Raw genomic sequence first — 72,089 nt, 5'->3', positions numbered from 1 at the left:
GTAGTCCGGCGCATCCATCTTCTCGGTAGGTCTCGCTGCTCCGCCGCTGTCATTCGGCGGAGCCGCGATGACGTCACTCCCGCGCATGCGCACGGGAGCCGCCACTCACAGCATATCACCGTTGACCGCGGTGCGCTGAGTGCGCCTGCGCGCCGCTGTCTATGGCGCATGCGCCGTAGACAGTGGTGCCTGTCTTTCGGCAAATATCTTTATTTTTCTATAATTCTATATTTCTTGGACCTACAGGTAAGCCTTAATCTAGGCTTACCTGTAGGTCAAAGTTGGTTGTAAGGGTTTACAACCACTTTAATCGCTGTATAAATGTGAATGGTCCCAAAATAGCACCAAAATTGTTCAATCTGTCCGCCATAATGTCAGTCATGATAAAGCTCACTGCCATTACTAGTAAAATAAAAAAAATTGTAATAAAAAATGCCATAAAACTATCCCCTATTTCATAGACGCTATAACTTTTGAACAAAACAATCAAACACTTCTTGTGATTTTTTTTTTTTACCAAAATTAATGTAGAAGAATACGTATTGACCTAAACTGAGGGGGAAAAAATGTAATATTTTTGAGGGATATTTATTATAGGAAAAAGTTAAAAAAAATTGTGTTTTTTTTCAAAAGCGTCGCTTTTTTTGTTTATAGCGCAAAAAATAAAATCCGCAGAGGTGATCAAATACCACCACGATAAAGCTCTATTTGTGGGGGGAGGATGTCAATTTTGCTTGGGAGCCCCGCCGCACGATTGTTTGGGAGCCTGCGCAATTGTCAGTTAAAGCGACGCAGTGCCAAATCACAAAAAACGCTCTGGTCTGTGGCCAGCCAAATAGTCCGGGGCTGAAGTGGTTAAAAACACAAAAACAAACTATAAACTTATCGTTTTAACATGCGATTTTTTTTGGCTTTTTAGAAGAGTAAGAGAGAAGATCTATGCAAAAAGATTGAGATCGAAATCAGAGTTAAAGTGATTTTAAACGATCACCTTGGGGCGTGTCCAAGATGGCGACCTGAGAGGTTGTGGTTGCTAGAGCTCTGCTGACCCTTTTTATCCGGCTACTACTTTCTGCATTTTAAACCCACCCGATACCTGCATCACTGGGCTCCGGATGTCAGGCAGGACGAAACGCAAGGGGAAACGGCACTCCTACTTAGACCAAGCCCCGGCTCTGGCCCTGCAGGCGGCGGCTCCCCTCGTGCAGGCGCGCAATATGGCGTCCCAAACTGAGATGGAGGACCGGGAAGTGGACGCCGAGATAGGATTCCGGGAGGTCATGGCGGCTATTGCCTCTTGTCAGGCGGCGCTGACTAACAAAATTGAGGCTGTGCAGCTGGATGTTGGCCTGGTCAGACAGGACCTGGACAAGCTGAGGTCGCGGGTGACGGAGACAGAGCAACGCGTGAGCAGAGTGGAGGACCTTGCCTCGGAACACGTGGAGTCCATACGCACCCTCCACACGCGAGTGCGGGCCCTGGAGTATAAGGCGGAGGACGCCGAGAACAGGAACCGACGGAACAATCTCCGTATTGTTGGCCTGCCTGAGGGAGTTGAGGGAAGGAACCCTACCGTATTTGTGGAAGAGTTGCTGCGAGGCCTTCTTCCTGAGGCGCAATTCTCGACCTATTTTACAGTGGAGAGGGCGCATCGGGTTCCCCCCACCCCGGGTCCTCCGGGTGCGCGGCCGCGCACACTCATCTTTCGGCTCCTGCATTTTCGGGATCGGGATGAAGCACTCCGGGCGGCCCGTCGGACGGGAGATCTTAAATATCAGAATGCTACCTTAATGCTGTTCCCGGATTACTCCCTGGAGACACAGAAGCTGCGAAGATCGTTCGATCATGTGAAGGCCAGTCTGCGCGCTCGTAATGTCAAGTACAGCGTTCTCTTCCCGGCCCGGCTGCGGGTGCAAGATGGAGAGACTACCAAATTCTTTACTGACCCGCGTGAGGCTGCAGCCTGGCTGGACTCCCTCCCTCCGCGTCGGTGAGCTTCAGTGGTGGAGGTACGCGTCCGATGTCATCTCTGTCCTTGTTTACCTGTACTTTTCTCCTCCCCGGCCTCTCTCACTTACCTCATGTGTGAGACTCTCCTGTTAGTCGTGAGTTCCGAGGGGATCTATTACAACTTGTATTCGTGACTTGCCCACTGTACATTTGCTTTAAACGAACGTTTTTGGAACCGCACGCCTGGATAGTTATTGTCTGTCGCTGACTCGAACGGATGATGTTCATACCCAATGCAGCAGCCGTGGGCCCTCTTTTTCGGATCGTAGCCTGCGATGGTTTACCTCCGCTGGATTTATTGGAGCCTGTTTGCACGGTCTGGACTCGGTGGCGGTGCTTAGAAGACGTGGACCCATGGACGATACGCGCTGCTTTGGCAGAGAGTAACACACGAGACGTACTTTCTTTATTGCCCTGGACTTGAGGCAGCTTGGAGCCCGGGGATATAATGTCTCTATTGTATGCTTTGCTATTAACTGATTACTCTCCCCTCGTAGGTATCCCGTTCGGGGAGGTTGTTCCGGGACTATCTGTTACAACGAAAGTTTGGAACCCCATCAGGTGGTGGGAGCTTTGTTACACTTGGTCAGCATCTCTATGGCCCACTGGTGCCTTTGCACAGAACCTCACGCTATGTTTCTGTGCCCTCCATAGCAGATGCTTCGGTTATTAGTTTGGGGGATTAAGGTGCCCCCGAATTTGGGGGGGGGTGCGGGGAGGGGGGGATTGTTTATATCTGCCGTTGCAGATGGGGCTGTGTTTTTGTTTTTTCTTTTCTTTCTTTTGGTTGTTTTTTTTACGGTTGGAGTGTCTTTGTGGCTCAAGGGGACATGCTCATTTTTCTATATAGCTTGGTATGGATATGTTCAACGTGCACTGTTCTTTGGAGGTCTGTTGGGGGGGGTTTGGGGTGGGGGGGGGATCCTGTGGATTGTGACACTTGCTATGCTTCCCTGGCCTGATGGGTGAGATCTCGCTTATCTCTTGGAATGTCCGAGGCCTCAACTCGGCGACTAAACGTTCCTTGGTGTTCAAATTTTTGCAGAGATTCAACCCCCACATTTGTATACTTCAAGAAACGCACCTGCTTGGCTCACGAGTACTTGGGGTCCGTAGGGCCTGGGTGGGCACTCACTACCATGCCACCTATTCCAACTACGCTAGAGGTGTCAGTGTCCTGATCCACAGGTCCCTCCCGGTCCAGGTTAAGGAGGTGCGGACGGACCCTGGGGGCCGGTTTGTGCTTCTACACATGTCTGTATATGATAAAGATATGGTGTTGGTGGGCCTTTACCTCCCCCCCCCGGCAAATGGGCAGCTGTTATATGATATCATGCATTTGGCCTTGGGGTTTCACACCTCGGAGATTCTCTTGGTCGGGGATTTTAATCTGGTGCCTCAGCAGGACCTGGACAGACTGCGCTCTGCCTCCCGGGCTAGTGGGGAACTTCAGAGTTGGGCTGACACCTTCACTCTCACCGATCTTTGGCGCCACTTTCATCCCAGTGACCGTGAATTCACTTGCCACTCTGCTACCCACCGGGCGATGTCTCGCATAGACCTGGCCTATGCCTCTCCTGGGGCTCTGAGATGGACCAGGTCTGTGCGACACCTGCCTAGGGGAATCTCTGACCATGCCCCACTCATGCTTACTTTATCATTGTCCCGCCCGCCTAACTCGAGGGTGTGGCGTCTGTCCGGGTTCTGGGCCACTGATGAGCGGCTGCGGGAGAGTACAGAAGAGGCTGTCAGTAATTTTTGGCAGCATAATGCTGACTTTGAGAAGGGTTCTATTGTGTGGGACTCATTCAAAGCGGTGCTCCGGGGACACTACATCTCCAGTATTGCCTCACAGCGTAGGGAAGAGTCTAGATCCCTTACGGAACTGGAGGGGCGGTGTGGCAGGTGGGAGGCAGAGTATGTTCGCACGGGAGGGGAGGAGGCCTATCGGAAGTGGCAGGAGGCGGTCCGAGATGTGTCCCTACTGGCTGTTTCTCAGACTCAGGATTCGCTGCTACATTCTAAGCAGCGGATCTTTGAACATGGCAACAAGAACGGTAGGCTGTTGGCATGGCTGGCGAAGGTTCGCTCGGCTTCCACACACATTGCCAGTATTCGAGATGCTCAGGGACGGGAGCTCACCTCCCCTGAAGACATCAATAATAGATTTTACGAATTCTTTAAAGGGGTGTATGAGTCTAGGCGGGGTTACTCAGATGCAGCACTGACGGACTATCTGGCGGGTATTCCCTTTCCGGTATTGTCTGCAGAGCAGAGGGCGATGCTGGACGGGGCGATCACGCTGGAGGAGATCCAATTGGCGATTGGAGGCCTTCAAGCGGGCAAGGCTCCGGGTGCTGACGGTTTACCGGCGGAGTTTTACTCCCAACATAGTGATGTGCTGGCTCCCAAATTTAAGCGCCTCCTTGACGGGCTTGGAGATGAGGACTTCCTCCCGGACTCTATGGGGGATGCTATTATTGTCCTCATTCCGAAACCGGGCAAGGACCCTCGGGATTGTGGGGCATACCGTCCAATATCTCTTTTAAATGTGGATGCCAAGTTATTAGCGAAGATTCTGGCCACTAGATTGAACTCGGTGATTTCGACCCTGATCCACGCCGATCAAACGGGTTTTATGCCTGGAAAAGGCACCGATATCAACATTAGGCGTTTGTTCCTTAACCTCTCTATAGTTCATGAGACACCGGGGTTCCGTGCAATTGCCTCTCTCGATGCCGAGAAGGCATTTGACTCGGTGGAGTGGGGCTTCCTTTGGGAGGTGCTCGGTTGCTTCGGGTTCGGCCCTGTATTTACGAGATGGATCAGATTGCTTTACAGGGCTCCCAGGGCCAGGGTGCGCACTAACGCTTGGCTATCGGAGCCCCTCTCCCTGCAGAGGGGTACCCGGCAGGGGTGCCCTCTTTCGCCGGGGTTGTTTGCCCTGGCCCTGGAACCCCTGGCAATCCTCATTAGAGAGTCGTCGGTTATTAGGGGTTTTCGGACGGGGGGCCTGGAAGAACGGATTTCCCTGTACGCCGATGACGCCCTTCTTTATTTAAACGATACGGGTCCGTCGCTATCAGAGGCTCTCGAGATTTTTAACAAATTTGGTTCCTTTTCGGGAATTTGTATAAATTGGTCCAAATCAATCTTGTTCCCTGTGGATGACCGGGTGTCCGCGCCGGCCGGTGGTATTCCTTTACAGAGGGCTACCGAATTCAAATATCTCGGGGTGACGGTGACTAGGGATCCTGCCCGATATTATGCTCTAAATGTCCTCCCTCTTCTCCGCACTCTGCGGGAGAGGTGCCAATCCTGGTCCGGACTCCCGTTGAATCTCATAGGGCGCATAAATCTTTTGAAAATGGTACTCCTCCCTAAATTTAATTATATTTTTCGTAATTGTCCCAGCTGGATTCCGGGGTCTTTTTTCAGGGAGGCGGATAAGCTCATTGGGTCTTTTATATGGAATGGATCATCCCCCAGGCTGGCTAGATCTGTTCTACAGTCTCCAACTAGTGTGGGCGGCCTCTCTCTCCCCAATTTAAGGGCTTACTACTGGGCGGCCATACTGGTTACGGTCTCGTGGTGGTTTGTGGCGTCGAGATCGAACGGGGCTGTGAGGCTGGAGGCGGCTGTTGTGGGCTCGCTTACGGACCTGCAGGGGCTAGTTTACAGGGGGGTGGCGGTAAACACGGCGCTCCCCGCCCCGACGAGGACGACGCTCAGGGTCTGGCGGGTAGCGGGGAGGAGGTTTGTGAGACCGGACTGCTGGTCTCCGGATCAGCCACTGTGGGATAACCCAACCCTGCCGCACTTTAGGTCAATCCCAGATCCGCAGGTCTGGGTGCGATTTGCAATTTCTACGCTGGGCGATATCCTGTCGTCGGGAGGGCTGCCTTCTTTTGCTCGGCTGGCTGAATTGCACGCTCTGCCTGGTTGGATGTATTTCAGATACCTCCAGCTGCGGCATGCGGTTAGAGCTCAGTTCCCTGTGTCCCCAACCCTGCAGTCTACTCCCCTGGAGGATTTATTCACAGGGGAGGGCCCAAAAAAACCTCTCTCGGATCTGTACCGGGTGGTCTTCCCGGCTGAACCGGCGAGGCTGACTTTGCTTTGGTCCAAATGGCAAGCTGATATCCCTGCTCTGGAGAGGGAGGACTGGGAGGAATGCTTGGAGAGGGGCACTAAACTGGCCATATCAGCGAGTGATAAACTCATCCAGACAAAATTTCTCCATCGGGTGTACCTCACTCCTGTACGTTTGTCCAGAATATATCCCACAAGGGACCCCTATTGCCCCAGGTGTCGAACTGAGGTTGGAACGTTCCTGCATATGTTCTGGGAGTGTCGGCGGCTGGAGGACTTCTGGTTAGGCGTGCTTGACCACTTGAATATACGGCTGGGGTTGGGGGTCCCTCGGACCCCTGAACTTGCCCTATTGGGAATTCATCCGGATGAACTCACGCCATACTACTCTAAACTATTGACCTCCTATCTCTTCTTCTATGCGAAGAAGGCGATTTTGTGCAAATGGCTCTCGGAGCGCCCCCCTAGTGTAGCCCGATGGGAATGCGCAGTTGATGCTGCCCTCCCATTATACAAACTAACGTACCTTAATCGGGGTTGTCCGTGGAAGTTTGACAAGATCTGGCTCCCGTGGACCTCCGGGGCAGCCACATGAGGATGGAGTTGGATGTTGCTTCCTCCCTCCCTCGCCCCCCCCCCCCTTTTTCCTTCCAATGATGACTACTGGGTTGTTCTAAACTTATAGGTTTGGGTATATCTTCTGTGTTACGTATGCTATGCTCTGGGCCCCATTGTAAGGGTATCCGAATATCCTTCTTCTATTGTATGACACTCTGAACTACCATACTAATCTGTAATTGTTTGTCGGTACGATTGAGTTGTTCCTATGCCTTATGTTGTTTTGTATTCTGATATGATATTTTTGCAATAAAGCACTCCTGTTTTTCAAAAAAAAAAAAAAAAAACGATCACCTTGTAAAACAACCCATTCAGTTTAAAATAGAAATTAAATGCAAAACATTTTGTATAGGTGGGTATATAAACCAGTGTAAAGACCACAGAGATAATCCCCCCCAAAAAAATGAATTAAATTAAAGCCCTTATGTGCACTGTGTTCGGACGCCGGACACATTGCACCTATGGGAAGCACCACATCTATGCAATCACGAGATTGCAGACGTAGCGCATCATTTGCAGGTGTTTAGCCTACCTTGTTGCACTTTGTGAAGCGCCGAGTAGCTTCTGCCCATTCGTAGTATATATTACTACGGCCGGGCGGTTTGATTGACATCTGAGACTATGTCACTTCCTGTTTTCTCTCTCCAATGGAGAGGACAACACACTGCAAGGTAAGGGGGGGTTTGATGTGAGGCTGCTGCAACTTCGTGGGAAACCTGCTGCTGCAACTTGGCGATACATGATGCTGCAATTTGGTGGGACGCATGATGCTGCAATTGGTGGTGACACATGCTGCTGCAACTTGGGGACACATTCTGCTGCAACTTGGTGGGACGCATGCTGCTGCAATTTGGCGGGACGGATTCTGCTGCAATTTAGTGGGACGCATGCTGCTGCTGCAATTGATGGCAACACATGCTGCTGCAATTTGGTGGAGACACATGCTGCTGCAATTTGGTGATGGCACATACTGCTGCAATTGATGGTGACACAGGCTGCATGTAAAGAGGGACGCCGCTGGGGACACCTGATGGCAGGCGAGGTGGCTAGTGACACGCTCAGGGCTCCCACTGATTCTGCATTATGGGGAGTTGAATGATTTCATTTTATATTACAATGTTATAATAGAAATAATGCGCTTCAGTCATCCTGACACCATAACAACCATGGTCCCGGGATGATTGAAGTGCTAACACCAGGTGTTTGAAATATCTTTATCTGCTGATTGTTAAACTTTCTAGAATACACATATTTCTATCATTGTGTAGGATCTGTCCCTGCTGTCCCTCGTTCCTCTCAGACACTAACCACACCACCTTAGAGCCACTCCCACTATTTCGCTGAAACCACGTCCATTTTCACCAAGAGGGAGGGGTCAAAAAGGAAGGGCGGGGGCTGGCACCCCCCCCATCCTAAAACTTCACCAGCCGCCACTAGCCGGGAGTAAGTAGTGTTGGTGGCATGGTATGACGTAGCCAGCCAGGGACGTTTAGGGGACAATAATTTTGCATTGGTAAGATGCATTTTTCCTAAAGACAAATATGTGGCTTATATTTCTTAAGAAAAAGACCAATGACCGCTTCTGGGGTAAGTGTATAGCTCTAGTATTCCAAGAGATTAACTTTTAATGACAGACATAGGAAACCAGTCAGGGTATAATAGACATAAAAGGGTTTTGGATAGAAGAATGACTTTGCAAATCATACCACTTATAAGATATCAACTTTGCAAGTACTCATTTGTATAAAATAACAAGGAAATATAAAAAAAAAAACACACACAGAAGGCCAGATAAAACCCCATCCATCCCACCCTGCTCAACCATCCCAAACACAGCGAGCCTTGGATCCCAAACAAAAAACAACCATCAGTTAAGGTTACAAATGGCTTGTGGCCTCATCACTAACTGGTCTGGGGGAGGTAGTAAGTCCAGAGAGGCTCACAGTAAAACATTAGGTGTCCATGTAGAAGTATAAGAGGTTCAGCTGTATTGTAAGGAACAAACAGCAACATTTACATAAGTCAGAGCAGCTAGAGTGCAGGAAAAATAGAATACAAAAAGCAGGTCAAAGCCCTCTTTCAGGCTCGGTGCAGTCACAGTATATAGCTAAAGATATGGAGGGAGATGAAAAGGGTCTTCCATAGGATATACAAAAGTAGTTAGGGCTTATCCGCAGTTATGCCTGCCATCTCACTCAGATATAGATACCATAGAAGGGTGTGCGTAAGGACAGGGAAGGAAGATTGTGCAGCGCCAGTCATGTTTAGTTGCTTCAGCATCTAGGTTGCTCTTCAAAAAAAATACCCCTGGTCATCCGGCCAGGCCATAGCCTCTCTTGGGCTACAATAAAAGTGAGCTTTGCCATCATAGACAGACAATTCTCAGTTTAGAAGGGAAGAGCATGGAATATTGCAAGCCTTCAGTGCGCAGGCAGTCTTTCACTGCTGCAAAGGAGATACGCTGGCGATGGACCTCAGCTGAGAAATCATGATATATTGATATATTATTACCATTAAACTTGAGCGCCCCCCCCCCCCCCCCCCCCCAAGCAAGCAAGACATAGGATAGCAACCATCTCGGAATCTGCAATCAGGGAACGTGGATGGAGGATGTGGAGGGTTGGAATATGCACGCTCAATAACGAAGGCAGACGAGAGCACATTAGTCCCAAAGGCATCACACTGCCGGGAATGGAGAAACCATTCAGGGCAGGATCCCTCGGAATGCTCCAGGAACCCTACAAAGCAGAGATTGTTCCTGCAGGAAGGGTTCTCCAGGTCATACAATTTTGCTTTGATGGTCACTAGTTCATCTGTGGCTGTGCACACAGTGCCAGATAATGGGTGCAGAGTATCCTCTAGAGCAGGGATATGCAATTAGCGGACCTCCAGCTGTTGCAAGTCCCATCTTGCCTCTGGGTGTCATGCTTGTGGTTGTCAGATTCTTATAATGCCTCATGGGACTTGTAGTTCTGCAACAGCTGGAGGTCCACTAATAGCATATCCCTGCTCTAGAGTACTAATACCTTCCTCAGCCGCCCATCTTGTTTAAGTAAAGAAAAGTCAGTATGGATAGTTTCCATTTGTGTTGTAAGGGAAGCTTTACAGTCCTGAATAGCCAGTATTATGAGTTAATATGGGCTCTGCCAGAGGGGAATCAGAAGCATGGCTGTCCTCTGGGCTTAGAGGGGAGTCCTGGGGCAAAAAAAAAAAAAAAAAGGAAGAAGGATCCAGCTGGGTGAATACAGCAGTGATAGAGTCACCTCACCCCTGGAGATGGCCACACTGAGGGGGCTGCAGCATAGCCTCTGGCACAGCTGAGGGATCGGCGCCATCTAGCCTGCAGAATTGGGCTAGCTGTTCTTCAGCAGGTGGCCCCTATTTCACCATCATTCCACCACCACAGTATTCCCACAAACTTTAGGGAGGAACCTGTGCCTGTAGAGGGTTTGGATACAGGATGCCTGTAGGATTTCTTCAGAGCCGCAGCTCTAAGCAGCCAAATGCTCTGCCAGCAAGCCACGCCCCCCTCCTTTTTTAGAACATGCTTATTCTAATATTCATGTGTCCTGTGTTGCGTTTGACTAATTTCTTCCTTTGGCTTCATGCCATTAGCATGACATTTAGTGATGTAGCTTTAATAAGAGAACTGATTAAATTGTTTAAAAAAAAAAAAAAAAAAAAAAAAAAAAAAAAAAAAAAAAAGGGGTGTCGCATGTCATTTTTTTTTGAGGGGTGTTTGACATGTACCCAGCTGCCCTGTCATTTCCTGGTGCCGACCGGAAGTTCCTCTTCTCCCCTCCCTGCAATCTTCTGGAACATGTCACAGGTCCCAGACGATTCCCCAGCAATTCAAGACAGCGCAGCTCGCACCCGGCTGTTAAGCCGCAAGCTGTCACAGCCGGGTTCACACACTTCCAATGCCGGTGTCTTGTCAAATAGGGTCCTCCCTCAGATGCTGTCCTCTGCGTACTGCGCATGCGCAGTACACAGGAGCACAGATTCCGAAAATTGCCGAGGACGAACGGCGCCTGCGCCGTGAGTCCAGGTTCTATCCCCACTATCCAAGTGGACATAGAGTTAGAATAAAAAAGAGCCGAGCGCAGCGAGGCCGAGCCCGAAGCGTGGCGAGCGAAGCTCGCCCGCGAGGGGCCCTCTAAAATTCTAAACCCTATGTCCGCTTGGATAGTGGGGCTACCTCCTCCACTCACGGCGCAGGCGCCGTTCAGCTTCGGAGATTTTCCGAGGCTTCGTCTGCTCCGTACTGCGCATGCGCAGTACTGAACGGACACATATCGATGGTCGGACTCAATTGGGCAGAACACCGGCGTGTGGAGAGGAGCAGGGCCTGGCTTCGGGTGGCTGGATCGTGGCACAGGAGAGTGTCTGTTTAATAAAGGTCAGCAGCTAAACATTTTCTAAGTGCTGACTTTTAAATGGGTGGAACTCTGCTTTAGTGTGAACGGTTGGAAAGTTATTCAGATGTGTTCCTACAAGAAGGGCGTTCGTAATATAGACCAAAAAACTGTTGTAATGGAATACTTGTGACTAAGTGCAGCAATCCATTTTTGCTAGAATTTTTATATTATACACACACACACTTTTTCCCATATTTAGAATGTAAACTCAGACACAGGAGTACAAAAAGTCAAAACAATTTTTTATTATTGAAAAAACAAAACATCAAGTAAAATGCTAATGTGTGCAAGGATGGCAAAACACGGTAAAATAAGTTAACGGCCCCAAATTAAAAACAAAAAATGTACCTGCACTACAGTACTTTTCAACATACCTGAGCACAGAACAGTACACAGAACTTGTTAAAATGCATTAAAATAATTCTGGGAGTAGGGGGGAAAAAAAAAAAAAAAAAGCCAACCTATATACCAGTATTGAAAAAGAAGCCAAGCCATCTAGTGTACATAGCAAAAGTTCACAAGCAATTCAGAAGAGATCTACTTCTAGCACTACAGGGAGTCCAAGAGCAGAGATTTAAGAATGACATGTTCTGAATTTGAACTAGCTCATGGTAATAGATGGTAAAGACCAAACTATGAGGCGGTACGTTGATGACATATCATGGGCTCAGAGAAAAGACCTGTATAGCAATTGCATATACTGTACCTGTATACATAGAAGTGTACGATGGACACCATAACATTACAGATCCCCCCCCCCCCAAAAAAACAAAACAAGAAAAAACCCCACACCTCACTCAGGCTTCTTATAGATCTTCCTGCCATAACTAGTTAGTCTTGGGAGTTTTAGGTATTCCTACCCCCCTTTGTGTTCCAACTCCTGTTACATGGTAAATAAAATCCTTCATAATAGCCACAGCACGTGTGCAGACTGGGAACTCAGCACCCAGATCTCACCAAGTGAGGCCAGGTATAGAAAACATCCAAGGGTTTAACCAAAATTTCAAATGCCCACTTTGTTTTTCTAAGATTTTCTGCACAAGCATTTTGTAGTTTCTAAGAGCAGAGTAATTAGACCTCTGAAGAGAGCCCATTTATCTTAGAATACAATTTTGTCTGTGCCCACCTTGCTTTAATATTGACCATGAGCAGCCATGTTTTATTTGTTACTCTACTTTAAATTCCCTTGCCCGGCTACACTATTTAGCCATATTAACACCCGTCCATCACACCTCCAGCCCACACTATATGGACAAACTAATGTGAACGCCACGTCAAAATTGCGTTTTGGCGTTTGCAGTGAAGGGCACATTTATGCTACAGCATACAAGAACATGTTAAATAAAAATTGTGGACTTTGAACCTCGTGGCAACAGTTTGAAGAATACCCTTTTCTCTAGCATGACTTTAGCCTGTGCATAAAGTCAAGCACAAAAAGACATGGTTCAGCAGTTTGTTGTGGAGGAACTTGAGTAGCCTGCAAAGAACCCTGACCTCAACCATACAATATCACATTGGAATGAATTAAAATATAGGTGTGATGGTAAGATAGGAAACATTTGGCCATATACAGTAGTGTAGGTCAGAGTTTCTCAACCAGTGTGCCATTTGGGTTCCTCTGGGGTGCCAGGAGTGTGTGACCTAGTTCGCCCTTGATCAGAGATTAGAGGACTCTGTGGTAATGCTAAAGGAATCATACTGTAAGTATCCATGTTTTTTATTACATGGATAAAATGGCAATTGCCTATGCAAAAAGGGACATTTTAAGACTGCTTGTATAAATTAAAAACAGAAAAAGAGAAGTATGAAGAAAGCGGAAAATCTGACCATTATGGGTGCCAGGTGGCTACTTTTGAGACCAAGCCACTCAGGTCCAGTGTCATCACAACTACATATGTATGGCCAGTAATTATAGGATAAACTGATCAAACACTCCAGACCAGCGATGGACAGAATTTCCCCGTTTTAAACATTATGCGGATACAAAGGAAAAGAAAAAACCCCCAAAAAAAACTAAAGAACGTTCCTTGCTAAAAAGAAGTCTCAGTTAAACCACAAAATTCAAGTACAACTGGAGAGAACTAGCAGATGGAAGTAGACAATGAATAAATGAGATTGTCCAGAAGCAAAAATATATTTTTTGCCAAAACTGTACAAGCATTGGATAATTTTTTTTTTTTTTTTTTTTTTTTTTTTTTTTTTTTTTTTAGCAAGACACGGCATATCTTACAAGAATTACATCTACTTTGTTTCAAAGAAATGCTGAAGGTTGCTTCCAAGAACTAGTAGCTACTTTGCAGATGTTACTAAACAGAGCAAAGAAAAAAAAAAAGTCAGACATTTTTTTTTTTTACACAAACAAATACAGAGAATTCAATATGCATATACAATGTTCAAAAAATAAAATAAAGCGATGAGGTATGTGATTTGTCAAGGCTTTTGCCCCCCGCCCCCCCTTTAGTTTTTCACAGTATTATTTGTGCAAGATTTGGGCAATAAAAATAAAAGTTATGTACATACTAAGAAGAAGACTAAAATATTAGTGACTACTACTTTCACTGGAAATCTGCCTTCTTGAAGCTGGGTCAGATTTGTGTATTTGACTATGTTTCTCCCCCGCCGGAATATGAATGCCTGCAGTAAAAGTTCACGGTTCTTATTGTTATACATATAACTCAGTTCTTCCTGTAAGCAGAAAACTGTAAATCCTCCCCTTTCCTGCCTGCTGTACATCACTCCAATGCTCTGAAATTGTTCCCCAAAGTCTACTGGACACCAAGACTTCTGGGAATGTCATTCTCCTGGAACTCCCTATAGCCCTCACTTTTCTCCTGCTGACCCCCATGTCACTCCCGTATCCTGAAATTTGAGAGTTATATAAAAAAAAAAAAAAAAAAAAAAAAAAAAAAAAAAAAAAAGGGGGAGGAACCAGTGGGAGCCGCAGTGAGACACAGGAAATCCACACCCCTGAAAGTTTGATGTCAAATCATCCCTGAAGTCTGGTTTAAATCAAAGTTTTGGGGTAAGTAAATGGGGAAAAAGGGTATTTACCTTTTTTCCAGGAGAGAGCTTTGCTGGCTATACTTTGAATAGCAAGAGTCACTTTAAAGCCCAACCCCAGACTAGTTTTATTCTCTTTGATATAGACTGGGAACAATTTGCCTTCGTTTACATTCCAGGTGATTGAGCATCAATGGACAATGTAGTGCTGGAAAAAAGACAGTCGGGGGGGAAGCCAACCCCCCCATACAAATTTAAGCTCACTAACCTTATCAGAGTTAAAGCAGTTTAGCATGCATCTTTCCTCTACATCAGTTGAATTTGCTCGTATGTACGCCGGGAATATTAGAGCTCTCACTATACATCTGAATGTTCATATGCAAGTGCTGTAGTTGTAGCTCCTTTCCCTCTCCTTCAGGCCATTCACAAAACAGTCCCAGACTTCATTTTATGAATGGTTTACAGCACCTGCAGCGCTTAACATGCAAATAGCTCAGCATACAACAGCAGCTGTACTAATCCCCGTGCATCAGAGCAGATTTGCAGGATGTAGCAGAAAGCTGGCATGACAAGGAGGTTGCTTTTGAGGAAAAGGAAAGTTTGACTCCTTTAAAACATGGTAAGATTTGAAGAAATCTTAAAGAAAGTGAAGATATATATAGTAGAGCATTCGTGGACTTTGTGTCCATGAAAAAGTCCCCCCCCCCAAAAAAAAAAAAAAAAAAAAAAAAAAAAAAAAAAAACACACACACACACCCCCCACACAACACACTCTTTCCCAATGAGGTAAAAACACCGGACAGAAGTTCGAACCCTTCCATATTAAATACAAATAAACATTTCTGGAGTTGGGCTTTCAGTTGCATGGAGATCATTGAAACGTTCCTGATAAACAAAAATTCCTGCATTCTAGTCCAAAAATTCCAGGTTTTGTTTTCCCAACAAGAGGGAGAAAAGCCTTGAGTGAGACATTTCCAATCTGTCAAGAACTCCCATTCCAGTCAAAAATAGTTAAAATTTAGAAAACGAATCTAACAAAAGTTCCCAGTATGCTTCACACAAATCTTACAGGCCTCGGTCACTTGGGGATTGAGTTATATAAAAGCAATGATTTCAGCAAGCTTCAAGTGGCTTCATTGTCAGCACAGGATTGTGTTTTTTCTTAATAGCTCACATTTAACTAGATAGACTTCTTTCTGGCATCATGTGTAGTGAAAAGCAGGTGTGTGAAATACTTGCTCAGCTGCTGCGATTCCTCCTGCCGGCTCGTACGCAAGAGAAACAGAATGGCCAAAGGAAGCTAGTAGTCGTCAACTTATCCAACCAGGTCAAATACTTGTAGTGTGGCTAAGGGAGCAGAGAAGCGAGTGCTTTTCAAAAAACTCGGGCTGCTAAAAAGTATATCCACTCTTTTACAGGGGGCCTACTTGGTTAAAGGGACACCTGCTGACAGGGTCAGTTTTAAAGTACCATTTAGCTCAACACGCTCCAAGTAGTTCTGAACCCTACTGGATCCAACTAGAAGCATGCATTAGGATTAGTGATTACCTTCTCATTCCGGAGATTTATGCTTTAAAGCATCCTCTCTCAATCAGGGTTCTGAAACCATTTAACAGTTTACTGCCTAGGAGGTTGGTTTAGCTCTGAGGAAAGGGGCATGACCTGCGAAACTTGTCAACCTACCAATGATTTGGTCCCAGGACGGGTTTCACTGCACACAGCTGAAGTGCAGCTGTTACATGCTTGCTGTTTTATTGGCTTGTGAGAATTTGTTTGTTTGTCTTTGTGGATTTAATAAAATTTGCATACGTGTTTTTTGTAGGGTTATGTGGAACTCTGGGCTTCTTCCAGAAGCTGCCAAGTGTTCCTTGAGAAGAGAGCAGTGGTGGATTGCTCTACCTACACTGACCACAAATTAAAGGGCCATTTCTACACTGACCACCAATGGCAATTGTTTTTTGATTTAAAACGCTCAACAATCTAGTGAGCATGGTTATGTACCATGAGCTATTGGTCTAATACTCTTAGTGGGATTTCCTCAGAGACCTGAAAACTATTTCAGGGGGTCCTCTTCATGATAAAAAGGTTTAAAAGGCTTCAACAAAGCTGCTCAAAAACTTTACAAAAGCTTGCTGTACACATTGCTCTTATACAATTTAAAGTCCATATGAGCAAGGCATTACAGAGACCATGGACTAGAATAACAAAGCCTCTTTTTTATGGCTACATGCTATGAACACACGATATTTACAGAAAAACAACAAAAACTTTACATTAGAGCTGTACGATTCTGCTTAAAATGAGAATCACAATTTTTTTGCTTAGAATAAAGATCACGATTCTCACGGCGCAACATCTTTCACATTATACAAATAAAAAATTTGTTAGGGGTCTTTAAGTGGTTAAACTGACCTCATTCACTGACAGAATTTAATTTCTTTGATCTAAAAGAATTAAATGCCACAATGTTTCTCTTTATTGCCATCTCTTATGTTGAGAGAAACTTGGCAGGCTGTCTTTTTTTATGACCGTTATCGGCTTGAGCAGAGAACTCTGCACTGAATCAAGGAAATGCTTTAAAAATCAGGGGGGGGGGGGGGTGTAGAATCGCGATCTTGATTCTTTAACGATTAAATCGTGCAGCTCTACTTTACATTTTTCTGTAAGATATGGGCAATAACTACTGAAGACACTAAATTGAGTGCAACAATTAAAGCACTACCATCCAAGTTAGTGTTATATATTTTCCAGCAAATATATGGATATAATCTAAGAATCTGAAACATAAATAAAATAAAAATATATATTTAACATCTTAAAAATGGTATGCAGAACCAAGACACTAGAATTGTGCCATGTACAAAGATTGTAATAAACCTATTTAAAGTGATTTTTAAGGCCATGTGTGAAAGATTAAAATTAAAGGATTATTTTTGTTTTAGGATTCAGTAGGTACAATACAAATAATAATGAAATACAAAAAGCATCAATTTGTGTTGAGTAGTTCCAAAAGTTTTGATCCTTTAATACAGAACCAGAATGGCCTAAATTATTTGAGCTACATGGCCTACTCGCCTACTGGTGGCAAAGACTGGATGGCAATGTCAAACATACATACCATAGCATCCAATAGGACAGGATAGGCTTGTATGTATGACAACACTGGAAAGTATTTCTACAAAAAAAAAATAAAAGCCAACTGCTATGAAGCTTTATCGGTATAGTTACCTTTCACATTTACCCCAAGAAATGGACAGCATGTTAATCAAAAACAAACCTGACCTACCTAATCAGTGGATAAACTTCCATTGCAGATGGTCCAATTGGCAGAACACCATTGCAAATTTCATGTGGGTTCTCCGTATCCTATTCAGAATAGGAGATTTTAACCAACTATGGAGCCGGTTCACAAATCTATGCTGCAAATTTGCATAGGAGCCCTGTGAGTCTTTTGGTCCGTTTCACGTCCGAATTCAGCCATAAATTTGTGATGAAATTAGACCTGAAACGGTGAACCCAGCCTTTAACTCAACTCCCTATGCAACGCAGCTGCATATGTGTAGTAAAGGATAGATGAGAACTATGTATGTTTGTTTAGAAGTTACAATACCTAAATCTTGGGGCGTCAGCAGTTTAGTATGTTTCCAAGTGTGCACATGCAGCTTCAAATCTATTCCGCCAACAGAATCTTAAATCTATTTTACAAAAGAAAACACATTTTGGGGTTAAATATCCTAGATTTGGTCTTCTAGTTTTTGTTACAAAGATAGCACCATTGAAATACAAAAATTAAAGCATGTGAACAAATAAAAACCCGCTCTAAAAAAAAAAAAACGTGCTTTTTAACAAAACTAAAAAATGAAATATATAGTAATCTATACAAGATAAAAATCAAATACTGAAAGAAGCGTTAACAACCAAAAGAAAAAAAAAAAAAAAGGGGGGGGGGAGGGGTATATAATAATATGTATTGCAGCCTCTACGACGATGGAAGATTACAGTACGTTGTGAGCTGTAAGGGAGTAAGAACAGTGGGAAAGAAAACAAATCTCTAGTGTTTCACATCAAATGTATTCATTCTCTAAATTTAAAAAAAAAAAAAAAAAAAAAAAAAGGGGAGGGAAAGACACAAAGCCTAGTGATATTGCCTCAGATATTACCCGTAATTAGTCTTCAAACTTTAAAAAGATGCAGTACCACTTTAACGCATTGTGCCATGGTGTAGCAATGAAGGCACTCCGAGATAGACCATCTCCGACATCATACAAAAGGATTTTTAAAATATGATGTAGGAGACAGTATTTACTGCTTTCATTTAACAGCAAACCTGCCAGGACTGCTATGGGGCAGCAAAGAATTTCACCACCTTTTGTGGTCAAGTCAAAAAGTTGACAAAAAGAAGAGATAGTACATTATCACCAAAAACTCCAAAACTAGATTACTCAGGTTATGTAAACAGGAAAGTCCTCTCAAAACCACTGGTTAGTTTTTAGCAGATGCTGGTGGACTAGGTCACCTATTGCTTCAAACAAATACCATTGGAAAAAAATAAAAAAATACAAAAATGTGGATCAAACCATTATCTGGAAAGGAGGCTTTATACCTGCCTATCCTGCTGCCCCATTTCCTCGATCTTCGCTCTTGTCAAATAAGGGCCTTCCCACCTCAGACACTGCATGCAACGCCTGGCTCCCCACAGTGTGCTGCGGTTTGTTCTCCCAGCCCCTACGTCAGGAAAAAGCAGTGATATAGGAGGTCAGTTGAAGAAACCACAGTGCAGGAGGATACAGGCATTGGCAGACAAACCCAGAAGTGTTAAAGATTCTGAAGGCAGCCGTAAGCCCTTGAACAGAGCAAATATCAGAGGAACGGACTGTGTAATAGGAAAGTATAAAGTCTCTTTTGCAGGCAGTACTTAGTTTCATTTTGTTAACCCAATGGAGTCATTTTTATTTTTTTTATAAATATTGGACTATGGCCGGGGAAACCATTGAATCTGCTACTGCAGGACACAAAGGCCTACTTCTCAAGCTTAGCAAATTATATATATTTATTTTAAAATTAGACCACCACAAAATCAATGGAACTAGGAATTCAGGTGTCCTAATGTAGGCAATAGAAATCCACCAACGGTCAGCAGGGCAATTAAACCATCTGGCATCGGTCCAAACTAAAGCAGCAGTTTTGGTTGGTCTAATCCAATACTAGAATGAAAACTACTGCCCTCCAAAAAAATACTAAACTAAACTCTGCTGTTAGTTGTCCAAAAAAGGTAGAATGTGGGAGCCAACGAAGTTCTTGGTGTTTATCATTCCTTGCAGCTTTGCTCATTCTAGTGCATAGATGTCTTGGTTCCTCTAAAGCAAATCAATAACTTACTTTAAAAAACAATCTGTACCTACAAAAACACAATGGAGTAACTGGATTAAAATGTACGCCGTGAAAACAATGCCGATAATTGCACTTTGTAAACTCAGGTTTCACTGAATAAAAACAGTGGCAAGAAAACTTAAGAGTAGCTGTACCCCTTCACCAACTCATACTGCAACCTTGAAAAAGCACCCATCCACAAATACAGAAAAAATAAAAAAAAAAAAAATAAAAAACTGTCCACTTTTTAAACATTAAATACTGACAATTTCCCCCCACCCCCCCATTTGAGTTTTTTTCTTCCCATTTCCAATGGCCGCACTGAAAAGCCATTTATAGTCTACAAAACTTTTTGAAGACACTGGGGATAAAGTTTAGCAACTGCACATTCAAAGTGGCGGCCCAAATCCCATAGCCTCTCAGGTGTTTCGTAGACTTTTTTCCAACTGTCAGTCACTTCGTCATACTGGTACAGGGAATTTTTTCGACTGGTTCGGAAAACAAACTCTTCTACGCTTACTTGGGTTGCACGGACGAATAAGTGGAGTTTACCCTTCGTGACCAAAAGTTTAATGTAGGGGTTTGAAGACTGTTCACATGGAAGATCGTTCTTTTGAGTCCACCGGTTCTGCTCGACATCGTAAGCCTCCACAGTGAGCACCCGCTGGTTGCCCCGGATTCCAGCTACATAGTAGATGTTATCTTTGTACACAGCTGCCATGCCTTGAACTCTAGGCGCACTCATGGGAGTCAAATGACACCAATAATCTTTTGGAGGATCATAGCACAGAAATGCATCTCCTGTAGAAAGAAATAAAAAAATAAATAAATATATATATAATATATATATATATATATAAGAGAAAGGCAATATATTTTATAAACACACACACAGTAAGTTCATTAATGGTGTTATTTTTGCTTAACATAGTACATAGAAACTTCTATGGATGTTCCAAGTTATCCACAATTGGTTAGTGCAGTCTTCCAGATATGAGCACTCCTAAAAAAACATTACTTTGATTTCAGAATGCAACAGAGTGAGACGGTATATTTTCCAATGGGGACACCCATTCCTGTGTTCTCATTTAGAACAGAAAATTATGAGAAATCCTTCAATAGGACAACAGCAAAAAAGTTGAAAATGTTCAAGATTACAAGACCAAAAATGTTTAACCTGCCCTGAAGGATTCTTTTAATAATTGAGCTCAAACAGCATGAAAGAATCCAAGCAAAATAATAATTATTAATAAATAATTTGATTTAGAACATTTTTATTACTACACAAAGATAACCCAAGGAAATACAAAATGCAGTTTTTAAATGAGGAATTAAACCCTAATGGGTTTACTTCCTTTATCTCCCTGCAAAGGTAAAGCATAATGGGCTACTATGCATCGCATAGTAGCCCATTATGTGTCACTTACCTGACACATGAGTCAGCGATGTCACTGCTGTCCCCTGTAGCACAGGGGATCATTAGTGGACTACACTACATGGCTGACACCACTTTAATGGATGCACGGATCTGGCTGGTCTTCCAGTGACCACCCAGCACTGTCCCCTGGTGGAAGTTCTTCCCCCTGTTGCATACCAGTTTGCTGCTGGTCAATTTGCAAACTTCTTCAACCAAGCGTTACAGAGCATAAAGACATATAGGCTACACCCCAGCTTGTGCCTGTGGCCTCTTTGGGATTTAATCCTACCTTGGGCTACAGCCCATTTCAAGGAATAAAAAAAAAAAAAAAGAAGTGTTTTGCCCTATACGATTGCCAAAATTGATGAATATGCCGCACTTCTCCATGATATGTAGTCCAATCTGCAACAGCTTCTATATGAAAGCAGCCCTTTGCTCACTTTAATACAAGCTCCAGAAGAAGCGTACTAATCCACGCAAAACATGTAGAGCTCCTTTTTTTTTTTTTATAAATAAAGTTTGTGATCTTATCTGATGGTTATTGTTTTGTCTATGGTGCCTAAAAAGTCCAGAAGCCCCTTGTTCTCTCTTTTTCAATAACTGGTTGTGGCACCCCTGGCAATCAAGCATTTGCGATAAACGGCAATAAAAAAATAAAAAATAAAAAAACCAAACAAAAAAAAAACCCAACCTTTCGTAGGGCTGAAACTAAAATAGATTATACAAATTAAAATCGATTAATCTGCCAGTAACATAATCGGGTTAAAAACTAAAATGAGCCCTTTATAGTACAAGAGCAGCAAATAATCGCTACTGTAATTTTTTTTTTTTCTGTGAAACTAAAACACTTACAGTAGTGATCATTTTTTGGACTATAAAGGGCTAATTTGTTTTTTTTTGTTTTTGTTTTTTACTCCATTAAGTTACCAAACGTCTTAAACCTGGTTCACAGCTATGAGTTTGTGTGCTGCAGAAAAGCATGTAATGTGTTTTTTTTTTTTTTGCAGCAATTTTGTAATCTGCCCAACAAATTGACCAAAAACGCCACAAAATCATTAGGGCTGCGGAAATTAAAGATTAATCCCTTGATTAGATTTTTTGATAGATCAAAGTTCTTTTGATCAATACTCCTCTCCGCTGGCTTCTGGGTCTTCAGGGAGATCCAGTGTTGTCATGGACATAGACGTCACTGGACTCCTCTCCCCCAAGTGCCTCCGTCTGCCAACGAAGGGAAAAGGAGTCCGGTGACGTTGAAGTTCTGCTTGAATGTAACCTGTACGGGGGAGGAGCTAGGCATGATGTCACCCGCTGCTGCCCTACGGAACACGATTGTCAGCTTTGCATGCTGCGTTTATCATCTGAGTAGTTTGCGTTTGAACACAAAAAATGGAATTACGTACCGGTAATGTCCTTTTCCAGGAGTCTTTCAGGACAGCCACCTTAGAGAGACACCGGCTCCTCCCCTCTGAGGAAACACCGCCTTCAATTTCATAATTTAAGCCTCCTCCTCCCTTCGTTCCTCAGTTCTTCCAGAGTACCTCCGGCCAAACTGGGGAGACACAAGAACACGTCAAACAAATAAACTTTTTAAGTCTTACCTGACGATCTCATGCAATGAGTTCCCGATGATCTGCAACAATTTGGGTGGGAACCGGTGCTGTCCTGAAAGACTCCTGGAAAAGGACATTACCGGTACGTAATTCCATTTTTCCCCAATCGTCTTTCAGGACAGCCACCTTAGAGAGGATAAGCGAGTATATTACCTTAGGGTGGGACTACTGCCTGTAGCACCTTTCGACCAAAGGCTTGGTCTTTGGCTGACAGAAGATCCAGTCTATAGTGTCTCACAAACGTAGCAAAACTGGACCACGTTGCAGCTCTACAGATCTGTTCCGGAGACGCACCAGCCCACTCTGCCTGAGAAGTTGCCACGGCCCTGGTTGAGTGTGCTCTAATGCCCGCTGGAGGATCTAATCCCCCTGCCACGTATGCCTGCCCAATGGCTAACCTTAACCATCTAGCTATGGTACGTCTAGAGGCTTTGGAACCCTTCCTGGCCCCTGAAAATAAAACAAAAAGTGAATCTGTCTTTCTGAACTGACTTGTGCAGTCTAAATAATAAAGAACACATCTTCTAACATCTAGTCTGTGAAACATGTGTTCCTGTTCTCTAACTGGATTTGAACAAAATGTAGGTAGCACGATCTCCTGCATCCTGTGGAAACTAGAAGCTACCTTCGGCAAAAAGGCCGGATCTATCTTCAAAACCAGACGATCCGGAAAAGCCTGAAAAAAAGGGAGCCCTGACAGAAAGGGCTTCGAGTTCACTTACTCTTCTTGCTGTAGTGATCGCTACCAAAAACACCGTTTTGAGAGTGATCAGCTTTAATGAGCAAGATTCTAACGGCTCAAAAGGTTCCCCTGTGAGAACCTGTAAAACTAAAGAAAGATCCCAAACCGGGAAGGGGGAGCTTGAAGCTGGTCTTTGCCTACCTAGGGCCCTGAAGAACCTTACGACCCAAGGATCTGACGCTAGATGTTTCTCTAAAAACACGCTCAAAGCGGAAACCTGAGCTTTTAGTGTTCCAAGCGCTAACCCCTTATCCGCCCCTGCCTGTAGGAACTCTAGAACGGCTATAGGGCTATGCACGTTGAAGGAACCCTCTGAACACCAGCTGTTAAACCGTTTCCATACCTTTAAGTAAATGGACTGGGTTTCCTTTTTCCTACAGTTTAGAAGAGTGGCTACCAACCGGTCTGAGAAGCCCTTGGCTTTTAGCAATTCTTCCTCAGAAGCCACGCTGCCAGGTTCCATCGTCCTACCTGAGGGCAGAACACCGGACCTTGAGACAGGAGATCCTCCTGCACTGGGAGAATCCAGGGGGGTTCTACAGACAGGCCCTTCAAGATCGAGAACCACGGCCTCCTGGGCCAGTGAGGTGCAATTAGAATGAGGGTAGTGTTCTCCACTTGAAATTTCCTTAATACTGCTGGAATGAGCACTGGAGGGGGGAAAGCATAGCACCTGGAGAAACCCCAACTCTGTGCTAGTGCGTCCACCGCCAATGCCCCGTCCCCCCTGTTTATGGAGAAGAACGTTGCTACCTTCGCATTTTCCCTTGCGGCAAAGAGATCTATTGCAGGAATCCCCCATCTCCGGGTGATCATTTCGAATATTTCCTGCTTGAGAACCCAATTGCCTTCTCTCAGAGTTCTCCTGCTGAGAAAATCTGCCACCTGATTTTGTTCTCCCTTCAAGTGGACTGCTGAAAGGGACAGGATATTTGCTTCGGCCCATCTGAGGATGGCTTCCGCTAGGGCCCATAAGGACTTGCTCCTGGTGCCCCCCTGTCTGTTGATGTAAGCTACCACCGAGGAGTTGTCCGACCTTACCCTTACGTGATTCCCCCGAAGCTCCTTCTGAAAGGTTCTGAGAGCTAGATCTACTGCCCTCAGCTCCCTCCAATTCGAGGATCTCCTCGAGTCCCTCTTTTCCCAAATACCCTGTATTAATTGGGAGTCTAGGTGTGCCCCCCAACCTGAGCTGCTTGCATCGGTCGTGACCACCCTGGAGGTTGGCATGACCCACTCTAGACCTTGGGACAAATTTGCTCCCTTCCTCCACCACCAGAGGGACCTCTTTACCTGATCTGGAATCGAAACCAGAGAATCCAAAGATTCCTGGCTGTGATCCCAAACCTTCAGCACAAATAATTGTAGAGGGCGGTAATGTAACCCTGCCCACTGAACCGCTGGAAGAGCGGATGTCAGCAACCCTAGCGCTGACATGATCTTCCTTATGGAGATCTGGTGGTTGCCCTGAAGACACAACAGAGCCCTGTCTATCTTTTGAATTTTTTCCAAAGGAAGAAAGACCCTTTGTACTGTTGAGTCCAACTCGTACCCTAGGAAAGTGACCCTCTGGGAAGGGATTAAGTTGGATTTCTCCAGGTTCAGGAGCCAACCCAGGCTTACTAACAGGTTTCTTGTGACCTGTAAATCCTGAATTAATTGTGCTGGGGAAGGGGCAAACAGAAGGAGATCGTCGAGATATGCGATCACCGAGATTCCCCTGAGACGCAGAAATGCCAGAACTTCTGCCATCACTTTGGTGAAGATTCGGGGGGAAGAGGATAGTCCGAAAGGAAGCGCTCTGAACTGAAGGTGTAGTACTTCCATTGGAGTTCTCACTGCCAGTCTGAGAAAACGCTGGTGGGACTCTGCGATTGGAATATGCAAGTATGCATCTTTCAGATCTATTGATGCCATGAAGCAGTTCGGAGGTAGGAGTGCTTTTACTGAGTAAACCGAATCCATCCGAAACCTTCTGTAGGTAACTGAGACATTCAGGGGCTTCAGGTTCAGGATGAGCCTGAACTTTCCCGAAGGCTTGCGAATCACGAAGACGTGAGAGTAGAAGCCTCTGCTTGTCTCTCCTTCTGGAACCCGTACTACCACCTCCTGTTCTTCCAACTCCTGAAGAGAGGAAAGAAGGGCAGATGATTTTTCTGCGCATTTTGGCAGCTCGGTGACAAGGAACCTCAGAGGAGGGAGTTCCGAAAACTCCAAATGGTAACCTCCTCTGACGATCCCCAAGACAAACTGATTGGAGGAAATCATTTCCCACTGTGGGAGGAAGGCCCCCAATCTTCCTCCCACCGTGACCCTGTCACTGAGATTTTTTGGGCTGTTCAGGAGGGCGAAAAATTGCTCCCCCGGGTCCCTTGCTTTTGAGTCCCCAACTTTTCTTCTGCTGAACCGTACGGGGTGGTACAACCCTTTTCTGGGGACGAGTCTTTCTTTTGGCTTGTTCCCCAATTTTCCTTTTAACAGGAAAGGCCTTTCTTTTGTCTGCTGTGCGATCTAGCACCGCTTCAAGGCCTGGTCCAAACAGTAGATCTCCTGTAAAGGGGATTCCACAAAGTTTAAGTTTGGATGCATTGTCTCCAGGCCAGGTCTTCAACCATAAGGCTCTCCTGGCAGAGTTGGTCAGGGCCAAGGACCTTGCCGACATCCTCACGGATTCCGCCGAAGCGTCCGCTATGTAGGCTATCCCTTTAAGAAGCATGGGAAAGGAGGATAGAATAGTCTCCTTTGCTGTCCCTGCTTCAATGTGTGCGCTAATCTGGGTGAGCCAATACTCCATGTTACGGGCCACCACCGTGGATGCCATGGCTGGCTTAAGATTTCCCTGTGACGAATCCCAGGCCTTCTTAAGAAGGTAATCCATCCTTCGATCCATAGGGTTAGACAGTACCCCCATATCCTCAAAAGATAGATCAGTGTGTCTGGACACCTGGGAAAAAGCAGCGTCTAGTCTGGGAGATTTATTCCAGACGAGAGTCTCTTCCTCCGAAAAAGGAAACCTACGTCTTAATGCCCCAGAAAAGAAAGGTTCCCTTTCGGGATCCCGCCATTCCTTCTTGATGGTATCGATCAAGACGTCATGCACTGGGAACACCCGCTTCTTTTGTTCCCCCATGCCCTTGTACATCCGATCATGGAGTGACAATGTCTTAGTTTCTTCTTGAATACCTAAAGTGGTATGAATCGCTCCCAAGAGCTCATCCACATCCTCCAGGGAAAGCTTATACCGCGAGATTCTGCTGGATTCCCCATCCAGCATCTCTGCGTCAGACTCCCCCTGGGAGTCTGAAACGACACTGTCAATTTCCTCCTCAGCTTCCTCCCTGGGACCCTCTGAATTCTCTCCCCTTGCAGGAGGAACATCCACAGGGCTGGATGGTACACTCTGCTGCGCTGGTGTAGGAGTGCTCGGAGGCTGGGGCCACTGAAAACTGGAAAAAAAGTTTTGGAAGGACTGAAAGGTACCAGAGAGTTCCTTCATAGAAGCTACCAGATCTGCACCCTGCTCTACTGCCTGTTCCTTAAGCAAATCCTCAATACATTGTTTGCAAATAGCTTTAGACCAAGAGTCTCCCATAGACGTTCTACACGAAGGGCACTTCTTCTTAGAACCATGGGGGGACTTGCTCGTGGCTTTCTGAAAGACACAAAATACAGGAAGGGGCAGCATGAGCCTAAAAAACAGCAACACCAGCGCTACATAGAGGACCACCGGGAGTGCCCCCCCTAGGATCAACCATCACCAGGATCCCAGACACACTACCCTTCCCCCCGACCACCAAGGAGGAACACCAGTGGAGCTACTGGATACAAGTAAGGGAACACCTCCCCAGGTTTCCTCTTACCTTCGAGTGGCTGGTGCTATTATCTCCAGGAGTTTTTGAAGCCTCTGCCTCGGACATTCTCCCGTTGAGGAAGCGTGGTACGAATGCGCCTCTAACAGCTACCTGTGCAACTGTGAAAAGAGAGGCCGCACCAGCCGAACGCTAGGTTCCCTTTCACGTGCCGCGTCCGGAACCGGAAGACGCGGATCGAACGAAGGGGTCCGCCCCCACCGGAACTGACGTCGCCCGCCTACCGGTCCGGCTTCCAGCTCCCAGCCGGCTGCGTACACAGGGGGGCCTTGGACGCCTTCGTTCAGCACCCCACTGGGTGAAACGCAAGGATGAACCTCTCCAAAGACTTCCTGCTTTCCCCAAGCGAAGATTGGAGTGCGTGTAAAGGTCAGTCGAGTATTCAGCTTCCCCAGCCGACTGGACTGTTTGTTCCGTTGAAACCCCCGCGGGTGAACGAACGGACGACCCCATAAACTTCCCGCTTTCCCCAAGCGGAGTTTAGGGTATATGGACAGTACGAACACTTCAGCTCCCCGCTGATAGGACTGTCCTGGACCGACCGATGAACGGTCGGATAGCCGAACGGGGCCAGGGCTCCGCTCGGGTGGCTTCAGTTTCACCAACCGAATTTAGCCTAAGGTTCCTTGGCGATGTCTCCCCGCCGGAGGAAACACCATAACTGAGGAACGAAGGGAGGAGGAGGCTTAAATTATGAAATTGAAGGCGGTGTTTCCTCAGAGGGGAGGAGCCGGTGTCTCTCTAAGGTGGCTGTCCTGAAAGACGATTGGGGAAAATTAAATCTTTTACTTAAGCGGTGAGCACTTAGATCTTTTCTTTCTACCCATGACCTGGCGTCCTTGCTGAGATCTAAGGAGACGAGAGAGAAGTTTATGGTCCGTGTTAACCCTTTTGATACCCGCTTGCATGACCCCCTGTTTGCACAGAGGTCCATGCTATAAAGGTGAGAGTGATGGGACCGGGGGGGGGGGAGAGAGAGAAATTACGTCAGTGCTACAGTTAGTTTGAATTTAAAAAACGTATTTGTGTGACCTGTGAAGTTAAGTCATGGATTGTGGAAACCAACTAGTGTCCGGTGATGGTGGTAAATGTGGTATACACTATATACAGACTAATGCAGAGTTGCAACGCAAAGAGATCAGCTAAAAGTAGTTGGATCTGTATGTGCATTATAATTAACCTCCCTGGCGGTACGATTATTTCAGATTTTAGGTGCTAAAAGCGGTACAATTATTTTGCATGAAAATTTGGAGTTTTATATTGTAGGCCTGTAATTCTTAGCAATAACTCACTTAAATCTGTCTAAACCAGAGTCTAGCAGACATCGCGGGTATGATAAAGTTTGAAAAATGAAATCATAAATTATAATATAATTGTACCAAATAATAAAATTATTCAATAATGTAATCAAATCAAAAACACTGAAATTTGCTCAGTTGCAGAATTGTCACTGTCATTACTTATCAGTATTTGATGACGGATCTCCCCACAAATCACTATCGCTCAATTCTGCAAGCAATTACAATTTATTAAATCGCTGTTTTCTAGCTGGTCTAAAATCATTTTTGATGTAAAGAGACAGTTTTGGTTGCTATGGACAATCTCCAGTTTCCAGGCATAAAGAACAGTTTTTATTAGAGGTCGACCGATATATCGGCCGATATTTGCCGTTTTTTAATTAATCGGCATCGGCCGATTGTGCTGGTAAAAAGCCGCAGCGGGACTTTGAAATGACTTCTGTAATAGAAGTCAGTGTAAGTTGCCATAGAAACGTCTTCCTCCTCTCTGGGCAGTCTGCCAAGAAAAGAACAGAAAGATACAATGTTTACACTTGAATGAATGAAGTCATCTCTGTGTGTAGAAGTTCTCAGTTTAACCATTTAAAGACTAAATCTTTTCTGACACTTGTTGCTTACAAGTAAAAATCCTGTATTTTCTGCCAGAAAAATCACTTAGACCCCCCAAAAATGATATATATTTTTTTAGCAGAGATCCTAGGGAATAAAATAGCGGTTGTTGCAATATTTTATGTCACACGGCATTTGCACAGAGGTCTTTCAAATGCATTTTTTGGGGAAAAAAAAATACACTATTTAAAAAATAAAAATAAAATAAAAAACAGTAAAGTTAGCCCATTTTTTTTTCGTCCAAAAGTTTTGACTACCTGTTTTTATTTAATATATCTTTTTTTTTTATCTAAATCATACATACAAGTAAACTGATTGGAGGTTTGTTTTGTTTAATGTTTAAATGTAAGAAATTTTCTGTATCACTTATGAAGGCTGCTTTCACACTGGAGCGGGCAGGCGTTGATGGTAAAACGCAAGTTTTAGCGGCTCTTTGGCTGCTAGTGGGGCACATCTAACCCAGCTAGCGGCCAAGGAAGAGGTTAAATGCGCCCATGAAGCACTGCTGCCAAATCGCATTGCATGCGCTTCGGCAGTGGTGCCCATTCATATCAATGGTCAGGAGTGGTGGAGGAGCGGTATACACCACTCCAAACGTGCTGCTTGCAGGACTTTTTTTTAAGATCCTGCCAGCGCATCGCCTCAGTGTGAAAGCACTCTGTCTTTGACACAGACTGCAGGGGAGCCATTTTGCAGGCACTTTACAGGCGCTCATATATCGGCTATCGGCCGCCATGATTTCTAAATATCGGCATCGGCCAGAGAAAAACCCATATCGGTCGACCTCTAGTTTTTATCATATAGAACTGCATGCAGGACACTAGACAGAACACTAGGGACAAAGGGGATGTGAAATAATTACATACAGCAATGTAATCTGTAAGATTACATTATACTGTATGTATAGTGAGCGTTTCACTTTTTGAATTTGGCGCCGATCTCAGTCCGTGCGTCGCAACGCTCGCAGGGCACGAAGATCGGCTCAGTGATAGATCAAGCGAGACACAGCTCGTACAGCGGGGAGACAACGCTGGATCCGAGGGAGAAGGTAAGTAAACATCCTTCTGGATCCAGCGATGCGGTCCCGAGTCTGGCTCGGGGTTACCGCTTTTGGTATAAAAATTCCACCCCGAGCCAGACTCGGGAATACTGTCAGGGGGGTTAAATCAAAATTAGTCGATTGATTAAGCGAACATGAAAATTTTAATCAGTAACAGCCATAAAAAGCACTGCAGAAACAGATCAAAAGCAAAACTACATAGATGTGTACCAAGCCTTATGCTGGCTCTAATATATATTATGTTTGTTATTCTCACAGTGGATTAGATATTTTGCTCTTTAACCATATAGTTGGTTATTTACATTGATCACTGCATACAGATATTTAATAGCTTTTTTAAAACTTTACATATTAACTAAATGATACAGCACACTTTTAAGGTTATTTACCGATTAATTTTTGCAGTGCAAAGTGGATTTGCCTTTAGTAAATCAACCCCTATTTGTCCATGTACAAGTAGGCTTTTAGGATCGTTTAAAAACTGCTGAGGTTAGAGGTTCAACCTCCCTCGAGTGCAGAAGAATCACATTCAGCATAGGAAAGTTTTGCCCGCTGGGGGCAAAATTGTGGCAAAAATCGTGCCATGATTGTAGCACGTTTCCCATGGCCAAAGTAGTTCAAGTGTACATGAAGCCTTAAGCCCATTCCTCGCAGAATTGTTTTAATTCAGCCAGGAGTTGAGTGTTCGAGCAAACACGGCCCGTTTAACCACTTGCCGACTAGCTCCTGTACATATAAGATGGCAGGTTGGCTCTCCTGCTAAAATTGCCGTATATGTATGGCGGCTCCTTTAACCACTTTCAGACCGGACCATTTTGCTGGTAAATGACCAGAGGTCTTTTTACACTTTGGCACTGCGCTGCTTTAACTGGTAATTGCGCGGTCATGCAATGTTGTACCCAAACAAAATTTGCGTCCTTTTCTTCCCACAAATAGAGCTTTCTTTTGATGGTATTTGATTGCCTCTGCGATTTTTATTTTTTGCGATATAAACGTAAAAAGACCGCAAATTTTGAAAAAAAATGATATTTTCTACTTTTTGTTATTAGAAAAATCCAATAAACTCAATTTTAGTCATACATTTAGGCCAAAATGTATTCAGCCACATGTCTTTGGTAAAAAAAAAGTCAATAATTGTATATTTATTGGTTTGCGCAAAAGTTGTCACATCTACAAACTAAGGTACGTTTTCTGGAATTTACGCAGCTTTTAGTTTACGACTGCCTATCTCATTTCTTGAGGTGCTAAAATGGCAGGGCAGTACAAAACCCCCCCAAATGACCCCATTTTGGAAAGTAGACCCCCTAAGGAAATTGATAAGAGGCATGTTGAGCCCATTGAATATTTTATTTTTTTGCCTCAAGCGATTGAATAATGACAAAAAAAAAATTTTTTTTTTTTTTTTTACACAAAGTTGTCACTAAATGATATATTGCTCACACATGCTATGGGCGTATGTGAAATGACACCCCAAAATAAATTCTGCTGCTTCTCCTGAGTACGGGGATACCACATATGTGGGACTTTTTGGGAGCCTAGCCGCGTACGGGGCCCCGAAAACCAAGCACCGCCTTCAGGCTTTCTAAGGGCGTAAATTTTTGAGTTCACTTCTCACTACCTATTACAGTTTTGAAGGCCATAAAATGCCAAGATGGCACAAAACCCCCACAAATGACCCCATTTTAGAAAGTAGACACCCCAAGCTATTTGCTGAGAGGCATGTTGAGTTCATGGAATATTTTATATTTTGCCACAAGTTGCGGGAAAATTACAAACTTTTTTTTTTTTTTTTTTTTTTTCACAAAGTTGTCACTAAATGATATATTGCTCACACATGCCATGGGCATATGTGAAATGACACCCCAAAATAAATTCTGCTGCTTCTCCTGAGTACGGGGATACCACATATGTGGGACTTTTTGGGAGCCTAGCCGCGTACGGGGCCCCGAAAACCAAGCACCGCCTTCAGGCTTTCTAAGGGCGTAAATATTTGACTTCACTCCTCACTACCTATTACAGTTTTGAAGGCCATAAAATGCCAAGATGGCACAAAACCCCCACAAATGACCCCATTTTAGAAAGTAGACACCCCAAGCTATTTGCTGAGAGGCATGTTGAGTCCATGGAATATTTTATATTTTGCCACAAGTTGCGGGAAAATTACAAACTTTTTTTTTTTTTTTTTTTTTTTCACAAAGTTGTCACTAAATGATATATTGCTCACGCATGCCATGGGCATATGTGAAATGACACCCCAAAATAAATTCTGCTGCTTCTCCTGAGTACGGGGATACCACATATGTGGGACTTTTTGGGAGCCTAGCCGCGTACGGGGCCCCGAAAACCAAGCACCGCCTTCAGGCTTTCTAAGGGCGTTACAGTTTTGAAGGCCATAAAATGCCAAGATGGCACAAACCCCCCCCAAATGACCCCATTTTGGAAAGTAGACACCCCTAAATTTAGGGGTACACTAGTGAGACTAGGTAATAAATGGCGGGTGCCCTGAAACTATAAAAAAATAACTAACCAACCAGCGTCACCTGTAACAGTTATATGGTGATCACTGGTGAAAGGGTTAACTAGGGGGCAATCAGGGGGCTTTATGCGGTAGTATATGGGGGTCCCTGGCGCTATAAAAAGCTGCGGCGAACCTAAATACCTACTTGCCTAACTAGCGTCACCTGTGACACTAATACAGCGATCAGAAAAACGATCGCTTATTAGGCTGGGTTCACACTGGAGCGATGCGGGAACGCCACGAATGCGCGGCGGGTTCCCGCATCGCATGCCTCCCGGCGGCAGTTCACACTGCCCTATGCGAACTGCTGGGAGTGTCAGTGAAATGTTACTGACACCCCCAGATCAGTTCGCATATCGCAGTGCGATCTGCAAACTCGGATCGCATGGTGTGAACACCCATGCGATCCGATTCTGCTGCGGGCCAAAAAAAGGGTCCCGTGCGAATTTGCGGCGGGTGCGGCGGGTGTGGCGGGTGCGGCGAATGGCTGAACTCGAATCGCACAGAGATCGGATGTGATTTGCACTGCAGTGCGAATCACATCCGTTCTCAAACCGCTGCAATCTGAACCCAGCCTTAGTGACACTGGCGACGGGGGGTGATCACGGGGTTAAACCTTTATTGGGGGGGTTAGGGGGGTACCTTAGAACTAAAGGGGGCTAACCCTAACTGCCCTAACAGTTATTAGTCACAAATGACACCCGCCGGGTGATCAGGGGGTTAAACCTTTATTAGGTAATAAATGGCGGGTGCCCTGAAACTATAAAAAAATAACTAACCAACCAGCGTCACCTGTAACAGTTATATGGTGATCACTGGTGAAAGGGTTAACTAGGGGGCAATCAGGGGGCTTTATGCGGTAGTATATGGGGGTCCCTGGCGCTATAAAAAGCTGCGGCGAACCTAAATACCTACCTGCCTAACTAGCGTCACCTGGGACACTAATACGGCGATCAGAAAAATGATCGCTTATTAGGCTGGGTTCACACTGGAGCGATGCGGAAACGCCGCGAATCCGCGGCGGGTTCCCGCATCGCATGCCTCCCGGCGGCAGTTCACACTGCCCTATGCGAACTGCTGGGAGTGTCAGTGAAATGTTACTGACACCCCCAGATCAGTTCGCATATCGCAGTGCGATCTGCAAACTCGGATCGCATGGTGTGAACACCCATGCGATCCGATTCTGCTGCGGGCCAAAAAAAGGGTCCCGTGCGAATTTGCGGCGGGTGCGGCGGGTGTGGCGGGTGCGGCGGGTGCGGCGAATGGCTGAACTCGAATCGCACAGAGATCGGATGTGATTTGCACTGCAGTGCGGTGCGAATCACATTCGTTCTCATAAACCGCTGCAATGTGAACCCAGCCTTAGTGACACTGGCGACGGGGGGTGATCACGGGGTTAAACCTTTATTGGGGGGGTTAGGGGGGTACATTAGAACTAAAGGGGGCTAACTCTAACTGCCCTAACAGTTATTACAGTCACAAATGACACCAATGCAAAAAAAAAAAAAAAAAAAAAAAAAATGACATTGGTGTCACTGTGACTGGGGGGCAGGGGTAATTGGGGGGGTGATCGGGGGGTAAAGGGGGGGTGTGAGTGTGCCTGGCATGTTCTACTGTGTGTGGGATGTGTTGGTGCAACTCACTGATCCGCTCTCCTCCGTGTCGGAACGAAAAATACCGACACGGAGGAGAGAATACATCACTTCCTCTCCTGTGTTTACATTACAGGAGAGGAAGTGATGTCACCGGGGATTTCTATTCGTCGGGAGCGATCGCGAGGGGGTGGCCATGAATGAATGGCCGTCCCCTCGTCCGGGATCGCTCCCGAACGAAAACCGACCGCCGCAGGCACCGGGCGGGGGCCCGATCGGGCCCCCGACCCGCGGGAGGCAAATCACGTACATGTACGTGCTTATGCCTGCCCGTGCCATTCTGCCGACGTACATCGGCGTTAGGCGGTCGGCAAGTGGTTAAAAACCATAGCAAGCGCGTGGCCGCCGGCCACCCACGATCATGGGCATAAGAGCCAGAATGGGGGATTTGTGTGCGTAAACACAAATCCTCGTTTTGAGAGGGGAATAGAGACCGACCTGCTGTTCGCAGTAACTGCGAACAGCGACATGTCTCCTCCCCCATTCAGAAACACATTTAACCCCTTCCCTGCCGGTGACATTTAGCACAGTAATCAGTGCATTTTTATAGAACTGAGCGCTGTATAAATGTCAATGGTCCCAAAGATTTGTCAAATTTGTCTTCCACAATCCCTCTAAAAATATTGCATATCACGGTCATTACTAAACATAAAATTATATATACATCACGTGCGGCACTCCGATATGGATGCCTGATCACAGAGCTCCGTACTTTTGGCACCCCCAGCAACAGGTACACTCACCCCACGTAGGCTACACTGGGACCGGAGCACTCCGGCAACCCACGGGAATAGCTGTGTAACGAGACCTACGAGCTCAATTCACGGCACTGTCAGGGGATGCCGAGGCACCTAAAATGGCAGCGGAACGGCTACCACATGAGGTATCCCATTCAGGCACAGATCTTTCCTCCCTGGCAGGAATTGCTTCATGAGGTGGTATGTGGAGGGGCCCCAATGCTCATCCATAGGTGGCCTGGCATCACCAGCCACCACAGTAGCTCTCCTTAATAAGACCCTGGATGAAATGCTTATGTCCCCTGAACACGCAACCTCACCGAGGCCTGGAGTGAGATTCGAGGAGATGGGTCAAATCACTTCACAGCCCCATGACATCTCTTTACTAGTCACAAGATTTGCAGAAATGCTCGACAGGGGCCCTGCCCAGATGGCTGCAATGATTACTTCAGACATTAAATCAGATCTCCAGCTGCTGGGCTCTCACATAGAGTCTATTGAAAATAAAGTAGACGCCACCATAGACCGGGTCTAAACACTGATCATTTCCAGGAATTGCATGATCAGTTGGAGGGGGCCATAGACAAAAAAGCAACAAAAATCGACAACCTGGAAAATAGGTCCAGAAGGCTTAATTTCAGGATTAGAGGTTTCCCAGAGACTGTCACAGACATACCAAAAGCAGTACACTATCAAAAGCCTTATACCAGACAGAGCCCACAAGCTGGAACTTGATCGGGCCCACAGGGCCCTGGGTCCCCCTCATGACAGTGGTCAAACGACACTATTACACTGTGGCAGAGTGACTCTTCAAGGGCAAACCCATTAGCCAAGGACTGGAGTGACTCAGAATCAGATAGCAGTTAATGGCATGGAAGCAGGCAGGGCAGTGGGTAAATCAAATATAGAATCTGCTGGAGTACGAGCGCTCGTGACCGATCTGATCAGAGTTGGCCAACAACAGGAGAACGTGGGTCATGAATCTTTTGTGACTGGTTAAAAAAAAAAAAAAAAAAAAAAAAAATAATAATTTTACTCAAGAGGGGAGAGGACCCAGACAGACGCCAAGCAGGCTCCAAAAGGGACAGGACAGACCAAGATCCGAGATGAACATGCTTCTAGACTGCAAATGTAGGCACTGTCATAAGGTGAACAGCAAGCATCTCCAGAACCATTTGTAGAAGGTAAGCTAGGGACCCCCAGTACAGTGGGTCTGTCTCCCTACACCATGTCTAGAATTTGACATGCTGTGACTGTGCAGGCAACTTAAAGGCTAAAAGGATAAGAGGTACTCCCGAAACCTAGAGAGCTGGTAGCAGGTGAGAGTCAGGTGCTCAATGCTGTTTAAGAGGAAAGAGTTCAGTGTGCAAGACGCTTCACCCAACAAAAAAAAAAAAAAAAAAAAAAAAACACATGGAATAAGACAACCAGCAACCAAAAGTAATTGAGGAAGCTCCCAGCCAACTGGCCTATTCACTAAGGGAGTCATTTTACCATAACAGACTTATGTGGAACCACTTCCAGGGTCCTCAAGAACATTCAGTCCAGATGCAGTTTAAAAAATAAGTTTTGTGCAAGAACATTGATTTGAGTTGACACCAGTTCTCCTGCCCTTTGTGGCAGAGTGCGTTAAAATTATTAGTTCACCTTTTTAACCACTTCAATACTGGGCCTATTCTGGTACAAACATTTTTGCTAGAAAATTACTCCGAATCCCCAAACATTATATATGTTTCATTTAGCACACACCATAGGCAATAAAATGGTAGTAATTGCAATAATTATTCATGAATAAAAAAATAAATAAAAAAGTAAAGTTAGCCAATTTTTTTGTATAATGTGAAAGACAACGAGTAAAAAAGGATACCCAACGTGCCACGCTTTAAAATTGTGCACAATGGAATGGTGCCAAACTTCATTACTTAAAAATCTCTATAGTTGACGCTTTAAATTTTTACAGGTTACCAGTTTAGAGTTAGAGGAAGTCTAGTGCTAGAATTGTGGCACGCGCTCTAACGCATGCGGCGATACCTCATGTGCGGTTTACATATGTGGGCGGGAAGTGTGTGTTCACTTCTGAGCGCGAGCTAGCGGGGACGGGCATTTTAAATTTGTTTTTATTATATCTTAATTTATTTTTTACTTTTTTTTGATCACTTATTCCTATTACAAGGAATGTAAACATCCTTTGTAATAGGAATCTATACGGCAGGTCCTCTTTATGGAGAGATGTGGGGATTTAATAAGACCCCACATCTCTCCTCCAGACTGGAACGCATGAGATTGGGGGGGGGGGGGGGGGGGGAATTCACCGATCTCATGCGGACAGCCGCACTCACGGCTTCGTTTCTTTGGCCTCTGACGGTCAAACAAAATTTCCATCGTCCTCATCCGGCACCGACCGATTCTTTTTCCAGGCCCCCCCGATAGCACGGGAGAGCCCGGAGAAGCACCGGATGGTGGTGGAACTGCCGCTATGATCATTCTTATCGTGCACAGAATCGCCGGCTGCAAAGAGTGATATCTGAATGATCCCTCTAGCTGCAGGCATCAGATATCCCCCCTAAAAGTCAAGGATGCCATTTAACTATGGCTGGGTATTAAAGTGGGGGGGGGGGGGGGGGAAGTATTTTTGGTTTGTTTTTACACAGCAGCCTGTAAAAGTATTGAACCCATATGGGCAAACAGTTATTGAATTCCAGGAAGAGTCAATAGACCACGAAAACACTCACCAGCGGCCTCACTATTCACCAAGAACTACAAGCCACACAACAAGTAGAGGTGCAAAAATCACATAATATACTTAAAAAGGCTGTCTGTATAAGGTTATATGCAACGATAATACATACGAGATCTTTTAGTTATCAAGTCCCAGGAAAGTGTCTTTTGTTCCTTGGGTGGGAATTCAACATGCAGGGCTGCCACCACAGGGAGCTGAAACCAGGCTCCTAAACTGTTACAGAGAAAAAGAAGGAGAAGGGGGCGCCTCTGGGTGTAGATTTTCTTAAAAGCAATTTATTCACAGGTCTAAAACAGAGATTTTGCACTCACATTTTCCAAGAAATAAAATGGCATGTAGAATAAGAGGGGTCATCTGATTTTGTCCGTCACTTTTAATCCGGTCCGCAAGTGTCCTGTTGTCCTCTCCTGGCGTTACCACTGGTTTGTGGTTTCAAAAAAGCCGGCTCGGTGGACGCAGAGGATGTTTTTCCAAAGCGAGGCTTGGTTGACTGACATGCGGGTCGCGGGATTGTGACGTCACGGCGGGCAACGCGTTTCCTGAGCGTTCGGGTCGAGGTGGAGAGACGACACGGCCTGATGAAAGAGCGTGGTCGTCTCTCCACCTCGACCCGAACGCTCAGGAAACGCGTTGCCCGCCATGACGTCACAATCCCATGACCCGCATGTCACAGTCAACCAAGCCTCGCTTTGGAAAAACATCCTCTGCGTCCACCGAGCCGGCTTTTTTGAAACCACAAACCAGTGGTAACGCCAGGAGAGGACAACAGGACACTTGCGGACCGGATTAAAAGTGACGGACAAAATCAGATGACCCCTCTTATTCTACATGCCATTTTATTTCTTGGAAAATGTGAGTGCAAAATCTCTGTTTTGGACCTGTGAATAAATTGCTTTTAAGAAAATCTACACCCAGAGGCGCCCCCTTCTCTTTCTCAAGAACTACAAGCCACCTGTTGTGGCGGCCAATGTATTTGAAGTTTATTCATGCACTGAAAACTAACTAAAGGATATTGTGTGGGTGGAGCCCTGCACAGCCAAGTAGTTTTCAAAAAGTGAAAAACAGGTGTAGGGAGACGATCCTCCACCCGCTGTCACAGAACGGGGAGCACTGGTAGCAGGAGGTGGGTGTATAGGTGCATGTTACACCCCAAATATGGGTGCAACATACTCTTAAAGTTGAGCTTAGCCTTTAAATCTCAGAAATAAATGGATAGATCCGCAAATCCCCTGGTAGGTAAAACTCAAGTACTAGAGCCATCTATCAAAAATAAAAAAAAAGGTAGACTTAATGCATATAAAAACACAGGACACAAACTCTAGAATTACCTTAATCGTGTCTTACCTTGTAGAATGTATATCTTGTCTTTATATTCTACAGCGCTATGAAACTCCATCGGCACTGGCATTAAACTTACAGCCGTCCAACAATTGTCTCTTACATCATAGTACTCGACGGACTTGAGCGGGTTGCGACCATCTCCTTCATAAACTCGTCCACCTATTGCGTATTGCTTACCACAGCAGTGAACCAGTTTACAACCTATACGTGCTCTGAGTAAAGGGGCCTTGGCTAACCACCTATTGTTTGAATGGTCGTACAACCAGAAGTCACTTTCCGCTTTGTGGTCTATACAGACATCGTTGTTGCTAGGTTTGTAGCCCCCGGCAATGTAGAGTTCGTTATCTGGTGTTACAAGAATGCCAACCTCGCGCAGGTCCGCTGGGGGTTTGCATAGTTTATAGACTTTTCCTGTGAGGACGTCTAGACAAGGCACAGTTTGTTTCTTCCCTGAGTGTTTACTAGCGGCTTCAAAGCAGATAATCATTTCTGAAGCTGTCATGCCGAGACGCCGATTACAGTAATTGGCACTAAGCTTTCCCTTTTGGACGTGGTTTTTAGGCATCGCCCGTGCAAACAAAGGAGGGATCTTCTCCACAAATTGTTCATCCATAAGAGGCATACGAATACATTTGGCAAAGATCTCCACAAGATGTTCCTCCCTCTCAGCCTGGTCATGTTCAAACCAAGAGATGATGCTGTTGTAGACATGCTCCTCCTTATCCACGTCCAGGTCGTCACTGTTGAGGATACCTATGAGCTGTTCCTTTGTCAATTGTAGAAACTCTTGCTCTTTGGTGACGTATAAGAACTTTTTACGGATGTATTCTTGAGACTTATCTATCAGTTCTTGGTGACCGTAGTGATCAGCAAAAATAAATACACCTATACAGTTCTGAGGGTCCAGGCGACTGATCATATACTGGGCGCACTGGTCCTGGAGTGAAGGGATCTGGAAGATGCTAGCTGCAGTGAACAAAGCTTGGACATTGGCCTCAGTCAGCTGAACTCTAGAGGTATAGGCATAGTTCAGGACAAGCTGCATGGACTCCGCTTCAATGCCCACTATTCGGACTTCTTTCTGTGTGCTCTCTGTAAGGCCACTGGTGAACATAGATCTAGGAAACAAAACAAGTCATGTTTTTATTTTATTTTTTTAAGCAATTTAAATTTTGGAGGTGCATACTTACATTATATGCCAATTCTTGCTATCTGAGATGCCCTATCCTATAGATTCAGCTGTCTCCTCAGCACTAATCTTTCAGGGTGTCTCCTTTCCCTTACAGTGACCTATGGAGACACTGTTGTGTGTTCCCAGCCTGGGGCTGTGTGCGTCAATGCACAAAACACAGGGCCCTGAAGTCTCAGGATGGCAAGGCACTCCCCAGCTCCTGCCACATCTAAGCCATAAGATAGACATCTGCTGTCTTCTGACTCGGTACAAAGAGAACACTCTCCCTATTGGGAAATTCATGGAAGATTTGCAAAACAAATCAACAAAATCAACAAAAATTAAAAGTCAACGGCTACAAATAAATACTGTAGCTGTTGACCTTTAAAGAATAGGATACTTACCTTTGCAGGCACTCAGTGTGGTCTTCCCCTAAGTTGGCTCGTCAGCCCCAGGCATATTTACTTTGGGAAGCCGACTTCCCACTTCGTATGTGCGAGTGACCCCCTTTGGGGCGAAGTTCTGCTTTAATGATCAAGAGTCAGTGGAGGTTTAAACGAGCGATTGGTACACACACACACACACACACACTTGAACTAGATATCGTACTGGGAAATGTTAACCCGGTACATGAGAATATTTTGAAGGAAACATACATACACATTTTTTTTTTTGGGGGGGGGAACTGCCAATTTGCTTTAAATCATTCTCACCTTTGCCTGTTTTTCTGATGGATCACTGACTTGAAACAAGCATGCCCCTACAAAAGCCCCCACTGAGTTTTTTTTTTTAAAGTTTATAACTTTATATTAAAAACTAAATAAAAAGAATTTGTATGTTATTCTAGTAAGTGTATATTTGGATCCATGTATATATGAAGCCACTTCCACATACTATACAATGCCGTTTTAAGTCAGCATAAAGACATCTCAACTGGCATTTCGACATCTCACACCTCTCAAATCAAAGAATTAAAGGGTTTGTAAAAAGGTTCACTTTTTTTTTTTTTTTTTTTTTTTTTTTTAAACATGCTGTCAATTACCTACTCTGTGCAATGGTTTTGCACAGAACAGCCCTGGTCCACCTCTTCTGGGGCCCCTTGCCAGCGCTCCTGGCACCTCCCCTCTGCTAAATGCACCCATAGGAAGCAGCTTGCTCTGGGGGCACTCATGAGCCCCCTTTGTGTGTCACAAACACTGGAGCTCGACCCCCTCCCCCCCAAAGCACCCTCCTCACTGGCTGTGATTGACAGCAATAGAAACCAATGACGCAAGCTGCTGTTTCAGCCAAAGAGGAGGCAGATACATACATACATTATACACACTAGGGAACCTTGGCTCTCCAGCTGTTTTGAAAACAAGTCCCATGAGACATTGCAAGACCCTAACAATCACAGGCATGACTACTAGAGGCAGAGGCATGATGGGATTTGTAGTTTCAAAACAGCTGGAGAGCCAAGGTTCCCACCCCTACGATAGGGTATTCTCCTGACTTATTAGAACTGAAGAGGTGGCTTGGAGAAGCTACAAAAACATCCTCAAAATTAGGGAACAAGCCCAGTTGAAAAAGTGACCAACTACTGGATATGTGGCTTAAATGAGCACAGTCTTTTTGTGGCCATCTTCAAAATGGTAGAACATTTTTCTCCTTCTTGGGATGGAATTGTGAGTAAAAGAAAAAACAAAACTTGTTCAAGTCAACCCCAAAGAGAAATACTATTGCATTTCAAGCCGAATTCCAGGAATTCAGATTTGTAAAAACTGCAGGCATACCATGAGTTAAGCCCAGCGAGGTGCCTGCCAGCTTGTAGACTTATCTTTGTGCTCCAGGAAGAAAAAAAAAAAAACTTTGCTGCTATGCCCACCCCTCCCCATTCACATAAGCCTTTGCATTATATGAACTCATTCACAAAATACAAAGGCATCTGTGAATGGGCAGCAGAGGGGTGGGCATAGCTGCTGTGTGTCCTCTCCACTCACAGCTTGAGTATCCTCCGGTATAATGAACAAAATAAACAGGTCACATAAGTAATAAAGAGAAGTTCCTGAGGGGACATGCACCAGATAACTCAGTGTGTCCCTGCACAGTGACCGAATTCCAGGAACATGAAGTGTTTGGCACATATCTCCTCTCCTCTCCCCCCCCCCCGGTGCCATCGGCGGTCGGATTCCGTGCAGGAGCGATCCGGGATGAGGGGGCGCCTATTCATTCATGGCCACCCCCTCGCGATCGCTCCTGACGAATGGAATGCTTCCCCTACATCACTTCCTCTCCTGTATTGTAAACACAGGCAGAGGAAGTGATGTAATCTCACCTCGTGTCGGTCTTTTTCGTTCCGGCACCGAGGAGAGATGATCAGTGAGTTGCACCAACACACTACACTAACAGTAGAACATGCCAGGCACACTTTCACCCCCCCCCCCCTTCACCCCCCCAATCACCCCTGCACCCCCAGTCACAGTGAAACCAATTGCATTTTTTATTTTTATTTTTTTATTATTGCATTGGTGTCATTTGTGACTGCAATAACTGTTAGGGCAGTTAGGGTTAGCCCCCTTTAGGTCTAGGGTACCCCACTAACCCCCCCAATAAAGGTTTAACCCCGTGATCACCCCCGTCGCCAGTGTCACTAATAAGCAATCGTTTTTCTGATCGCTGTATTAGTGTCACAGGTGACGCTGGTTAGGCAGGTAGGTATTTAGGTTCGCCGCAGCTTTTTATAGCGTCAGGGACCCCCCATATACTACCGCATAAAGCCCCCTGATTGCCCCCTAGTTAACCCTTTCACCAGTGATCACCACGCTGGTTTTGTTATTTTTTTTATAGTTTCAGGGCACCCATTACCTAATAAAGGTTTAACCCCCTGATCACCCGGCGGGTGATATAAGTTTGAGGGTCAGATAGGGTCTGCGTCGCCCCAGGCAGCGTCAGGTTAGTGCCAGTACCGCTAACACCCACGCGCAAAGCATACACCTCCCTTAGTAATATAGTATCTGAACAGATCAATATCTGATCAGATCTATATTAGCGTCGCCAGCGGTTTAGGTTTCCCAAAAACGCATTGTTAGTGGGATCAGCCCAGATACCTGCTAGCACCTGCGTTTAGCCCCTCCGCCAAGCCCAGCATCGATCACTGTCACTTACAAAACACTAAACACATAACTGCAGACAATGAACTCTGTCGTCCTCGTGGAGACCCTGCATGCGACCTTAGAAAGCCTGAAGGGCTCAACATGCCTCTTATCAATTTCCTTAGGGTGTCTACTTTCCAAAATGGGGTAATTGGGGGGGGGGGGGGGGGGAGTTTGTACTGCCCTGCCATTTTAGCACCTCAAGAAATGAGATAGGCAGTCATAAACTAAAAGCTGCGTAAATTCCAGAAAATGTACCTTAGTTTGTAGATGTGACAACTTTTGTGCAAACCAATAAATATACAGTTATTGACTTTTTTTTACCAAAGACATGTGGCTGAATACATTTTGGCCTAAATGTATGACTAAAATTGAGTTTATTGGATTTTTCTAATAAAAAGTAGAAAATATCATTTTTTTTTCAAAATTTGCGGTCTTTTTAAGTTTATATCGCAAAAAATTAAAAAAATAAATCGCAGAGTCAGTCAAATACCTTTAAAAGAAAGCTCTATTTGTGGGGGAAAAAAAAAGGACGCAAATTTTGTTTGGGTACAACATTGCATGACCGCGCAATTACCAGTTAAAAGCAGCGCAGTGCCAAATTGTAAAAAGACCTCTGGTCATTGACCAGCAAAATGGTCCGGTCTGAAAGTGGTTAAAGTGATAATTTTAGAAATATGAGAATTACAATTCCATTTGCTCTACGCATACAATTTTTCTGAATATGATGGAATGGTTTAGCAGATATTACAGAAGGAATTAAATGATATTGACAATGAAATACAACAGATCTACTGGTAGAATGCCAATTTGTTAACTCTCCCTACATTTGTGACAAAAAAAAAAAAAATATAATTATTAAAAAACACATTCGAGGAACAAGACACGTGGAAGTCGAGTCTACAAATGGACCATGTAGAAATGAAGAGACAGCAAATATATAAAGATCTTTACAGATTACAACTCAAATTGAGAACAAAAAACAACATTTTATGCATCTTCTAATTTTTCTTCAGTCTACACAGCAGCTTAGAAATGACTCTGTGGGATATACTCATAGTGGATGTAAAAAGGTGGCGAGTAGAACAATTGAGGACGACAAAATATTTTGTTACATGGCAAACAGATGCCTAGAGCCGGCCATAGACTATTCACAAATCGATTTTCTTTCCTGCGGGGTTCCACATGCACAGTCAATGGCCAGCTTAGTTGGAATTAAGGCACCAATTCATTCAACACTTTCACAGGGTGCAACAGAAGGTGGAGGGGAATTTGATTTACTTACTCAACCTATTACAGACACTTCACAAACAAAACAAGCTCCATACCAAGGACATCTAAGATCAGATTTAATTTATTGAACATACAGCACACACTGGCCCCAGGTAGGATTTAGTGTGTGTTGGCCGCTCAATAAACCCAGTCCCATCATTGGTGTGCCACCGGTTTTGTTTGTGTTGAAAAGGGGCATGGGCATCTGGATTTTTCATGGAACTGAGAAGAGTACAAGCAGCTTGGGATCAGTTAGAGGTACAGTGCTTGTCCAACTAGGTGAGACGTGGTTAAGGTTTATTCACAGAACATAGCTACGATTACCACAGATAAGCTTCCTACTTTCTGGCAGAACATTATCAAGATCCAATTAATGTAAATACAAGTCAATTTTGAGCTAACAGGGTGGGAGAGGAAGGTGCAGTACGTGTGCGACACCATTTGGGAGAAATTCCAAAAAGTCCTTTTAGAGAACATACAATACCTAAAACCACCAACATGACAAAAAAAACAAAACAGGCTAAGAGAACTAACCACTCATGAACTCTTGAAATGAGATTCAAGGACACGTTCACCTTTTGGAACAGGTTACACCAGATTTTAGGGTGAAATATCTAACATGTTCCCAATGCTGCAGCCGCTATCTATATACACTTTTTTTTAAAGGAGTAAACTCATCCTTAAGACCCCTTTCACACATCGGGTGCTTTTGTGGCATTAGCAGTGTGCTCTTTAACCACTTGCCAACCGGCCACCAGTTTTACTGCAGCAGAATGGCACGCTGGGCGAAACAACGTTACTTTACGACACTTCGACCTGTGGACACTAGGGGCGCACGACACTAGCCCCCGAAGCAAGTGCCCGGCAGTCATCGCTTACGACAGGTGGCGATATAAATCTATCCCATTTTGTAGACATTATAACTTTTGCGTAAACCAATCAATATATACTTATTGCAATTTTTGTTACCAAAAATAGTTGAATACATATCGGCCTAAACACAACAAACACACACACACACACACACACACTTTGCGGTGCTTTTAAAACGCTTTCTATTCACTTCAATGGACAGGAGCGTTCAAGGTGCTTTAAGCACTCCAAACATGCCCCAAAGATGCTGCTTGCAGGACTTTAGTCAGCGCCCCCTGCCAACGCACAGCCAGTGTGAAAGCATTCATGGAAATGAATGGGAAGCAGCAGTTTTCTGGAAATTTTACGGTGCTATTTTTAGCGCAAAAGCACTTCAGTGTGAGAGGGGTCTGAAGTCTGGTTACTAGTTTTTGACAACAACGAAAGAAGATCTGCATCCCTTTGCTTGTAATTTAGTATTGAAATGACAGAACTCAATCGTAGAAGATACAAAATGTATTAACTTTGAAGTAATTTGTTTTATAGTATATTTTTTCACCTTTACTTACAGGTAAGCCTATAATAAGGCTTACCTGTAGGTTCAAAATTCTCCGAAACCATACAGGTTTAGGAGATTATTCCCCTGGCAATGAGCCGCTGATTGCATCGGCGCATGCGCACAGGGATTTCTCGGCTGGAAGCCTGGCAGATGTCGGACCCTGCCAGAAAGAAATCTCCCACGCACATGCTGCTCCGGCTACTCACAGCGCTGGAGCCACGATATCCGGAAGACACACAGAGGGAACAGGTCAGCTCCCTCGGCATGTATTGGGCGAGATGTCGGGGCCTCGTTCTAAGGTAAGTATTTCATGAGCTAGTATGCGGTGCATACTAGCTTATTATGCCTTTTCCTTTGCAGGTATAAAAAAAAAAAAAAAAAAAAAAAAAGGGGGGGGGAATTTTAATGATTTGAAGGACCCAAGACAATTATCAATGAAGAGCAATAGTGAAGACCTGCTGATAAAAACATAAGCGAGGTATCGTTCCACGTTAATTCCATCAATGTGGATCTAAATAAGGAAGGTGATAAGGATCAATATAATGGCCCTACTTCACAAAAGAGTCTTGAAGCAAATCTAGGGTGTTACCAGCACAATATACTAATGCTAATATTTGTGCATTCCTACAAGTTATCAAGGAAGTTGAACTTTTTAATCAAAAGACAAAAAGGGCTCTTTAAATTTAACTTGGCATCAAGAGAAGGTGCTATTGGCTGTTCAGAACAATCTGCAGCTAGCGATTAAACCAATAGATAAAAAGTAGAAAACTTGGTAGATATGGACAATAGCCAATATATCTTTGTGCCAGATTTTAAAATCTCCTGGCATGGTATTGCCAGATTTCTTTGAAAAGTATTTTTTTTTATATGGAATATCTGAAAATCATAAGAAAACATACAGCTGATCAACATTAAGATGGAATACTAATCATTCCTGTATGATCTGTCAGATGCAAAAAAAAAAAAAAAAAATTATGTGATGATCCTCCCCGTGGACATCCGCTTGCTCAGCGGGGACCGCTCCGTCGATCCCCGCTGAGCAGGAAGATGTCAGGTCTGTCTCTGTACACTGTGCAGGGACGGACCTGTCAGAGTGCCGCTCTCCCCTATGGGAGATCAGATGACGACGGACCGCAGAGTCAGTCTTCACACGATCCGATGACGGATGGAAAAAAGTAGGTTTTTCCTCAGTCACACTTTCTCGGATTGGAGCAGGTCGGATGTCAGCGGACATGTCACCGCTGACATCCGACGCTTTATAGACCTCTATGGAGCATCCAATCAGGTCTGCCAAACCGCCCCCCCCCCCCCAAAAAAAAACAAAAAAAAACAACAAAAAAAAAAGGCGGACCTGAACGGATCGTTCATGTGAAAGAGCCCTTAAGGTCACGTTACAAGGCTACCTCCATGTGGTAAAGATGCAACTGATCTTTTAAAGATCATGAAAGGAATCACTATGATCTACTGGTAGCCATGGATATCAAGTGCTATTATACTTAAAAACTCTGCAATATTCCTGTCTGTGGCGACAGAGTGCATTACAGACATTAAAAGTCTTAATGGTTAATCAGCCAACAAGCTATCTATTGGCAGTCATCTGGGGTATAAAGGGTAAATTGCATAGTTAACTAAACACAGTGATGATCACTCTTTGTCTGCTGGTGCTTAAAGCAGAGCTCCACCCAAAATGGGAAGCTCCACTTCTATGCACCCTCCCCTGCCACATTCAGCACTTTTTGGCGGGTGGGCGCCAGCAGATACCCGCGGCTAACTGAGCAGAAAAGTTCACCACCCCCACAGCAGTCTTTTGGGATGCTTCACAGGTCCCAGAAAACTATTGGGCCATTCACAAGGCGCAATGCATGCACGTGGAAACCGGCTATGAAGCTGCAAAGGCTTTGTTTCCCTTACGTTAGAGACCTGAAACAGATTGAAGAATTAGGGTGAGGACATTACTGGATCCAGGGGCAGGAAAGCGTCCCTATACTAAAAACCAGCAGCTACAGTATTTGCTTTGGCCTGGAGCTCTGCTTTAAGACTGTAGTCCTGCAAGCTGGAAAATCTTTGTGTACGGTGAGGCTGAGAGTGTCACTGTCGTGCATCAGTGCCAGCGCAAACTTGACCAGCCATTTGTCACAAGTTAGCAAGGGTGGGCGGAGTCTGACGTCACACACACACAGCTTTAAAATTTCTGGAAAGATCAGATTTTTTTTGCCACTTGGATATAAACAAAAGGTTTTCAATTATATATTTAACAGACCAAAAAGGTGAAGCACACACACACACACACACACACACACACAGATTCAGTCTAACTGAAAGCAAGGCTTTTTTAGATTTGGATATAGTGGTGAGTGCCGGTTCACACTAGTGCGATGCGAGAACTGCGGGTTCCCGCATCGCACCTGACACACGGCAGTTCACACTGCCATATGCGAACTGCTGGGGAGTGTCATATATGTTAACGACACCCCCATTTCAGCTCGCATTTCGCACTGCAAACTCACAGTTCGGACATGAATCGGATCACATATGCGTGAACACACAGGTGATCCGATTCTGGTCCAAACAGGAAGAAAAAAAAAAAAAAAAAAAAGAAGGTCCTGTGCGAGTTTGGATCGAATGCGGTGTGATATCAGCCATACTATCTGTATGGCTGACATTGCATGTAATGTGAACAGCAGTGGCGCTGCGAATTACATGCCATGTCTGGCAATCGCACTAGTATGAACCGGCACTAAGGGGTTATTACGACTGCCACTTTTTGTCTTCTGTGTCCCTGTTAGGGAGATTCACTCTTCTCAACTGTTCGGATCACCAATGTCACTTGGAATGAAAGTGAGGGGGAAATCCAAAATTCTCAGTTGTCACCAGAATAGAAACAGAGGAGGAGACATTTTCCTATGAGCACACTTATTCCTGTGACAACAACTGTCTAAGAAGTTATATCCCCCAGATAGGATACATATCCTCTAGGGATGCACCGAAATATTGGCCGAAAATGCACTTTCGGCAATTTGCCAAAAGAGAAAAAAAATGGACAATAATGGAGCGTGGCCTGGGTGAAGGGCAGGGCTCCGCCCCCTGCCGCCGCCCATCGTGGGGGTGTCCTATAGTGCAGGAGAGCCGCCTCAACCACCTGTTTGATCACAGCGCCGGGAACATCACAGTTTTCATTTCAATAGCTGTGTGTTCCCGGCTGCGCGCCATTACCGGCTCTGCAGGATTGGACGGGTGATCTGTCTATCAAAGTGCCTGGACAAGGGGGGGGGGGGGGGGGGGGGGAGGAGCTGTATGTGATGGCGCGCAGCCAGGAACACGCAGCTATTGAAATGAAAGCTGTGATGTTCCCAGCGCTGTGATCAAACAGGCAGCTCTCCTCTCTTCCCTTCACAGGCTGGCTACATCTCACGGGCACTGGTGAGGCTGAATTGATCTCCTGTACCATGTCCCTAGTCTCTGACCATCTCCCATATAAAAAAAATGTTTCGGTTTTCGGCCTAGTGTATTTATTTTCAGTATCGGCACAAAAAAAAAAAAAAAAAAAAAAAAAAACCCCATTCGGTGCACCCCTAGTATCCTCTTGCTTTTCTGTTGACATGAAGTAAAGGGAACTCTCCCAATGAGACACAGATGGCGAGGGGGAAAAAAAAAAAAAAAAAATAATACTTTAAAAACAGACCTCATAACCAAAACGAGACGACATCTTCATTCAACATACCTGAAGTATGGACTGATTGCTGCGAGAACGTTTCTGTGACAAGAAAAAAGTTGGCCGCTCTCCACCTCCACAACGATATCCGTCAGCTTGCCTTCATCATACATTGCTTTAAGCTGCTGGAGGATGCTGCAGGCATGGTAAGGGTCCACAGCACTGTTGACTGGACTGGGTGAAGGAATTCCATTCTGTGTTTGTAAAAATTTGGCTACTTCTAAAAAAATTAAAGAATTTCAATATGTTAAAAGAAGCAATATTTGCATAAACCCCTCATCAGGAGAGATGAATACAAACGCCATAAAAGTTGTGCTCTTACAGGTCAAACATGGATTACATTACATTTTCCAAGTATAGTCTAAACACAGGGTACATCCATATACCTCATGCAAAGCATTCCAAGATTCAACTCTGCACCACCTGCTTGCTTGTTGGCACCCAAGGTAGTCCGATCTCTGCTAGAAGGGAGACGGGTCATGTCTGAAAGCTGTGTGTGTAATCTGATCTCCTGCTCTTTCACCACAGAACTGTTTTTGATAGACAGAAGGCTAGAGAGGCTTTTTTGGAACTTGCTGAATGTGTTTTATGTGAAAATCAGTGGCTATTGCTGGCAATGGCACCGTCCGAATCGGTGCGGCACTGCAGATTCCCAAAAGTAGTTCCTGTACTACTTTTGGAAACTTTGAGGGACCAGATCACCAAAGATCGCAGGTAAAAGCACATACAAAGTATTTTAGATGCTTACTTGCCAGCATATGTTGTAGTGCTCTTCTGGGAGCGTCCAATTACTGTCTGTGCTGGTTCAGCTCCCTGGCCCTTGCCTTACTATATAACCCCTCATGTACTAGACAGGCTGGAGGAAAGGAATACAGAGCAGTGGTGTCCAAACTGTGGCCCTTTTGCTTGCTTTTAGCTGGCCCCGATGCATCATTTCCCCCCCACCATCAGCAACAGTAGGGAATTGTTCCTGCCACTATTTCTCCCACAGATGCCCCAACTATGGGCCACTGTCCCCACCACACACTTCGAGAACATGTATAAAATAAAATAAAATAAAAAAGTAGTTCAACATTTTTTTTCACTTTAAAAACCATTTAATTTTGGAAAGAATGGGATTTTACCAAAATGAAAACACGGGGAAAAAAAAAAAAAAAAATTAAAAAAGTTCTATCCTGCTGCTTACAATTCTTGTAACTATGGTCGAAAACAAAATGTTGACACTAATGTTTAGAAAAATTAACATTCTTAACAATGAGAAGTGTTGCAGGAAAGTCCACTAGTGTATACCCAGCTTAAAGCATGGACAGCTGACATCCCCGCTTTTGTCCTCAGGCCACTATAGGCTGCACTGCATACAACCTGCACTGACAAGTTAGTGTGCTCTCCAGCTGCCTCTACCATACACAACAGGGTCCCCTATCAGTACACACCATCGCTACCAGACTCATGAATCTGCTGATGCAACACACTGGCTTGATCCCAGGAATGGGGCACTTGGATGCAGCAAATAGAATGAGACAGGACAATGGTTGATGTATAGCAAATGACAGTGCAGAAATGTATATATTATACACAGGTCCTTCTCAAAAAATTAGCATATTGTGATAAAGTTCATTATTTTCTGTAATGTACTGATAAACATTAGACTTTCATATATTTTAGATTCATTACACACAACTGAAGTAGTTCAAGCCTTTTCTTGTTTTAATATTGATGATTTTGGCATACAGCTCCTGAAAACCCAAAAATCCTATCTCAAAAAATTAGCATATTTCATCCGACCAATAAAATAAAAGTGTTTTTAATACAAAAAAAGTCAACCTTCAAATAATTATGTTCAGTTATGCACTCAATACTTGGTCGGGAATCCTTTTGCAGAAATGACTGCTTCAATGCGGCGTGGCATGGAGGCAACCAGCCTGTGGCACTGCTGAGGTGTTATGGAGGCCCAGGATGCTGCGATAGCGGCCTTAAGCTCATCCAGAGTGTTGGGTCTTGCGTCTCTCAACTTTCTCTTCCCAATATCCCACAGATTCTCTATGGGGTTCAGGTCAGGAGAGTTGGCAGGCCAATTGAGCACAGTAATACCATGGTCAGTAAACCATTTACCAGTGGTTTTGGCACTGTGAGCAGGTGCCAGGTCATGCTGAAAAATGAAATCTTCATAAAGATTTTCAGCAGATGGAAGCATGAAGTGCTCCAAAATCTCCTGATAGCTAGCTGCATTGACCCTGCCCTTGATAAAACACAGGAGGACCAACACCAGCAGCTGACATGGCACCCCAGACCATCACTGACTGTGGATACTTGACACTGGACCTCAGGCATTTTCCTCTCCCCAGTCTTCCTCCAGACTCTGGCACCTTGATTTCCGAATGACATGCAAAATTTAAAAAAGTACTTTGGACCACTGAGCAACAGTCCAGTGCTGCTTCTCTGTAGCCCAGGTCAGGCGCTTCTGCCGCTGTTTCTGGTTCAAAAGTGGCTTGACCTGGGGAATGCGGCACCTGTAGCCCATTTCCTGCACACGCCTGTTCACGGTGGCTCTGGATGTTTCTACTCCAGACTCAGTCCACTGCTTCCGCAGGTCCTCCAAGGTCTGGAATCGGTCCTTCTCCACAATCTTCTTCAGGGTCCGGTCACCTCTTCTCGTTGTGCAGCGTTTTCTGCCATACTTTTTCCTTCCCACAGACTTCCCACTGAGGTGCCTTGATACAGCACTCTGGGAACAGCCTATTCCTTCAGAAATTTCTTTCTGTGTCTTACCCTCTTGCTTGAGGGTGTCAATGATGGCCTTCTGGACAGCAGTCTTACCCATGATTGCGGTTTTGAGTAATGAACCAGGCTGGGAGTTTTTAAAAGCCTCAGGAATCTTTTGCAGGTGTTTAGAGTTAATTAGTTGATTCAGATGATTAGGTTAATAGCTTGTTTAGAGAACCTTTTCATGATATGCTAATTTTTTGAGATAGGAATTTTGGGTTTTCATGAGCTGTATGCCAAAATCATCAATATTAAAACAAGAAAAGGCTTGAACTACTTCAGTTGTGTGTAATGAATCTAAAATATATGAAAGTCTAATGTTTATCAGTACATTACAGAAAATAATGAACTTTATCACAATATGCTAATTTTTTGAGAAGGACCTGTATACACACAAAATTTCCACTGATGGTAGATCGGGATCTCAAACAAACTGGTGGCCCTCCAGCTGTTTAGAAACGACAAGTCCCATCATGCCATAAGGGAAACATGCTTGTTAACTCTCAGCCTGGCAATGCCTCATGGGACTTGTTTCGCAACAGCTGGAGGGACGCCAGTTTGAGACCCCTGTGGTAGATCAATACCCAATTTTGCAAACTTGAGAAGTAGAAACATATGGTCTTGCATTAAAATGAATGCATATGTATCGTCAGGGGTTTATTTTTAACTTAAGACCCCATGGCAGACAATAAGCATTAGACTGGTCTGTGGTAGAGTGACTAGGTGTCCCAGGAGCCACACATTAAGTCAAGACCTGCTGTACCAGTGAATAGCCGTCTCAGCCTGGACCCCATTCACTATTATCCAGCAAGTCTTGCGTTTATGGGAGGCTCCCGAGCCACCTAGTCACTCTCTACCATTGCCTGGTGCATAGACAAGCTCCCTTTACGGCCAGCACTCACAGCAGTGGGCACAGTACTTCATTTTCAGACAGCCTGAGTGGCTCACATATCCTTTGTTTGCACTGGTCAGTTGCGTTACACCTGATCACAATTATTTAATACAAAATAGACAATTGCATCAAATCTGCACATCTAAAAACAAAGAAAACCGCAAAAATAGCAAATAACACGCACAGATTGACCTTGTGGAGTGGGCCATAACCAGAAAGGGGGGCACCAGCCCCTTCAAGGTGTAGGCTTGCACTACAATCGGTCTGATCCACCCGGAAATGGTGGCCAACGAGACAGCCATGCCCTTCTTTCGGCTTAGGCCACAGAGATGGTAACAATGTCCTCATTGATATGAAAAGTCGAGACCACTTTCGGCAGAAAAAAAAGACGGTTGCGGACGCAACACCACCTTATCTTTGTGGATAACCAGATAAGGCGACTTGCAGGACAAAGCCGCCAGTTCCGAAACCCTCCTGGCCGATGTGATGGCCACTAGAAAGACCACTTCCTGGGAAAGAGTCAACAGGGGAATCTCCCTGATATTTTCAAACAACAGGTTCAAATCCCACTGGGGGGGGGGGGGGTTAACAGTGGACGCACCAGAGGGACTACATGTCACACCCCCTGAACAAAAAATAAAAAAAAAAAAAAGGTACTCACTAAGCAACTAAGGGGTTGCTTGGAAAAAAAAAAAAAAAAAAAAAAAAGACAGCCAAGACTGAAAATTTGCCCCTTAAATGGTGCTTAACGCCAATTTCTGGTCTACTCCCTGCTGAAGAAACAGCAGGATCCTGGATATGGAAAAGGAGTGAGGGTGCCATCCTTTCTCCTCACACATGGAGATGTAGGCCTTCCAGGTACGATGATATATCTTCGAGAAGATTTCCGCATCCTCAACATAGTTGGGATCACCGAGTCCAACAGACCCCGGTTCCTCAACACCTGGCTTTCAATAACCATGCCGTTAAAGCCAGCGATGGTAAAGCAGGATGGAGAATCGGACCTTGAGACAGAAGGTCCTCTCGTAACAGCAGTCTCCATGGGGCGTCCACCACCAGGTCTGCATACCAAGCACTCTGAGGCCAATCTGGGGCAATCGGCATTACTGAGATCCCCTTCACTTCCACTCTGCGAAGCAGACGTGGTAACAGTTTTAGTGGAGAAAAGGCAAAAAAAATTAAAAAAAATAATAATCAGCCGGTACTGATCCCACAGAGCCACCAGCGTGTCTGCCCACGGATCTCTTGTCCTGGACACAAATCTCGGCACCTTCCGACTGAGACAGGAGGCCAGAAGATATCACATCTGGTGTGCCCCAACTCAGGCACAGTAGCCTGAATACCTCCGGATGCAACGCCTATTCTCCTGGGTCCAGCATCTGGTGACTCATTCCACCTGCCAGTTTTCCACTCCCGGGATGTAAATGGCCGACAGGGCCGGTACGTGCCACTCTGCCCACCGAAGTATGTGAGCGACCCCCCGTGCGGCAGCTGAGCTTTTTGTTCTCCCTTGGCGATTGACGTATGCCACAGCCGTGAGGTTGTCTGACTGGATCCTGATTGGACACCCCTGAAGTCTGATCGACCATGTGGAGAGGCACAGCCTGATCACTCTTAGCTTGAGCAGATTGGTTGGCGGAAGAATCCAAGTTGCCGACTGAACCCCCATCACTCCACCCCAGCCGGATAGGCTGGCATCCATTGTGATCACTGTCCACTTCAGAGGTAGGAACGACTTCCTGGATTAAATCACCGGGGACCTCAGCCACCAGATCAGCGTGTCTGACTGAGGGGCTCACCTCGATCTGTCGATCCAGGGACAACTGAGATTTATCCCATTGTCAAAATCTCCTTCTGCGGGACTCTGGTGTGGAACTGGGCATATGGTATTGCCTTGAAGGAGGCCACCATGAGCCCCAGGACTCGCATGCAGAAGCGGAGCGACAACCACTTGCAGTTCATCAACAGTTTTACCGCGGATCTGAGAGTCTTCAGTTTGTCTGAAGGGAGAAACACTCTCGCTTCTCTGGAGTCCAGCAGCAAGCCCAAGTACTCCAGACGCTGGGTCGGTACAAACACCGACTTCTTTAGGTTCAACAGCCACCCAAATTCTTGCAGGGTCTGCTAGGTGATCGCCACATCCTCCTCTAATTCTGAGGCAGAAGATGCCCTCAGGAGATCGTCTAGGTATTCCACGATCGTGATCCCACATTGTCGCAGCAACAACAAAACTGGAGCCAATACCTTGGTAAAGACTGGGGGGCTGATGCCAGACCAAGAGGGAGAGCCACAAACTGGTAGTGGGCTTCCTTGACTGCAAATTGCAGAAACTTTTGATGCCGAAGGCATATGGGTATGTGCAGGTACACATCCTGGATGTCTGAGGACACCAGGGAGTCCCCTTGATGGAGTGCAGAGACTACGGAGCGAACTGATTCCATTCGGAACCTCTGCACATTCACAAAGTGATTGAGGGCTTTTAGGTCCAAGATTGGACGTACACCTTCCTTCTTGGGAACTACAAACAGATTTGAGTAGAATCCCTGGAAACGTTCCGATTCCGGAACCCGTACAACCACCCCGCGACTCAGCAGGTCCCTTACTGCCCCAAGGGGGCCTCACGGTGAGCAGGGGATACGGGTATGCTGGAGGGGGAAGAATCTTGTAGCCAGAGGAAATCAGATCGCAGACCCATTGGTCGGATAGTCGAGAGGACCACCGGGCTGCAAACTTCTGGAGGAGACTCCCCACCCGAGACATGGGTGGGGGCAAACCTTCATGGTGGTAGCACTTTTGTTCGCAGGCTTGCGGTTCCAGGGACGTTTTTGTCCTTCCGTGGTCGTCCTGTCGGGCTGGGGACGTTTAGCTGAAGCTACGGGAGGACGAAACAGCCGTTTGTGAACGGAAAAAGAGGGCCCTTGCCTACGGCATGGCTCCTTAGCCTTCCTGGCCTGTGGGAGTAGGGTACTCTTATCACCAGTGGCATTTTTAATAAAGTCATCCAAAGAGGCGCCAAAGAGCCTGTCGCCAAGGAAGGGAAGATCCGTCAGGACTTTTTTGGATGCCTGGTCAGCAGACCAGCATTTTAACCAAATCAAGCGCCTCAGGGCCACTGCTGAAGCCCTGGATGACAGAGGAATAGTATCCAGGGACGCATCACAAGTGTACTTAAGGCCTTGCACTAGTTGGTCTGCTAGTTTCACGCAGACAGGAGAAGCCTGTTGCTCTCCCAATTTGCGGTGCAACAGTTTTGCCCACTCAGTGTCTGCAACAGAAGTGCGGATGCCAGTACTGGTCGCACGGCGGACCCCACAACCGTAAATAAGGAACGAGCCACTGCCTCTGCCTTCTTGCCCGTGGGATCCTTGAATGCAGGAGTCCCCTCTACCAGGATCGTGGTTACTTTATTTAACCTGGATACTGGGGGGTCCACGACCGGAGGAGCCGAACATTTGTTGAGAAGGCTTTCCTCAAGAGGGTAACGCACCGCCATGGATTTGGGGACTGAAAAGGTCCGTTGCGGGCAACCCCATTCCTTGTAAATTAACTTGTCAAAATAAGTCAGATATGGGAACACCTTAGGTGAATGTGCTGGACCCAAAAGGGGATTGCTACATCAGCAGAGGGACCTGCTGGCTCCTGAATCTTCACGGTATCACGCACAGCTGTGATAAGTGCTCCAACAAGCGCTTTGTCGTGCACAGACCCGGACTGGGACTCATCCTCACTGTCCTGGTCAGCAGCGTCATCCGACAAGACAGGGCAGGGGTCACCAGCCTCAGCAGGACCCGAGTCTGCGTCAGAGCTCTCATCAGAGGACAGAAGAAGAAGGAGGGGGGGGGCAGGGGCCCCTTTTTTGCACCCTTTCCCCACGCGCCGCCTCCATCTTGGCAATGAACGAATTGAGGACCGCTGTCAGTGCCCATAGGCTCTGCACAGTCAACCCAGTTGCAATTGCCTGGATTTTGGGGGGGAAGAAACACCAGTTTCTGAAGCCATGCTGACCCTACCCCGTCTGCCACCCGAAGGGGACTTAGGACAGTGACAGTCCCACCCTCCTTACTGCCGCTGGCTGAGGGGCTCTTTCCCGCTGGACTCACCACCCTGAGGAGTTCTGCGCTATTCAGCAGGTAGTGCCTGTAGTCCCTGTTGGCTCCCAGGTGCAGAGGAAACAGTGCTGTGTCAGTGGAAGCAGCTACAGATGCCGCTAAAACCGCTCTGAAGTGTGCTCAGGCTTCAAGAAAATGGCCACCCAGCGTCCAGCACAAGGACATAAAACACAGGGAAAAAGGCTGTGAAGGCACAGGAGCACATGCTGCCGCTAGAGAACACTAAAAAAAAAAAAAAAAAAAAAAAAAAAAGGGTTCAGGCTACAAGAAGATGGCCGCCGGTGTTCTGAATAGGAAATCACCAGGAAAATGGCCACTGAAGCCCAGGAGAGCATGCTGCCTTTGCCCACACCTAAAATGGCCACCGAAAGCAGCTCCATGAGATACAGGGAGAAATCAATGGTGGTGAGCACAGCGCTGCGCAGGACATCAGCATGGCCTCATAGACACCTTCCAGGGGCATGAAGAACAGGACACAGGACCCAGCTCGCCAGCGCAAATACTTATTTTATTCCCTGAACTGCAATTTATAACATTAGTATGCATTTTTGGTTGATATTTTGCTTCTATAAAATACGCCTATGATAAAAAAAAAAAAAAAAAAAAAAACACACTTCATTTCTTTGTAAGTGGGCAAACTTACAAAATCTGCAGGGGATCAAATTATTTACATCACTTTACACAGCTCAGATTACAATCCGGTACAGCATCTGAGCCAGGATAACTGAACTCCTGTGCATGTGCGGGAGGTCATCCCACACTGGAAAACAAAAAAAAAAAAGGCAGCTGAAGACCATAACCCGGAAGAAGATACCAGCGAGGGACTTCATGGGTCCTACCTGTAATACTGGGTTCTACATGTAGTAGAAGAGATAAGTATTGCAGACTTTAGCTGTGTTAAAACAAGGTTGCTTTAATGCTCCATCCTCAACAGCAAATATTTACCCTTCATTCGCTTCCCCACCACACTGTACATATCAAGAGCTTAACGGGTATACAGAAGCATGTGACAGCACTGGGATAATGTCCACAGTTCTTTATAACTCTCCCTTTGGAATATTTCCTCTCGTGTCCCTTGGAAAGCAAATTAAGGGAAATATCCCCAATGGTAGACAGCAACAAATAACCTGATAGGAGCTTTAACCCTCCCCTACTCTATCCAAAACTAGAAGAGAAAATAAAAATAAGAGGTTTTACTCATATATACACTTTAACTGTACGTTGGCAGAATGACATGGCTGGGTACAAGCATGTAAAGGTATGTCCTTTAAGTGCCCAGCCATGGGTCGCGCGCAGCACACTCGTGACCTGGTCCTGAGCTCTGTGATCGCGGCACCTGATCGCTGCTGGTGTCCCGCAATCTGGTCACAGAGCTGAAGAACAAGGAGAGGTAAGTGTAAACAAACCTTTCCTCATGAGGCCGTCACTGATCGTCTGTTCCCCGTTATAGGGAAAGACGATCAGTGACGTCACATGCCAAGCCACGCCCCCTACAGAAACACAAACACACACACACAGCCCCCTAGTGGTTGACAACAACAAAAAAAATAATTGTAAAAATAATCCCTGATCGCCATTACTAGAAATTTTTTTTTTTATAGAAATGCCATAACATTATACCCTATTTTGTAGACGCTATAACATTTGCGCAAACCAATCAAATGCTTATTGCAATTTTTTTTAACCAAAAATATAAAGGATACATATAGCCCTAAACTGAGGGGAAAAAATAAAAAAAGTATATATTTTTGGGGGATATAGCAAAAAGTAAAAATTGCATTTTTTTCAAAATTGTTGCTTTATTTTTGTGTATAGTGCAAAAAATAAAAACCGCAGAGGTGATCAAATACCACGAAAAGAAAGCCATCTGTGGGGGGGGGGGAGGGGGATGCCAATTTTGTTTGGGAGCCACGTCGCATGACCACGTAATTGTCAGTTAAAGCGACGCAGTGCCGAATCGCAAAAAGGGGCTTGGTCCTTTAGCTGCAAAATGGTCCAGGGCTTAAGTGGTTAATTAGTCAAGATATTTCAGCAACATCTCAAGGGGAACAGCCAAAACCAGGGAAAGCCAACAACTTGTGTGGGGTTCATGCATACAGATGATTAGAGTCATACATCACATTAGTATATTTCTGTGGTGGGAACAGCCAGAGATGTGCGCCCCTGTACTCAAACTGTCTGCATTCAAGAGCGCACATCTGTCTCCAACAGTAGGTAATCACTTCATGTGCTGACTGGAAACTTCTAACTCATGCATTTTTTACTCCAATGAGCTGAGGGCTGGCTGTATGGCAAAAAATTACCCCACTAAAGGGGGGGGGGAGCATGTTTTCCACATTCAGCTAGAGGGGGAATAAAAAAATAAAAAAAAAAAAACACACACACACACACACACACACACGCCAATTGGTTTCTATGCAGAGCTGCACCAGATTTTGCACTCTAGTTTTAGTAAATCAACCCAGACTACCAGTATCCAGGGCCAATCACTTGCAGGTGATGAAGGTTTTAATGATTACATAAAAGCAGCCCCAGTTAGCCATGGTAGCCAGCAGCCTCCCATTGCTTTCAACAGGACTGCCAGCTAATGGCCAGGAATCCCTTGCTGGGGTCCTTGCCTATAAATGGCTTTGGGCATGTTCACAAGTGTGAATGTAGCTTTATTGGCAGGGAATGACCCAGTTTTCACCCCCTTTTTTTTGGGGGGGGGGGGGGCACTGGTGGGAAGAGGTTCAGACAGAAATGAGTTGGAAGAAAAACCATGTCCACCCAGGGTACATAAACACACAAATACAGCCGTGACCAGAAGTTTTGAGAATGACACAAAAATATAAAAAGCGTTCACAAAGGTTTGCCGCCTCAGTGTGAAGATCTTTTTGTCAGATGTTACTATGGTATACTGAAGTATAATTACAAGCTTGTCATAAGTGTCAAAGGCTTTCATTGACAATTACATTAAGTTTATACAAACAGTCAACATCTGTAGGGTTGATGCGTCTTATTAAAGACCTCTGCAGTTCACCCTGGCATGCTATCAATCAATTTCTGGGCTACATCCTGACTGATGGCAGTCTGTTCTTACATAATCAAAGCTTGGAGTTTGCCAGAATTTGTGGGTTTTTTGTGTTCACCCGCCTCTTGAGGATTGACCACAAGTTCTCAATGGGATTAAGGTCTGGAGAGTTTCCTGGCCATGGACCCAAAAGTTCGATGTTTTGTTCCCCAAGCCACTTGGTTGTCACTTTTGCCTTATGGCAAGGTGCTCCATCATGCTGGAGAAGGCATTGTTCATCACCAAACTGTTCTTGGATGGTTGGGAGAAATTACTCTTGGGAGGATGTTTTTGTACAATTCTTTATTCATGGCTGTGTTCTTAAGTTCTAAATTGGGAGGGAGCTCACTGCCTTGGCTAAGAAGCAACCCCACACATGAATGGTCTCAGGATGCTTTACTGTTGGCATGACACAGGACTGATGGTAGCACTCAACTTTTCTTCTGATGCCCCAAACAATTGGAAAGGGGATTAATCAGAGAATATGACTTTACCCCAGTCCTGAGCAGTCCAATTCCTGTACCTTTTGCAGAATATCAGTCGGTCCCTGATGTTTTTCCTGGAGAGAAGTGGCCTCTTTGCTGCCCTTGACACCAGGCCATCCCCCAAAATGCAACTCACACCTTCCTGTTGCCATTCCTGAGCAAGCTCTGCACTGGTGGTGCCCCAAACCTGCAGCTGAATCAACTGTAGGAGACGGTCCTGTCTCTTGCTGGACATTCTTGAGCACCCTGAAGCCTTCTTCACAAATTCAGTGGGAATGTTTTCTATGGGATGAAGTTAATTTTTATGGCAAAGGGGGACTTTGCAAGTAATTGCAATTCATCTGATCATCATAACATTCTGGAGTATATGCAAATTGCCATCATAAAAACTGATGAAGCAAACTTTGTGAAAATGAATAGTTGTGTCAGTCTCAAAATATTTGACCACGGCTGTAATTGCAGGAGAAAACCTCCTCTAAAGCAAAATTCACAGCGTTTCCCCCCCCCCCCCCCCCCCCCCAAGGAGCCGCAAACAACTGGCCATAGAAGTGAATGGCTGTATGCAGTTGTAGTCATGTATATATGATCTTTTGCATCTGAACTTACCCTTACATGTGTATGATGCAATTCCATAATGTGGATTACAAAAAGATAGTAAAACAGCAACGTTTTGCTGTCTGGATATTTAAAAGTTGTTCTAAAGCCTAAATATGTATCATCTTATAGCATTCTGAGAAAGGTTTAGGTATCAGTATTGCCTCCTCCCTTCCTCCACATTTAATTACCCCGAGCCCTCATTGGATCCAGCACTGTGCACATCTGCAGCTCTTCTCTCCCCTCACTGCCTGGTCTCTCAGCCTTTGGCTCCTGTCAATCAAAGCCAGTGACGAAGGAGTGGGGGGCAGGGCCAAGTCCAACAGACAGCAGGGCTTGGGAAGGAGCCCACACATGTGCCCCCATAGAGTAGCCAAGAGCGCCAGCAGGGTGAATGAAGACAACAGTCCATCCAGTTCAGCCTGTGCAAGTGTGTCAGTAATCATTTTCCATATCCTTGTATGTTGTGTTCTTTAAGATGCACCTCCAAGAGTCTTTTAAAAAAAAATATCCATACGCCCCGCTGACGCTGTTCAATTCCAACCTGTAATTTAACCACTTCCCTACCTGTACATTGTCATACAACATCCGCAGATGGGATCGCCCATCCTGGGCGGGTGTTATATGATGTCCTCGGCTTCTCAGCGGTATAGGGGGTGAACGAGCTTCACTGAAGAGCCAATGTGCATGCCTGGTAGTCGCAATGTCCTTCGGCACTCATGATCGCTCATTATAGAGCAGGACTGTGTGTGTGTGCGTGTGCGTGTGCGTGTGTGTGTGTGTGTGTGTGTGTATAAACACACAGATCCACATCCTGGGAGAGGAGACAGATCGTGTGTTCCTAGTATATAGGAACACCGATAGGTCTCCTCCCCCTACAGTTAGAATCACTCCCTAGGCGATTCGCAGGATGTACAGCTGTCCACATCTTTGGCGGCGAGCTGAGTTGGCACTTTACCCTTAGATCGGCATTCCTGGCAAGGCTTCAGCTACAGCGGTGTCTGCACTCCGCAATGTGGATGTTTGGAGTTCATCTCTAACTGGGACACACACACACACACACACACACACAAAACACTTGCAGGAAGCAACATTTCCTCTAGTGCAAAAGTCACAGCGGTTTTTGTCCACAATCATACTCATGTAAAGATTGATGCTCTTTGGCATTAGTGCTTACCCTTACATTCACATGTGATGCATTTCTTTAATATAGATGTTTGTGTTGGAGTCGGGGGGGGGGGGGGGGGGTGAAATACTTCATACGTGGGTCAATGCCAATATGAAAGCGCATTGGCATTTACCTGAGTGTGGAGTCGTTCCCTGCTATGGCTGGCTGTACACGCCACCTGGGGCTCCGCTGGCAGTGGAGTTTTAGAGAAGATTTGGCCTGCAGACATCTATGTGTATGTACTTTCAGCCCAGTTTTTCTCAACTCCAGTCCTCAAGGCGCCCCAACAGGTCATGTTTTCAGGATTTCCATTACTTTGCATAGGGGAATTGATCAGTTGCACTGCCTTAGTAATTACCACAGCTGTTTCATCTGAGGGAAATCCTGAAAACATGACCTGTTGGGGGCACCTGGAGGACTGAAATTGAGAAACACTGCCTCAGCCTGATAAAGAAGGAAGCTACACGCTTCTTAGAGATACGGGGTCACGAGCATTCATCTCAGACATGTAGAGACAACGTCACGCCTACAAGCCCTTATCTACCACCAGCACACACTGCTGGGAGGGGACAACCCAGACATGTGCATGCTGGGCTCCCCAGGGCAGGCATGTTTATGTCTATGGAGGACAAGGAGACGTCACAACACAACACACACACCACTGTTTCCAGAGATCACTTAGCTGTGGAGATCAGACAGACAGACACAGGGATCACACCGACTAGATCAGTGCCCATCACCCCCCACACTAGGGTTGCCACCTCATCCCTTTAAAACCTGAACACATATTAAATTACACAGGTTCTGTGGCTGATTGAGGTGGTGATTAAACTCACTTGTTGCTTTATCTGCATGAAATCAGCCCCAGAACCTGTGCAATTCATATGTGTTCGGGTTTAAAGGGATGAGGTGGCAACCCTACCCCCACACCAGAGCAGTACACACAAATACCCACAGGGTACAGGAGCAGGCAGGGCATGCTGGGACTTGTATTCCTCCTCAGCAGCTGGAGAGCCCTCTAGGCTCCTGTCTGGTACAGTGTACTGCACACAGGGAGCTGCCATTCCCTTACACCGGTCCCCTCCGAACCCCCAACACTCTACCCACCTCCCTGCGCAGCCATTCTCCTCCTCCGGCTCCAGCCTGAGCACAAAACGTCACTTACTTCCTTTACACAGCCCGGATATCCCTCGCCGGCCAATCACCGCCCTCTCAGCTGTCTACTGCCGGCCTCTCATTGGTCAGGCCGCCGATGAGGATGCTGGGAGTTGTAGTTCGGCGTGGCTAGAGGGGCGGGGCTGCGTCCGGCTTGTTTGGCGTGACGTGTCTTCTGCTGGAAGGGGGATGCTGGGAAGTGTAGTTCAGGGGCAGGGGAATCAGCTGTGAGGGGAGCTGACACAAGCAGGATGGTCGGCTATATGGAGGGGGAGGGGGTCTTCTTATTAGCAACACGACTTGTAAAAGCTTGTCACCCAATGCTGGTCACACATACACCCTATTGCCAAAAGTATTGGGACGCCTGCCTTTACTTTACACCCACATAAACTTTAAGACCTCTCACACCGAGGGGGTTTTCAGGTGTTTTAGCACTTGTAATAGCTTCTTATCGCACTGGGGCGGTGCGCTTGCGGGAATTTAGGAATTTTGTTTTGGAACGATGTATACACCGCCAACAAAATGCCCTGCTTTGGGGTTAGATGCGCCTGAAAAGTGGCACAAAAGCGCAACGTAACCGCTTCAGCCCCGGAAGATTTTACCCCCTTCGTGACCAGAGCACTTTTTGCGATTCGGCACTGCGTCGCTTTAACTGACAATTGCGCGGTCGTGCGACGTGGCTCCCAAACAAAATTAACGTCTTTATTTCCCCACAAATGGAGCTTTCTTTTGGTGGTATTTGATCACCTCTGCGGTTTTTATTTTTTACACTATAAACAAAAAAAGAGCAACAATTTAGAAAAAAAGCCATATTTTTTACTTTTTGCTATAACAAATATCCCCAAAAAATATACAAAAAACACATTTTTTCCTCAGTTTAGGCCGATACGTATTCTACATATTTTTGGTTAAAAAAAAATCTCAATAAGCGTATATTGATTGGTTTGCGCAAAAGTTATAGCGTCTACAAAATTTGGAGATAGATTTATAGCATTTTTATTATTCATTATTTTTTATTATTAGTAATGGTGGTGATCTGCGATTCTTATTGTGACTGCAAGATTATCGCGGACACATTGGACAATTTTGACACTATTTTGGGACCATTGTCATTTATACAGCAATCAGTGCTGTAAAAATGCATTGATCACTGTGTAAATGACACAGGCAGGGAAGGGGTTAAACACTAGGGGGCAATGAAGGGGTTAAGTGTGTCCTAGGGAGTGATTCTAACCATGGGGGGGGGGCTACCTAGGACATGACAGCGATCACTGCTCCCGATGTCGATGTGGGAGTAGCGATCTCTGTCATGACACTATGCAGAGCCGGGAAATGCCTTGTTTACATAGGCATCTCCCGTTCTGCCGATCCGTGACATGATCGTGGGACACCGGCGGACATCGAGTGCGCAGGTCCCGCGGGCATGGTCACGTGGCGCATGCGCGCCCACAATGCCGATTCTTAAAGGAGACGTACCTGTATTCCTCTAGCATTCTGCTAGAACACCCCTTTAATGGCATCCCAGTCTTAGTCCATAGGGTTCAATATTGAGTTGGCCCACCCTTTGCAGCTATATATAGATCACATTTTCATATTTTTTTTCACACAAATAGAGCTTTCTTTTGGTGGTATTTAATCACCACTGGGTTTTTTATTGTTTGCTAAATAAACAAATAAAGACCAAAAATGTTGAAAAAAAAAAAAACTTGTTCATAGTTCGTTATAAAATTTTGCAAACAGGTAATTTTTTCCTTCAATGATGTGTGCTGATGAGGAGGCGTTTCCTCACATATCGCGACCCATCACATTTGGCTACCCGCTGGACTGCGCATGCGTGACACGGCCATATGCTTTCCAGTCCAGGTTCAAGCCCCACCATCCAAGTGCATATAGAGTTAGATTATAATTATGCCGAGCGAAGCGAGGCCGTCCCCGAAGCGCGGCGAGCCCACGGGGAGCCCTGTGTCGGAACGCATATGGCGTTGTCAGGCATGCGCACTCCAGAAAAATGTGATGGGTAGCCGAATGTGACGTGACAGCTGTACCGATGAGCACTGATAGGCTACACTGATGGGAACTGATAGGCAGCACTGATAGGCAGCACTGATGGGAACTGATAGGCAGCACTGGTGAACACTGTTGGGACTGCACTGATAATCAGTGCCCTGATTATCAGTGTACATGTCCTTTTTAGAGAAGTCAGTTATCAGCTCTCTTCTCTTCTCCTCACGCTGTTAGCAGGAAGAAAGGAGTGCCTCTCACAGTGCCTCTCACAGTGTATCTCACAGCACAGCCGGTTATCACCATAAGGCCGCGTACACACGCGGGGACTGTTCGCCCAACTTTGTCCGTCTAAGGCCGCGTACACACGCGCGGACTGTTCGCCCAACTTTGTCCACTGAACAGTGTTTGTGCGGACAGTCCGCTCGTGTGTGGGCTTTCAGCGGACAGTTTCAGCGGACAGTTTGACGAACAAGGTTTTTCGGAAATTCCATAAAACTGTCCGCTGAAACCTTGTTTGAGCGAACAGTCCGCCCGTGTGTAGGCTTGTTCGTCAAACTAAGTTCCGCGCATGCTCAGAAAGGATTTACACGCCGAAAGTTATAATGCAGTGTATAGGACGTCGTATTTTTCGTCCCGTCGTACGTGCCGTTCACGTCATCGCGCACGGTTTCAGCAAACTGTTCGTTCGTCGTGTGTGGCCATGTCCGTCCATGCTAATTTTGAGCGGACTGTTTGCCGAAACTGTTTGACGGACAAAGTTGGGTGAACAGTCCCCGCGTGTGTACGCGGCCAAACAGTTTCGGCAAACAGTCCGCTCAAACTTAGCATGGACGGACATGGCCACACACGACGGACGAACAGTTTGCTGAAACCGTGCGCGATGACGTGAACGGCACGTACGACGGGACGAAAAATACGACGTCCTATACACTGCATTATAACTTTCGGCGTGAAAATCCTTTCTGAGCATGCGCGCAACTTTGTTTGACGAACAAGCCTACACACGAGCGGACTGTTCGCTGAAACAAGGTTTCAGCGGACAGTTTTTCGGAAATTCCGAAAAACCTTGTCCGTCAAACTGTCCGCTGAAACTGTCCGCTGAAAGCCCACACACGAGCGGACTGTCCGCCCAAACACTGTTCAGCGGACAAAGTTGGGCGAACAGTCCGCCCGTGTGTACGCGGCCTTACAGTTATCACACAGGCAGCACAATAAGCAGGCGCTCTATCATGGTTCTATCATGCCTCTAGGTCACATTGCTTTTGGGTGCTGACATTGTTATGGCTGTGCTGTATTATTGTCTGTTATATACAGCACAGCCAAAGGTTAACAAAGTCAGCACCCAAAAACAATGTGACACAGAGCCATGATCAGCAGCGGCCGCAGCCTCTCTCCAGGCCACCCTCTATATTAAGGTGACCAAATTTTTTCAGTGAAATCCGGGGACATATTTTTTTTTTACTAGCAATGGCGGCAATCAGTGACTTTCTGCCCATCGCCGCCCGCCTCACAGCCTGTCAAGTCTTAGCCCTTGTACACACGGTCGGACATTCCGACGGAAAATGTCTGATTGGACCGTGTTGTCGGATAATACGACTGTGTGTGGGCTCCATCGGACTGTTTCCGTCGGAATATCCGACGGACAAAGTTTTAGAGCTGGGCTATAAAACTTTCCGACAACATGATCCGATCGGACTTTGTCCGATTGAGTGTAGAGCATTCCGATTGGACAAAGTGCCACGCATGCTCAGATCAAATTCCTAGACCAAAGCTATTGGCTAATAGCCGCAACGTAGTCCCGTCGTAACGAAATAACGTCATCACGTTACGTACGATTGGATTTTCCGACAACTTTGTCCGACCGTGTGTATGCAACACAAGTTTCGGACAAAATCTGTCGAATCTGACGGATTTTGTTGTCGGAATGTCTGACCGTGTGTACAAGGGCTTGCTCTTCGGGCCCCGGGTACTCTAGGGTGTGGAGCGGAGGAAGATCACTCCACCAGGGAAGGCAAGGAGATAAGCAGGCAGGCGGCTGGTTGGGACTTGAGCCAAGGGAGAAGAACATGTGAGCGGAGCTGGATGGGCATACACCTGAAACTGAAGAAATATTCCCTCCGTTCCGACCAGCACATGATCATCAGAAAGGGGCACGGATAATGGAAAAAAATACACCCCCCTAAGCTAGTAGGAGAGACAGAGCGGGGGTGTGTAATTCAGACTGTCTTCAGCACTGACTGTCTTTGAAATTGCCCCAGCCCCTGTTCAAATACAATCCGGGGACAAAACTGGGGACAGACTTGGTCCAGGGACAGTGCCCTCAATCCGGGGACTGTCCCCGGAAACCAGGGATGTCTGGTCACCCTACCCTATATGCAATGAATAGATTTATGCATAGCATGAATCTATCTACAGCCGCCGCGGCCACCCCTTATTCATGCGTCCGGCCCCTTTCAGGGCATCGAGTGCATGAATTACAGCAGCTGGGTTTTTATTTTGAAGCACCTGATTATAGCCAGAGGCTCTAATAGGCTTCAAAATACGGTGGGCTCAGGTTGCAGAGAATGCGACCTGAGTGCACCCAGGTGTGTTACAACAGCGAATGAATATTTGCTGTTGTAACACTGATCCTCAATCCGGCTAATCAGAAGCGGGTGTGAGATACGTTTTTTGATTGGCTGAAAAGAGAAGATTCCCGATTGGCCGCCAAGGAAGAAGTAGGAAATGGAAGCCGCCATGGCCGTGTTGACCCATGGAGAGCAGGAGAATGGGAGGCCGCCGCCGAGCAGGGGAAGCTGCCGGTTATGGGGGGCCACCGACTGGGGAGGTGACATACCGTTTGCCGTCCCCTTAAAAAAAATTAACACCGACCGCCACTGGCCATGATAGAGACAGAGCCATGATAGAGCACCTACTTACTGAGCTGTCTGTGTGATTATCATAATCCTGATGATCATAAGAAATGGTGAGATGCTACTTTACACTTCATTTTGGGGAGCAGTAAATTTGCAGTGGAGCTGCATTGTCAATGCCCCCAAACCAATTCCCTTTAACTGCTTCCTGTCCAGCGACATACTAGTACATCCCTGGATTGGAAGGATGATAACTTTGTCATCACTACAGCAATTATCAAGATATCACTTTTTGGCCCCAGCAATTCTGCGCAAAGTAAAAGTAATCCTAGTGGCTAAGAAGCAGGCAGTGGAAGGGGGTCCCACCACCACCTTTACTGCTTTTAAGATGTAACCAACAGTAGCATCCAGTTCCTGGGACACAATGAGAGGGATGGATGTTGTTCCTCCCATTCTCTGCATTAAAATAAAAAGCCTTATGTGTGCAGCATCTCCCCTCAGCCCCCCCCCCCAAATACTTACCTGAGGTCCCGCTAGATCCAGCGGTGATGCAAGATTGTCTATGATGCCATATATATATATATATATATATATATATATATATATATATACCCACATGATAAGTATATTAAACTAGAATATACTGTAAATTATTTTGCATTTTTAAAACCTAGCTTTAACATTAACTTAGTGAGACAAAGTTAATCCAAGCACATAGCTCAAAAGAAAAATGTACTGTGAGGGGTTAGCTCGGCAGCGGGTGTGTGTGACCCCCTGGATGGGTTCACAACACAAAATCAGGCACAGCAGACAGCGTTGTAGGTGCAAAAAACAAAAGATGCGGTTTATTTATGCTACATGCAGTGATACATATAACAGCCAAACAAAAATAAAACATGAAAATAAATCCTGGTCAGCTTGACCTCTAACTACACACTTAGATCCCCTGTCTATAAATTGGCGAAGTCCCACTGGAGGCTGAATGAGTCTATCCTTGGTAATGAGTCTCACTGTACGGAGATTATAACCCACCTAAAGGCATATTTTGCGGTTAACAAAGCAGAGGATACCAACCCTGCTATTAATTGGGCGGCTCATAAAGCCTCCATTCGGGGCTCTCTAATTCAGTTGACGTCCAGACTTAATAAGGCTAATAATACCTTGATCCTGACCAAAACTAAGGAATATGAAACCCTAGCTGCCCAACATAAACGACTCCCTCATCCAGACTTATTGATTAAACTTGAACAGGCCCGTACTGAACTTAATATATGCCTTACTACGAGGGCCGAAAAATGTCTTCGCTGGACCAACCATAGGTTCTTTACATGGCGTGATCGTCCAGGTTCATTGCTGGCGCACAAACTTACCCCTAAACACACGCTTACGGCTCTCCCTAAAATTAGACTTTCAGGTGGTGATCTTTCTCAAAATCCTCAGAGTGTCCTTAACGAATTTCAGAATTTTTATACTACACTTTATGCCCCAACCCACGACAATGCGTCTGTTTCTATCAACAATTTCTTAAGCACCTTATCGCTACCGTCTCTTACGGAACCTCATAGAGAAATTATGGACCAACCTATCACTTGTGAAGAGTTACACCATACCATTAAATTATTATCTCTACATAAATCGCCTGGTCCTGATGGACTCCCTAATAGCTATTATAAAAATTTTTCTGAATACCTGGTCCCTCATATGGCTCTCTATTTTAATTCCTTGCGAGACGGTGGCGAAGTACCTTTAGATGAAAATAGGGCTCACATTAGTGTTATACCTAAACCAAACAAAGATACTACTGATATTCTTAATTATCGCCCTATATCATTGATTAATTGTGATCTCAAAATCCTTACGAAATTATTAGCATTACGATTGGGTGCCTTTTTACCACAATATGTACATAAAGACCAATCAGGTTTTATACATCAACGCCAAACTTTAGACCAAATTCGCCGATCCATAGCTCTGATTTCTGCGGTTCGCTCCCAATGGGACGCTCCTGGATCTCGGGAATTGCTATTGCTCTCATTGGACCTTCATAAGGCCTTTGATAGCCTTAATTGGGACTATTTATTTACTACTCTTGGGGCATTTGGTTTTGGTCCTGTTTTTATTTCCTTATTACAAAAACTTTATAGCAAACCGTCGGCCTAGGTTGCTATCCGGGGTTATAGATCATCCTCTTTTCTCATTGGCCGTGGCACGAGGCAGGGCTGTCCGCTTTCCCCATTACTTTTTGCGTTGGCAATAGAGCCTTTAGCGGTAGCGATTCGTTCTCATCCCCGAATTTATGGAATATGTTGTGGACAGCAGGAACATAAATGTTCTTTGTTTGCCGACGATGTTCTTATGTATATTACCAACCCTACAATTACCCTACCTAACTTGTTATCCCTATTTCGTCAATTTTCCCAACTTTCAGGTCTTACTTTAAACACTCAAAAAACGATGGCCCTTAATGTTTCTCTGCCCCCCTTAATAGAACAACAGTTGCGACGCGATTTTCATTTCCAATGGACCTCAACCTCTATTCCCTATTTAGGTATTCAATTGACATCCTCGATTGGCACTTTATACAAAGCCAATTATCCCCCACTTTTTCGCCGTTTACGTGAGGATCTTCGATGTTGGGTGGATTGTTCTTTATCTTGGTTTGGTAGGATTAATTCCATCAAAATGACGTTTCTCCCCAGACTACTTTATTATTTTAGGACCCTACCCATTGCAGTCCCGAGGAGAGAATTACAACAGTTACAAGGAGATGTTCTCCGTTTTGTTTGGGGTAATGGGAAACCCTGCATGAATAAATCAACGTTATATACCTCAAAATTGCGCGGTGGGCTTGGCCTCCCTAATTTGCAAGCTTATTATCAGGCGGCTCAGATAACACAGCTTTCATATACCACGACCAGGGGGCCTCAGCCCCTTTAGGTATCTATTGAAGCCCTTTCGTGCCATCCTCTTGCTATTGGCTCCCTGATGTGGCTACCAAGTCGCCTTCGCCCTCCTATCTTATGCCCTACCCTGTCTCACTCCCTTGAGGTTTGGGACAGAGTACGCCATCGTAAACCATTGGTGTCTTCACATACTCCCTTGGCTCCGGTGTTTTGTAACTCAGAGTTTCCACCTGGCTTGACCCCACAGGTATTCCAGTGGTGGCTCAATAAGGGCCTCCTACGGATAGGTGACTATTTAACTGGAAGCCGACCTC

At 45.5% G+C, this 72,089-nt stretch overlaps 1 protein-coding gene across 1 annotated transcript; it reads right to left on the bottom strand.

Annotated features, from left to right (window-relative positions):
• Positions 1-19,729: 19,729 nt before the first annotated feature.
• Positions 19,730-64,001, bottom strand: KBTBD8 (kelch repeat and BTB domain containing 8). Its single transcript, XM_077451971.1, has 4 exons — positions 63,969-64,001; positions 49,808-50,018; positions 39,105-40,219; positions 19,730-20,309 (listed from the first exon to the last, which is right to left on the bottom strand). The coding sequence occupies exons 1-4, from the start codon at positions 63,982-63,984 to the stop codon at positions 19,849-19,851; spliced, it is 1,803 nt and encodes a 600-aa protein (XP_077308097.1). The 5' UTR covers positions 63,985-64,001; the 3' UTR covers positions 19,730-19,848.
• Positions 64,002-72,089: the final 8,088 nt, after the last annotated feature.

This window comes from Lithobates pipiens, unplaced genomic scaffold (genome assembly GCF_037356315.1).
Source record: "Lithobates pipiens isolate NorthernLeopardFrog02 unplaced genomic scaffold, aLitPip1_a1.2 Scaffold_23, whole genome shotgun sequence".
NCBI lineage: Eukaryota > Metazoa > Chordata > Amphibia > Anura > Ranidae > Lithobates > Lithobates pipiens.
The sequence above is the reverse complement of the archived record's forward strand: the minus strand, read 5'-3'. Positions and strand labels throughout refer to the sequence as shown.

Bases quoted from the DNA above. Each gene is read 5' to 3' on its own strand.
- KBTBD8 (XM_077451971.1), bottom strand. The intron at 40,220-49,807 runs GTATGTTGAATG...TTTGTTTCCTAG, and splicing joins GCAATCAGTCCATACTTCAG to ATCTATGTTCACCAGTGGCC. The intron at 20,310-39,104 runs GTAAGACACGAT...TTCTTTCTACAG, and splicing joins CAAGATATACATTCTACAAG to GAGATGCATTTCTGTGCTAT.